Source organism: Lactuca saligna, chromosome 8, assembly GCF_052625555.1.
Source record: "Lactuca saligna cultivar CGN05327 chromosome 8, ASM5262555v1, whole genome shotgun sequence".
In the NCBI taxonomy this organism is placed as follows: Eukaryota; Viridiplantae; Streptophyta; class Magnoliopsida; order Asterales; family Asteraceae; genus Lactuca; species Lactuca saligna.
In genome coordinates, this window is record NC_136424.1 from 181,628,431 (window position 1) to 181,700,519 (window position 72,089).

At 37.7% G+C, this 72,089-nt stretch overlaps 1 protein-coding gene across 5 annotated transcripts; it reads right to left on the minus strand.

The window, feature by feature from the left end:
• Window positions 1-20,170: 20,170 nt before the first annotated feature.
• LOC145009210 (protein BASIC PENTACYSTEINE4-like) lies at window positions 20,171-23,131 on the minus strand. Of its 5 annotated transcripts, none has more exons than XM_078967893.1 (5): window positions 22,978-23,131; window positions 22,621-22,769; window positions 22,173-22,456; window positions 21,417-21,580; window positions 20,171-21,298 (listed from the first exon to the last, which is right to left on the minus strand). In XM_078967893.1, exons 4-5 carry the CDS (start codon window positions 21,483-21,485, stop codon window positions 20,423-20,425), a joined length of 945 nt encoding a protein of 314 aa, XP_078824019.1. In that variant the 5' UTR covers window positions 21,486-21,580; window positions 22,173-22,456; window positions 22,621-22,769; window positions 22,978-23,131; the 3' UTR covers window positions 20,171-20,422. The 5 variants fall into 5 exon arrangements, with proteins under 5 accessions (XP_078824019.1, XP_078824018.1, XP_078824017.1 ...); XM_078967892.1 differs by having other exon boundaries at window positions 22,850-23,131; XM_078967891.1 differs by lacking the exon at window positions 22,621-22,769 and having other exon boundaries at window positions 22,822-23,131.
• Between the last annotated feature and the right edge of the window lie 48,958 nt (window positions 23,132-72,089).

Consider the following 72,089-nt stretch of genomic DNA (forward strand, 5'->3'; position numbering starts at 1 on the left):
GTGCTTCACTCTTTGCCTCCGAGCTACAATCTGTTTAGGATGAGCTATCACATGAACAAAGAAGAGGTCACGCTAAGCAAACTCCAAGGTCTCTTGAGGGTTGCTGAGAGCAACTTCAAGGAAAAGTCTGTTGCACCAACTCCCAATCCACCCGCTGCTCCTGTCTTGGCAATTGGACAAGGAAAAGGAAAGAAAAGGAAGGCTTCTTCAAAGAACCATCGCAAGGTGAAAGGCCGAGATGGTGCCTCTTCTAGTGGGACCAAAGTTGATCCCTCTAAGCCCTGCTCTAATCCGAAGGAGGCAGAGTGCCACCACTGCCACAAGATAGGACATTGGAAGAGAAGCTGCCCGGAGTACCTGCAAGCCATCAAGGAAGGAAAGATCAAGCCATCTTTCGCAGGTATATATACAATTAAATCTAATGATTCCCACAATACTTCTTGGGTTCTTGATACCGGTTGTGGTTATCACATTTGTTCTAATGTGCAGGGACTAAGAAGAAGTAGAGACGTGGAGCATGGAAGAATAAATCTAATCATGGGGAACAGAAGATCGTCGTCTGTGACCAAGATTGGAGTGTATTCTTTAGTACTTAGGAATAGTTTATCTTTAGATTTGAACAATTGTTGCTATTCGCCAGAAATGGCTAGAAACATCATTTCTTTTCATGGTTTGTTTAGACAAGGTTTTAGATTTTCTTTTAATAATGAGAATGGTTCTATTTTAGCTTATCTAAATGGTGTCTTTTACTTTGAAGCTATGCCATGTAATGGAATTTATGAAACTGTTATGATTGCTGATAACTTAGGAAATGATGTTTTGTACTTGGATTCTTCCAATAGTATGGATAAAGCATCCTTATGGCATTGTCGTCTTGGACATGTCAACAAGAAACGCATAGCCCAACTCCAAAAGGATGGAGTGTTGGAGTCATTCGACCTTAGGGAAGATGACACTTGCGAGTCTTGTTTACTTGGAAAGATGACTAAGTCATCCTTCGTTGGTACGGGCGAAAGGGGTGAAGGTCTATTGGACCTCATACATACCGATGTGTGTGGACCATTTAGATCTACCACGAAGGATGGTAACCGCTTCTACGTGACTTTTACCGATGACTATAGTAGATATGGGTATATCTACTTAATCAAGCAAAAGTCAGAAACTTTTGAAAAGTTCAAAGAGTTTAAGAATGAAGTGGAGAATCAATTGGGCAGGAAGATCAAGATGCTTCGATCCGATCGAGGAGGAGAGTACCTAAGTCTTGAATTCCACGATTATCTCAAGGAGTGTGGAATAGTTTCACAATTGACGCCACCTAGGACACCACAATTGAATGGTGTGGCAGAAAGGCGTAATCGAACCTTGTTGGACATGGTTCGCTCTATGATGAGTCGTGCTTCGCTATCTATCTCTTTCTGGGGGTATGCCGTAGAGACTGCCACTCATATCATTAACCGAATCCCTACTAAGAAGGTTGCCAAAACACCTCACGAGATGTGGACAGGGAAATCTCCTTCGTTGGCACATATCAAGGTTTGGGGTTGCGAGGCTTTCGTAAGACGAGATACTCACGACAAGCTCGAACCTCGTAGTAAGCGATGTATTTTCATCGGCTACCCACAGAAATCCATTGGATATCTCTTCTATAGATCGAAGAACAATCTTGTCTTTGTTGCGAGGAGAGGAGTTTTCCGAGAGCGAGAAATAATATGCCAAGGAGACAGTGGGAGGCAAATCAATCTTGAAGAGATTCAAGAGTCGATAGATGAAGGAACCTCAACCCCTAGCACTCAACCCGAGGAGGAAACTCCGGTTGAACCGATTGACATATCATTACCTCTTAGGCGTTCCGAGAGAGTTAGGTTTCAACCCCTGTTATATGGTTTTCATATTACTACCGAAGGGGACACGTATATTAGTGATAGTACACTAATAAACCTTGATGAACCTAATAGCTATAAGGAAGCCATGGCAGGCTCGGAGTCTGCGAAATGGAAAGAGGCAATGGATAGCGAGATCCAATCCATGTATGATAACCAAGTTTGGAATTTGGTTGATAATGTACCTGGACGTAAGACCGTTGGGTGCAAATGGATCTTCAAGAAGAAGACCGATGTGGATGGAAAAGTACACACGTTTAAAGCGCGACTAGTTGCGAAGGGCTTTACTCAAACTCCCGGAGTTGACTATGAAGAGACCTTCTCACCAGTTGCGAAGATAAAGTCTATTAGAGTGATGCTAGCTATTGTTGCATTTCATGATTATGAGATTTGGAAAATGGATGCCAAGACCGCTTTCCTTAACGGAAAGTTGGCTGAGGATGTTTACATGGCTCAGCCAGAGGGGTTTGTGGATCCGAAGCATCCGAATAGAGCGTGTATGCTTGAGAAGTCCATTTATGGACTAAAGCAAGCATCTCGCAGATGGAATCTTTGCTTCGATGAGAAAGTCAAAGAGTTTGGATTTGTACGAAGCGAAGATGAATCGTGTGTATATGTCAAAGCCAATGGGAGTGTAGTAAGCTTTCTCGTTCTATATGTCGATGCCATATTACTCATAGGAAATGACATCCTGACTCTGCAGGAAGTTAAGTCCTGGCTCGGGAAGTGCTTCGCTATGAAGGACCTCGGAGAGGCTTCCTACATTTTGGGAATAAGGATAGTAAGAGAAAGAAGTAAGAGACTAATAGGACTTAGTCAGAACACTTACTTAGAGAAGGTACTAAAACGTTTTAGTATGGAAAACTCGAAAAATGGAGAATTACCAATACAAAGCAATGCCAAGTTGAGTAAGATTCAAATTCCGAGTACCGAAGCCGAGATAGCTGAAATGAGCCGAGTTCCATACGCTTCCGCAGTTGGCTCAATCATGTACGCTATGACTTGTACTCGCCCTGATGTAGCCTTTGCTTTGAGCATGGTTAGTAGATATCAACGGAATCCAGGCAGAGCCCATTGGGTTGCGGTGAAGAATATACTTAAGTACCTTCGGAGGACGAAGGAATGGTTCTTAGTCCTTGGAGGGAGTGATGACTTGAAGGTGCGAGGGTTTAGTGACGCCATTTTTCAGACTGACAGGGACAACTACCGTTCGCAGTCGGGCTGGGTCTTTACCCTGAATGGAGGAGCAGTAACTTGGAAGAGTTCCAAGCAGGAAACCGTAGCTAATTCAACGTGCGAATCAAAGTACATCGCATCGAGCGAAGCGTCGAAGGAGGCAATATGGCTAAAGAACTTCATTGGAGATCTTGGAGTTGTACCTGCCATAAAGGAGCCCATGGACATTTTCTGTGATAATGAAGGAGCGGTTGCCTTGACCAAGGAACCGAGAGATCATGGTAGATCACGACATATCGACAGAAAATATCACTTCATTAGACATCGTGTAGAAGAAGGACAACTCATAGTGAAGAGAATATCATCGGAAGATAACCCAGCAGATCCGCTTACGAAGGGACTGAGTAGGGTTATGCATTTGCAGCATGCTAGGAGTATTGGGCTGAACGATGATATTAGGATAAATTAGATAGTATTAGAAACGTGTAATAGATAAATGTAATTAACATTTGATGATTAAATAAAGGAGTTTTATTTATAATTAATATTACTGTCTTATGTTAATTGTTTAACTATTGTTTCACTTTGCATGTTTTGACTTCCAGAATAATTGAGTTTATTAAGAATAATCGAATTGTTCAAATAGTCCACAATCGTTCATATGTTGGAAGTAGATATGAATAAAGATTGTCATAAATAGGTATGTAGAGTGTCTAAATGGTGTTAGACATAGCAAAAGATTGTTGCGTCATTCATGAGTGCTTATGAACTAGGTTTGAGCATTGGAACAAACCCGCACTTGCTCAAATCACCTTATGGAATGTGATAGTAATTAGGTGATCGCGAGACGATAATATCATATAGTCTTAAAACCTAGATATACGGTTTGTTATTGGTTAATTGATTGTACATTGATAATGCAAAAATACATTGGTAACTCGATGTTATAAAACGCATTGTTGTGTGTAGTTGGTTAATGAATAAGTAAATGCATATAAGTCGAAGTTTATCTGTAACTTTTATCCTAAGAAGGAAAAAGTGATATCTCGGCCGCTCGATGATTTGATTTGACTAATGCGCCGAGCCCGGTCAGAACTGAATTGATGTGTTCGATTAAGTTCTATGTCAAATAAATCGGAAATTGAGAAACCAAATGTTGGACTAACTATTCCATAGTATTGTCAGCATGATATCTAACAGAGGACTGTACGATCCCTTATCTGAAGGACAAGATTGATTAGATCAGAGTTTGACAGCACCTTTGAGAGCTACGATTACAAATCGGAATGTACCTGCGCATATAGTTACTAGACTTATCCAAGTGGGAGACTGTTGGAATAGTGTCTAAGGCTGCAACTATATTAGGCAAGTATTTGACCCGATTGTGCATGGTCCTTTTGGGTTGCCTTCGCCATTGCAACTTGATAGGATGATTTATTAAGAGAGAGTAAATATTATTAGTATATTATGAGAATAATATAAAGAATAATATATAGTTATTTGATTAATATAAGTCATAGATTAATTGGTATTAATTTGGTGACTTAAGGAGATTAATTAAATAAGAGGGTATAAACTGTCAATTATTTGATAGTTACACTTTAGACTGTAAATCCTTATTGGATAGAGTATGGACGAATTCTAGGGATTGGGATAGCCTCAAATTCGTCCAAGGGTTATCAAAGTAAGGATTAGGATCACTTAAAGTCTAAGTTATCCAATTAGGGTTTAAGTTGTAACCCTTAAGGAGTCTACAAGTATAAATAGACCCTATGGGATAGAGAATTCGGTACCCATCTAAAGTAAAGATACTCTGGCCGAATTCCTCCCCTCTCCTATCTCCCAAATCATCCTCCTTGCTATTTGGTGTTTGTAAGCCATTATAGGAGTGATAATTGTGACTCTAGAAGCTCCAAGACAACAAGATCAACAAGGAATTCAAAGGTATGATTCTAGATGTGTTTCAATATTGTTATTACACCTAAATAGTCATTAGAAGTCTTGGATTCAAAGCATGTTTGATTAGAAAGCCTAGATCCAAGCATTAGGGTTTTGCATGCGCACATAGGAAAGTTCTTATGGCGAAAACCCATCACTAGTATGCTTAAGAATCATATTAAAGTGATATTGTTATTTAACATATGATACTAATTGGTCACACTAACAACAACTTCATATAATTAGCTATCATTAGAAATTGGATTTAATAAATATCCAATAAATTCTTATAATTAGATTGGAAATAACTTATTTCTAGAAAATAATAATTTTCATTAGCAAGTAACATTACATAATTCATATGGTATGAATTAATAAGTAATGGACAACATTTTGGACTAGATCAATTCTTTTATCTTTTACCAAAAAGTTAATATTTATATTTTATAAATTTGGTTTATAAAATATAAAGTTTTTTTTCCTCTTTTGACTTCTTAATTTCGAAATCGAGGAAGAGAAAGAGAGGTATGGCTTGTAGCTTATTTTAATCTACAAAACATACTTTAGAAGTATGGGATTAAAGTATTACAACAATAAGATATACCTTTTGATTATTTAAATAATAACATGCTTTCATGATTGTTTGATAAAAGGAAATGAAATCATGGATAGTCTTACAAGCATGGGATACATGTTTGTCTAAAGTGCTAAATGGTTAAGGACTTATGGACTTTTTCTTCATGCTATAAATACTAGCTTTATGAGACTTTCATTCTTGCTCTTCTTTTGGACACAAAACCGTGAGTTGGAGAGAGTATGCACACTCTCTCCATTTTGTTTATCCTTTTAAATATATTACTTGGTTTTATACTCTCTTCAAGTTCATACTTTGGTTATGAATTTCATGCTTAAGAGATTAAAAGTTTTATAACAAGACTAGCATCTTAAATCAAGTTAACAACTTGTTGGTGTCTCAAATGTTCCACATTCTCCATCAACTTTCAAGCCTCCCCTTGAGGATTCAAAGTCTATAAAGGTTGTTAAACACTTCTTCCTCTTTGGTGCTTATTTTCTTTCCAAACTTTGCAAGATGATCATTGGTAGGTTTAACTTTTTTATGTTATTAAAAAATTATTAACTCTTACGTTGCCAAATTTCTTATTTTTGAAACTAGTTTTTTAAATAAAAACCCAACAATTGGTATCAGAGCCACATTGCAAGTTTGTTAGATTTTTTTTTTAATTTTTGGAAATCATAGTTTTTGGAGAATATGGATAACTTGGTTTTGTATGAAAACAAGCTCATACATATTTTCTATGACAAATTTATAATTGTTATTTTATGTGACAAAAGTTTTTATGCATCTTTTTTCATTTAAAGTTTTCTTACAAAAATAAAGGTTGTTTAATGTGTATGTTGATATGTATGATGTGCATGAACTAGCTAAGGACCATTGTGTTTTTTGTGTTGTTATGTTTATTGTTTTTATTACAAAACTAGTTGTAATAATTTATTTATTCGTATGGTACGTGATAAATTAAATAAGTTAGTTTTCTTGGTTTATTTTTGTAAATAATAGATTAGTTGTTAGAAATAATTTATTTGTACAAAAATGTAACAAGAAATGAAGTCGGAGCCATTTTTTGAAGACAATAAGGCAATTTTTAAGGTTTTGATGTGTGCAGCAACAAAGGAAACCTTTCAGAAATTTGCTGCAAAAGGTGTTGCTAAAAACAGACTCCCTTGGATTTGTTGAACCTAATGCAACCTTTTTTGCAGCCTTTTCTAAGAAGTGTTGCATATTGTTGAAATATTACTTTAAAGAAGTCTTTCTAATCTTTTGCAAGCAATGGGTGTATGCTCAAGTGGGATAACGGTTTTTTAAGATCACTTGCTCATCTCTTGTATACACTAGTGGGGTAAAGGATACCTAACCGCTTAGTGTTATCTTTTGATGGTCGAGGCGTTTTCACGATTTCTATAACCAAGATATATGCCGATTACACAAGTTTTTCAAATTGGATGATTTGATCGGAAATTTTTTATGATAAAGGATACCTAAGCAAGAGAGTTATGTGGCATAGTTGGGATCAAACATGTCTAATTAAATTTTTTATTAGTGATCCCATAAATCTAGGAAGTATATGGTAAGATATAATTGGTAATCATTATCTATCGGGTTGAATTCAATTGGATGGGATAAAGACTTTGATAATTGGATCAAACATGTCTAACTAAATTTTTTATTAGTGATCCCATAAATCTAGGAAGTATATGGTAAGATATAATTGGTAATCATTATCTATCGGGTTGAATTCAACTGGATGGGATAAAGACTTTGATAATTGGATCCTAGACTTTGATAATTGATGTCTTCGGAAACTAAAAGGGTATTAATTATTAAAATATTTAAATATTGAAAATACTAAATGACTTTTGTTAAATTTTTGTAGTTAATAATGCATTCTCATTACCATAAAATTGTCATTTTCTATAATGACTTAATGAAACAATAACATTCAATAAATACAACTTCAATGAATGGGTTCATGTCTTAATAGATAATCTTGTGAGAGATTTGAAAGTGTACACACTTAATGGTCCTAGTCCTAAACTATTTACTTTGAGCAATACACATGAACATGATACCTAGTAAAGGCATCGCTGTGATGCTAAAGATGTTACTAACATCAAGCTAGGAATAGTTCAAGGCCCAAAAGAGTCACCTTGTGTGATCTAGGAGGCCAATGTTTTATATACAGAACACCTATAAGCCCAAGAAATCCAATAAGGCCCATAAAGATGGATCTTGTTTTTTTATGGAGAAATCAGACACTAAAAGACAATCTGCTCCTCTTATCTGGAAAGAAAGTCTGGAAGAGACTGGTACTTCAAGTATCTACTTGATAGAACTCATACTTTTCATATAACACTCAAGTACTTGGTACTTAAATGTTAATCTAATATATGTAAATTGCTTTCAGATATTTATAGAAGAGTAACCAATTGAGCACAATCAAGGTGGAACTGCACTCTCAAAGTTTAGTTTATTAATTATCTTAGGAACATAATTCACATGTATTACGAAACAATGTTTTTTTTGGAACAATGTATGTTTTAATTTAGCTTGCCTAAATATGTATCTCGGTTTAATTTATGAATGATTGACTATTTACTTAAATCCTTTTTCATAACGATCATATTCATATTCAAAAATGATTAAAATTATTTTTATGAGTCTAGATCTCCTTATAAGAATTATAAAGTAAATTTCAATGTTTTACAAATAACATGTTCTGTATGCAAAATAATTAAACTTTTTTAAATCAAACTCATCTTTGACATTGTTATATCTATTATATAAATGACATTCACATATTCCAACTTCAAGAAAGGGATCCTTGAAGGAAAATAATATAGTTTGTTTGACATATGTAAATCTTATTTATATATAAAATATTACTAATGATATTTTCACTAAGTAGTCAGAAAATAAATTATTAAGGGATTACACACTATGGTGTATGACTTCCTTTCTAATGGATGTTTAAGATTTAGCACAAGATACCAAATCAACTTTATTAATAACTATAGTAGTTTCAATTATATATTACATGGTAAAGCATAATTGTGAAATCTTTGAAGGTTTCAAATAGAAAGTTGAAATACAAACCAGTAAGAAGTATCTAAGGCCTTAATGATAATAAATAATGAATTAAATCTTACTTGGTATTATTTACTTTCGAATTGGCAGAAATGTTCTCCTTTTATTCCTTAGGATAATACCTAGAACACTATCAATTATACCTTGAGTACAAACACCAACTAACTAGTAGATATAACATTTTATTCATAAGATTTTGTATGGAAAGGTATCATCCCTATCTTATTAAATGTTTTGTGGATTTGAAGCCTATATTGGACTAAAAGCTTTTGAACCCAAAATCTACTATATATATATATATATATATATATATATATATATATATATATATATATATATATATATATATTATACTCTAAATGTTCCTTAGATTATTATATTCAAACCCATCATGAATAAGTTTTCTTATTCCTTTGATAGATGAGTTAACAGAAAACAAGATTCTGATGACAAAGCAAGTGAGAGATACATGGAACTTGAAGCAGCTCAAGAACTATAATCGGATGTAGTTATAGTTGGCACTAGATTTAACAAGGGTTGTTAAAATTCAATAATAGTTATTCACAAACACAAATTGTTCGCATTAGTGGTAGAAATCATCTATGACTTAGTAAATGTGGAATCTCTCATTAATGAGCTTTTATTGATGATTTTTAGCAAGTCCATCAACTACCAAGATGTTATTGTTGGAATAGTGTCTAAGGCTGCAACTATATTAGGCAAGTATTTGACCCGATTGTGCATGGTCCTTTTGGGTTGCCTTCACCATAGCAACTTGGTAGGATAATTTATTATGAGAGAATAGATATTAAGGAATAATAATATAGTTATTTGATTAATATAAGTCATAGATTAATTAGTATTAATTTGGTGACTTAAGGAGATTAATTAAATAAGAGGGTATAAACTGTCAATTGTTTGATAGTTACACTTTAGACTGTAAATCCCTATTGGATAGAGGATGGATGAATTCTAGGGCTTGGGATAGCCTCAAATTCGTCCAAGGGTTATCCAAAGTAAGGATTAGGATCACTTAAAGTCTAAGTTATCCAATTAGGGTTTAAGTTGTAACCCTTAAGGAGTCTACAAGTATAAATAGACCCTATGGCTGAAGGAATTCGACACATCTTCAAAAGTAAGGATACTCTGGTCGAATTCCATTCCCTCTCCTCTCTCTCAAATCATACTCTTTGCTATTTGGTGTTTGTAAGCCATTAGAGGAGTGACAATTGTGACTCTAGAGCTCCAAGACAACAAGATCAAACAAGAGAATCAAAGGTATGTTTCTAGATCTGTTTTTGTGTTGTTCTTACACCTAATATGTCATTAGAAGCCTTGGATTGAAAGCATGTTTAATAGATAAACCTAGATCCGAGCATTAGGGTTTGTATGCGCACTTAGGAATGTTCTTATGTACAAAACCCATCAGTGGTATTAGAGCCTTGATTGGTTTCTATTAAATTGATTCTTGAATGTTTGAATCTTAACTGAAAAATTCGATTTTTATGTTTCTGAGTCATGGACTCGGCGAGTCCCATAGTGGACTCGGCGAGTTGGCCTGACTCGGCGAGTCCAGTATGGGTACTCGGCGAGTCCGAGCGTCAGGATTAGCCAAAAATGGGATTTTTTCATATTTATCTTATGGAAACTTACCTTAATCACATTAGATCAACCCTAATCCGATTTTGTGATATATATGACTATATTTTTGATCTAATTGAAGATAAATATCAATTAATAAAATATTTGATTTCCTTATATGATAATTATTAATTAAATATGGATAATTATGTGATTTAGATTATTTGTTGTTTGATCCTTTATGTTTTAAATGTTTAAAACTAGTCCTCAAGTGTTGAAATTTATGTTTTGTGACTAAAAGTTTAATTTAGACAATTTAAATTTCAAACCCTAGAATTTTACAAGTTTAAAATACAACCCTATACTAATATAATATTACAAGATTAATATATATATATATATATATATATATATATATATATATATATATATATATATATACATGTATAACTTAAATGCTAGTCTTACCGTTAGTAGGCCTCATTCACGAAGCCGGTCTATAAGGTGGGTATAAGGTTGCGGCCTATAAAATGGCGCTTAATGGGTGTACACTCACACCCACCGCTCGCTTGATTGGTGGAGGGTCGTTAGCCGAACGGGTAGGATAGGGCAACCTCATCCTCTCATTAAAAGTATAATAAGAAATACAAAGTAACTACATGTTTTATTAAAATTTCCCAATCTTAGTTACTTTAGGAAAAGTAAATTGATGCAATCCCATGAAATTACACTTTGCACCTTGCTAAGAAGTTAGTGGAGCGTGTGTGGTTTACCGGCACACTAATTGGTTCTAAGCGAAGGTGGCAAAGGGTGATTCATTGTTTATCATAGTTCGATGGAGCGTGTGTGGTTTACCGACACATCGAATAGGTGATCGTTACAATGAAGGCACCATGTTAATTTGCATGGTAATTCACACCCGCTTTGTGATCCTCGGTATCCCAATCACAAACAAGAGGGGCATGTCGAGATTTAAACATGCCATTGAAAAGTTTCAATGAATCTCATCCGAACCTAGGAATTCTCAATACATTTAGGACTTAAAGTTATGTTTTTCATGGTGGAGAATTAGTGAATCGTCATTCACTTACCTTCAAATTGTTTGCATGTTAGATTACGTCATCCCTTTTCTATTGTGTAAATATTGTTGTTGGATCCTAGCCCTAATTTCTTATTGGGTGAATATTAGGGATTCATATTCTAATCTATCTTTGTCCTTTCTATTTATAGATGCCGAACGCCAACAATGTTGTTGCGAGTTCTTTCACTTTGATGAGCCTTTGTTAAAAGGTCACCTTTGATGGAATGAACTTTAGCGAATGGATAAGATACATTCGCACGATTGCTCGCTATGAGGATAAGGAGTATGTCCTCGATGAGAAGCTCGTGAAAATCAACCCCGAAATTGCTACTCTCGCCGAACTCACCGCTTTCGAAACTCACGAGCGTGATGCAACGAAAGTGCATTGCATCATGATCGCGACTATGAACTCCGAATTCCAAAAGTCCTACGAGGACATGTATCCGTACGAAATGCATCAAGACTTATTAGAGAGATACCATCAAAACGCGAGACAAGAACGTTATGAGATTTTCACGAACATGATTTCCGCTAAGATGGGTCATGGAGAATCTCTTACCGTGCACTTGCAAAAGATGCAAAGGTATGTCGACCGCCTTCGCCAGTTAAATGTTGACTTTGGGGAAGACTTGGCGATCGACATGGTGCTTCACTCTTTTCCTCCGAGCTACAATCAATTTAGGATGACCTATCACATGAACAAAGAAGAGGTCACCCTAAGCAAACTCCAAGGTCTCTTGAGGGTCTCTGAGAGCAACTTCAAGGACAAGTCTGTTGCACCAACTCCCAATCCGCCCGTTGCTCCTGTCTTGGGAATTGGACAAGGAAAGGGAAAGAAGAGGAAGGCTTCGTCAAAGAACCATCGCAAGGTGAAAGCCCGAGATGGTGCCTCTTCTAGTGGGACCAAAGTTGATCCCTCTAAGCCCTGCTCCAACCCGAAGGAGGCAGAGTGCCACCACTGCCACAAGATAGGACATTGGAAGAGAAGCTGCCCGGAATACCTGCAAGCCATCAAGGAAGGAAAGATCAAGCCATCTTTCGCAGGTATATATACAATTAAATCTACTGATTCCCATAATACTTCTTGGGTTCTTGATACCGGTTGAGGTTACCATATTTGTTCTAATGTGCAGGGACTAAGAAGAAGTAGAGACGTGGAGCATGGAAGAATAAATCTAATCATGGGGAACAGAAGATCGTCGCCTGTGACCAAGATTGGAGTGTATTCTTTAGTGCTTAGGAATAGTTTATCTTTAGATTTGAACAATTGTTGCTATTTGCCAGAAATGACTAGAAACATCATTTCTTTTCATGGTTTGTTTAGACAAGGTTTTAGATTTTCTTTTAATAATGAGAATGGGTCTATTTTAGCTTATCTAAATGGTGTCTTTTACTTTGAAGCTATACCATGTAATGGAATTTATGAAACTGTTATGATTGTTGATAACTTAGGAAATGATGTTTTATACTTGGATTCTTCCAATAGTATGGATAAGGCATCCTTATGGCATTGTCGTCTTGGACATGTCAACAATAAACGCATAGCCCAACTCCAAAAGAATGGAGTGATGGAATCATTCAACCTTAGGGAAGATGACACATGCGAGTCTTGTTTACTTGGAAAGATGACTAAGTCACCCTTCGCTGGAACGTGCGAAAGGGGTGAGGGTCTATTGGACCTCATACATACCGATGTGTGTGGACCATTTAGATCTACCACGAAGGATGGTAACCGCTTCTACGTGACTTCTACCGATGACTATAGTAGATATGGGTATATCTACTTGATCAAGCAAAAGTCAGAAACTTTTGAAAAGTTCAAAGAGTTCAAGAATGAAGTGGAGAATCAATTGGGCAGGAAGATCAAGATGCTTCGATCCGATCGAGGAGGAGAGTACCTAAGTCTTGAATTCCACGATTATCTCAAGGAGTGTGGAATAGTTTCACAATTGACGCCACCTAGGACACCACAATTGAATGGTGTGGCAGAAAGGCGTAATCGAACTTTGTTGGACATGGTTCGCTCTATGATGAGTCGTGCTTCGCTATCTATCTCTTTTTGGGGGTATGCCTTAGAGACTGCCGCCCATATCCTTAACCGAGTCCCTACTAAGAAGGTTGCCAAAACACCTCACGAGATGTGGACGGGGAAAGCTCCTTCATTAGCACATATCAAGGTTTGGGGTTGCGAGGCTTTCGTAGGACGAGATACTCACGATAAGCTCGAACCTCGTAGTGAGCGATGTATTTTCATCGGCTACCCGCAGAAATCCTTTGGATATCTCTTCTATAGACCGAAGGACAATGTTGTCTTTTTTGCGAGGAGAGGAGTTTTCCGAGAGCGAGAACTCATAGGCCAAGGAGACAGTGGGAGGAAAATCGATCTTGAAGAGATTCAAGAGTCGATAGATGAAGGAATCTCAACCGCTGGCGCTCAACCCGAGGAGGAAACTCCGGTTGAACCGATTGACATATCATTACCTCTTAGACGTTCCGAAAGAGTTAGGTTTCAACCCCAGTTGTATGGTTTTCATATTACTACCGAAGGGGACACGTATATTAGTGATAGTACACTAATAAACCTTGATGAACCTAATAACTATAAGGAAGCCATGGCAGGCCCGGAGTCTGCGAAATGGAAAGAGGCAATAGATAGCGAGATCCAATCCATGTATGATAACCAAGTTTGGAATTTGGTTGATAATGTGCCTGGACGTAAGACCGTTGGGTGCAAATGGATCTTCAAGAAGAAGACCGACGTGGATGGAAAAGTACACACGTATAAAGTGCGATTAGTTGCGAAGGGCTTTACTCAAACTCCCGGAGTTGACTATGAAGAGACCTTCTCACCAGTTGCGAAGATAAAGTCTATTAGAGTGATGCTAGCTATTGTTGCATTTCATGATTATGAGATTTGGAAAATGGATGCCAAGACCGCTTTCCTTAACGGAAAGTTGGCTGAGGATGTTTACATGGCTCAGCCAGAGGGGTTTGTGGATCCGAAGCATCCGAATAGAGCGTGTATGCTTGAGAAGTCCATTTATGGACTAAAGCAAGCATCTCGCAGATGGAATCTTTGCTTCGATGAGAAAGTCAAAGAGTTTGGATTTGTACGAAGCGAAGATGAATCGTGTGTATATGTCAAAGCCAGTGGGAGTGTAGTAAGCTTTCTCGTTCTATATGTCGATGCCATATTACTCATAGGAAATGACATCCTGACTCTGCAGGAAGTTAAGTCCTGGCTCGGGAAGTGCTTCGCTATGAAGGACCTCGGAGAGGCTTCCTATATTTTGGGAATAAGGATAGTAAGAGAAAGAAGTAAGAGACTAATAGGACTTAGTCAGAACACTTACTTAGAGAAGGTACTAAAACGTTTTAGTATGGAAAACTCGAAAAATGGAGAATTACCAATACAAAGCAATGCCAAGTTGAGTAAGATTCAAATTCCGAGTACCGAAGCCGAGATAGCTGAAATGAGCCGAGTTCCATACGCTTCCGCAGTTGGCTCAATCATGTACGCTATGACTTGTACTCGCCCTGATGTAGCCTTTGCTTTGAGCATGGTTAGTAGATATCAACGGAATCCAGGCAGAGCCCATTGGGTTGCGGTGAAGAATATACTTAAGTACCTTCGGAGGACGAAGGAATGGTTCTTAGTCCTTGGAGGGAGTGATGACTTGAAGGTGCGAGGGTTTAGTGACGCCATTTTTCAGACTGACAGGGACAACTACCGTTCGCAGTCGGGCTGGGTCTTTACCCTGAATGGAGGAGCAGTAACTTGGAAGAGTTCCAAGCAGGAAACCGTAGCTAATTCAACGTGCGAATCAGAGTACATCGCAGCGAGCGAAGCGTCGAAGGAGGCAATATGGCTAAAGAACTTCATTGGAGATCTTGGAGTTGTACCTGCCATAAAGGAGCCCATGGAGATTTTCTGTGATAATGAAGGAGCGGTTGCCTTGACCAAGGAACCGAGAGATCATGGTAGATCACGACATATCGACAGAAAATATCACTTCATTAGACATCGTGTAGAAGAAGGACAACTCATAGTGAAGAGAATATCATCGGAAGATAACCCAACAGATCCGCTTACGAAGGGACTGAGTAGGGTTATGCATTTGCAGCATGCTAGGAGTATTGGGCTGAACGATGATATTAGGATAGATTAGATAGTATTAGAAACGTGTAATAGATAAATGTAATTAACATTTGATGATTAAATAAAGGAGTTTTATTTATAATTAATATTACTGTCTTATGTTAATTGTTTAACTATTGTTTCACTTTGCATGTTTTGACTTCCAGAATAATTGAGTTTATTAAGAATAATCGAATTGTTCAAATAGTCCACAATCGTTCATATGTTGGAAGTAGATATGAATAAAGATTGTCATAAATAGGTATGTAGAGTGTCTAAATGGTGTTAGACATAGCAAAAGATTGTTGCAACATTCATGAGTGCTTATGAACTAGGTTTGAGCATTGGAACAAACCCGCGCTTGCTCGAATCACCTTATGGAATGTGATAGTAATTGGGTGATCGCGAGACGATAATATCATATAGTCTTAAAACCTAGATATACGGTTTGTTATTGGTTAATTGATTGTACATTGATAATGCGAAAATACATTGGTAACTCGATGTTATAAAACGCATTGTTGTGTGTAGTTGGTTAATGAATAAGTAAATGCATATAAGTCGAAGTTTATCTGTAACTTTTATCCTAAGAAGGAAAAAGTGATATCTCGGCCGCTCGATGATTTGATTTGACTAATGCGCCAAGCCCGGTCAGAACTGAATTGATGTGTTCGATTAAGTTCTATGTCAAATAAATCGGAAATTGAGAAACCAAATGTTGGACTAACTATTCCATAGTATTGTCAGCATGATATCTAACAGAGGACTGTACGATCCCTTATCTGAAGGACAAGATTGATTAGATCAGAGTTTGACAGCACCTTTGAGAGCTACGATTACAAATCGGAATGTACCTGCGCATATAGTTACTAGACTTATCCAAGTGGGAGACTGTTGGAATAGTGTCTAAGGCTGCAACTATATTAGGCAAGTATTTGACCCGATTGTGCATGGTTCTTTTAGGTTTCCTTCACCATAGCAACTTGGTAGGATGATTTATTATGAGAGAATAGATATTAAGGAATAATAATATAGCTATTTGATTAATATAAGTCATAGATTAATTAGTATTAATTTGGTGACTTAAGGAGATTAATTAAATAAGAGGGTATAAACTGTCAATTGTTTGATAGTTACACTTTAGACTGTAAATCCTTATTGGATAGAGGATGGATGAATTCTAGGGCTTGGGATAGCCTCAAATTCGTCCAAGGGTTATCCAAAGTAAGGATTAGGATCACTTAAAGTTTAAGTTATCCAATTAGGGTTTAAGCTGTAACCCTTAAGGAGTCTACAAGTATAAATAGACCCTATGGATGAAGGAATTCGACACATCTTCAAAAGTAAGGATACTCTGGTCGAATTCCATCCCCTCTCCTCTCTCTCAAATCATCCTATTTGCTAGTTGGTGTTTGTAAGCCATTAGAGGAGTGACAATTGTGACTCTAGAGCTCCAAGACAACAAGATCAAACAAGAGAATCAAAGGTATGTTTCTAGATCTGTTTTTGTGTGGTTCTTACACCTAATATGTCATTAGAAGCCTTGGATTGAAAGCATGTTTAATAGAGAAACCTAGATCCGAGCATTAGGGTTTGTATGCGCACTTAGGAATGTTCTTATGTACAAAACCCATCAGTTATGTCAGATCTTGAATCTGATTAATGGCTTAGAGTCATGAACATGAGATGTAATTCATGTATGATAATCAAGTATGGCCTTGACTGAACTTTCTCTCTATATCAAGGCTAAAAGGGGTAAATGATTCTTCTAGAAAGTATACACTACATGGATAACTATACACATTTAAAGCAAGACTTGTTATAAAGGATTTTCTCATACTCATGTCACTGACTATGATCCTTATCATACTCATGACATTGACTATGATCAAACATTTTTCACAAGTACCTCGATTAGATCAATAAGGATATTGTTTACTATAAATCCATATTCTTAATATGAGATATAGCAAATAGATTTCAAGAAAGACCTTTTTTCTTAATAAATATATACTAGAAGATATCTATATAGATTAGCGTGGAGGTTTTCTATATCCATGTTATCCTACTTGCCTATTGATGTTGAGGGAAGAAATCTAATTAGGTCCCGTTAAAGTTGATCACTAGAGGAAGACAAGAGTATATTGAAAGTAAAAGGCTCATATCTACCCTTGTTAATGTATTCCCTAGTTGTTAAAATTTTCTCAACCATTTTTAGTCAATTATAAACCCTCTATTGTCATTACAAGTATCTTAAAAAGAAGTTAGTTTGATCCTCATGAATAACAAGTGAAGGTTGTGAGTCTTAAATGAGCCCTTTAATATAAAATAGATAACAGTTGCATAAGAGAGATGGTAATTTTAAATCTCTATGCATCAAATACAGATTACTAGTCAAAAGTGAGGTTCCATTAAGATAACATTAATGCTCTTATTAACAATTTCATGAGATATTATAAATATTAACACCTCATGAATGATATAAATATCATGTGAAGAGTTGTCTATTTGCTATTGTCGAAAAACACAAATCCATGAATGACTTAAGGTAGTCGGAGTGGCTCGGAAATAGGTCATGTGGGTTAGGTGTACCGGCAGTACCAACGGGTGGCTCCTCCGAGCTTTTTGTGGTACCGCTGACAAGCCCTCAGGCGAGTAGGAGAACTTATGATAAATGCTTGTTTCCTTCTTCCCCTCTTTGACCGGTGAAAAAAAAAACTTATATATAAAACTATCACAACTCATTTCATTCTATCTCAATTTCATTTTATTTTCTCTCAGTTCTATTCCAATATTCTTCAATTTCATTCATTTTCTCCAACTTTCCAAGAAAATGAATTTAAACATTCGTAAAATATTGATGGAACATATCATAGACGATTTGTCTTCATGATGAAACTAACAACGCTAATTCATTTGTTGCATTATCTCATTATGCACAACTTTTGTATCAGAATAATGTCAGTTCAAGCATCATTCATATGAGAAATTTAATCCACAGAGATCGTATAAAGGTTGGACAACTACTAATTTGACATTACTTGGTTGAAGATTCAACTTTTGTGAATGATCAATTTCATAGAAGGTCATGTATGAGCAATTGTTTGTTTACGTGTATCCATGGTGAACGGGAAAGTGGTTATCCTTATTTTCAAACATAATATAGAACAAGTGATTTACGAAGTTTCAGTACGCTTCAAAAATAAACATCCGCAGTATGTCAAATAACGTACGTTCACAACCCAGACTCATTAGATGAGTATTTATATATGTCAAAAAGAACATCACGTGGAAGTCTTCCAAACTTCTGTCTTGGTGTTATCAAATTGTATAAGTGTTATCAAAATGTATGAGGATCGATATGTGTCATGTAACATCCACTGACATTCAACTGTTGTATCAAACACACGAAACATGCATGAATTCCCTTAAATGTTTTATAGCATCGATTGCACATATTGGAATTGAATGAATTGTCCAACTGAACTGAAAAGCCAATACATAAGGGCTAACCATGGGTATTCAACAATGATACCAGAAGGGGTGGCCTTACAACTTTATTGTGCATTTTTTTTGTTTTTTTGTTTTTTTTTTTTGTACTAGTGTTTTTAATTTAAAAAATGTTATGTTTTATTTAATTTTTCATTTTCTAATTAAATTAAATTAAAAATAGTGATATGGCAAATAAGTTGGAAATTTTTTTATTTTTATGTGTTTTGAGTTGAAAAAATATGAAAGAAAAAAAATATAAAAAAAATCTATATGAAACTGATGTGACAATGGATTGGAAGAGTTATGTTCCTACCACCTTGATGAAATCTTACAATGTTTATTGTTATTTTCTTAAAATTCTAGAAAAAATTGGTTTTGTTGCGACAATGACCTCAAAATATAATATTTTAGTTAATAAATCTTTTTTTAAACATTAGAAACTGATTATTATAACATCAACTCAAAATCTTTAAAGAATTAATTTAGTACCATACTTCCAAACCGCCGGTATGTGTAATTATGTATTTTATGAAAATGCATATACTTTTAAGTTATTTTAATAGTGAGTGTGACTTGTAAACAAACAAGAACAAGATGATACAAAGTGATTTGATGGATACAACTACGATTCGAGACAAATTCAATTTATAGTTAAAAATCCAATGTATCTATTTAGGGTATGAGCGTATATGGATATGCAATTCTTAACTTATACTATAACGATTCAAAAATCAGGTTTAGTAAATCAATATCATATATTTATCGGTGACTATCAATTTCTTTTAAGTGAATAATTAAGTTTAAAAAAGGTTAAATACCATGGCATGATGGTGATTGAAACACCACTTACTAATTTTTCACATTTTATATGTCTCTTAAAAACTTATTATGTTATCATTTATTACAAATAAATTGATTGAGACAGCCAATAGTATATTTAGTGACAATTATTTTTAAGTGGGCCAACCTTTATTAATATAAGTTTGTGATGGCTCCACGATCAGCCCAGTTTAAATTTGCAATTAAAGCTTGAGCACACGTGTTGGGCTTCAATTTCATTGGCCCACTTTCTCAAGGTCCACTGTAATAAATAATGAAAAGTCTACATTATCTTTGTTAGGCTTCAATTTTAAGGTCCCACTTTCTTTATTCTTATAGTAAACCTAAATAATATTTATTTGGTTTATATTATGAATAAATGTCTTTTTACTTTTTAATACTTTCACAAAAGAGTGGGCCCGGAGATCATATTGAACAGAAAATAGCCCAACTACAACAGTAACAATGCAGCAAAACATTTGCATACAAATCCATAAAAACCCTAAAAAAATAAAAATAAAAATAAAAAAACGAATTCCTACAATTTTCACCATTTTACCAACTAACCAACAACCACCCTTCCCCACCAACGAAAACATTTTCATTTTCCACCCAAAAACCCGGGAAGGGCAAAACCGTCATTTCACTTCACTTCACTTAATAGTAATATACCGATTCGTCCCGTGTTTCGCCCAATAGTTTTTCAAGTCAACCGGAACCGACAAGTCATGGCCTTGTGCCGCCAGCCGACTAAGCAACCTAGTGAACACGGTCCCGCTCATTTTCCGGCCACCCATTCGAGAATGCCGCTTGTTAGGCATCTGAGGGAGCGGATACACCGAAATAGTGGTGGTGCAACACGACGACTGCCACCCACCGCTACCCCACTTGTAGCACTGCCGCCCAACTCCGGTACACGAACAAATCGGAATCGGCATCGTCGATTCATCAAAATTAATTTGATCCATCAATCCAAGTTCTTGCGCGTCCCATTCCGCCTTCGATCCATCCGTTGTCACATTCCGATTCAAATCCTCCCCGACTTTCTTCTGCTTCTTCAACCTCGAACCACCACCGCCGCCGCCAGAACCGCCGTTTCCGCCGGATTTTCTCTCTTTGACCGATTTTGACTTGGCGACGGTGGCTTCGGAGGGGACGATGGTGATCGGGAAGGCTTCGGTGATGTTCGGGTTCTGGTCGTGTCGGTATGAGGACGGCGGAGGGTGGTGGTGGGTGGTGGCGGTGCGTTTGGAGGCTCGTTGGAGGTGGTTGTTCATGGTGGTTTCTTGGAACCGGAGAGCGGCGATTGCGTTATCGCGTTCCCTTATGGCGTCATTGCGATCCGCTATGGCGGCGTCGCGTTGTTGGATGGCCATATCGCGTTCTTCTAACGCGGATTTTTTTTCGGAAAGCGCGCGGTCGCGTTCTTCGATTGCCGTGTCTCGTTCCGACACAATGTGCATGATTTTTCGGTTCATTAGGAGGGCGTTTTGGTCTTTTACTTGGTATTGTTGCGGCATCATGTTCCACTACAAAAAAAAATGAAAATTACATTACTACCTTTCACAATAGCTACCAATATGAGCAATGAACTTCATTTTTCAAAGAAATGTAATGTAATATTTGAAGGGTATTTTGGACATTTACCTGAGGATGAACGCCTTTGTAGTAATCTACCCTATGGCCACCTTTTTCACGATGCCCACCATCATCCATCCTGGGCCCACTTAACAAGAATGAAGATGGATCGATTCAGAAACCACTGTGCTATGAATTTAAAATCTGATTTAACTGATTACCCTCATATTGCCCTGTATCATAGATGAAGTGTAAAACATGTTTAAATTTTAATTCATGTGTTAACTGAAGAGTAGATTTGGCTGTTAAATGTTTTATTTTGCTTTTAATTTGAGATAAGTAACTTTGAAGAGCTTAAACTCAAGTTTCTCATAAAAGTTAGCGAATCCGCATTAATTCATCAAAAGTTCACAAACCCCTTTCTTTTTTCCTATTATGTATTCACATTAAAAATAGACATAAAAGAATGCAGAACTAATTCCGATAGCTTTAAATTTATTGTAATTGAAGTATACATTGAGTTCCAGAACAAGAAATAGCTAATAACCACAAAAACAGACCTAGAAACAATGATCAACTTTTATCGACAACAAGGCATTGATGTTGTTGTAGCACTGTTTTCACACAAAAACTGAAGTGTTGTCTAGATAAACAATGTCTAAAAGTATTTGATAAGATGCAATGTAGTTTTAGATCTAATTCATTCTATGAAGTAAGATCCACGTGAGCAACCTAATGCAAGATTTCACATCCATGATGCTTATAAGTTATAACCTAGAGAACAATGTTAGGTGTCATGTCTTATGCTAAAGCAATCTATCTTACTATAGATTATAGAAAGCAGCTGCTAGTTGATGTGCCTCCTTCCAAGATTCAACAATGATATCAATTTCATCCAACCATGTCCCAATTTGGAAGGATGAATCATCTTGAAACGTTACTGGTTTCCTGTGTGATGGAGATAGAGTAGAAGGATAATAGCCTCAAAAGCTTGTAAGGTTTTTGGTGAATGGTGATCTATCGGCTACATTCACTCTTGAAGAAACCCAAGAACAATATTCAAAATCCAGATAAGAGGGCTAAATTAGGAATGGCGACATGCGCATGGCCTTAAAATACAATAAACGACAACACAAATGCACAAATTACTAAAATCAGAAGTAAATTATCTAGAAACAACAATACTAAAACCACGACACTCCAGTGTAGATCATAAAGCGGTGAAAAAAGGAAATCAGACAATAGATTGATGCAGTTCAAGTGAAAGAAGTACATATGTTCTTCATTTGATTTGTGGAACTTTTAGTCTAGATCAACGATACTGTCCCGCTGGGAATTTCGGTAGATGTTGGAAACTTTTAGGGATTTTCCAGAGATCCAAAAAGTCGCGATTTAAGTTCATGCTACTTCCACTAGAGGAGTCTGTAAACAAAAAAACAAAAGTAAAACTCCGAAATTCGAAGATAGAACTTACGGATATTGAAGAAGAAGAAGATGACGACGATGATGTAGCTATCGAAGGGCCACCGTTAAGGGATATCGCCGCCAGATGAAAAGCCCTACTTTTTGGTTTTGAATCCACACCAGTTTAGAGAGAGAGAGAGAGAGAGAGAGAGAGAGAGAGAGAGACCTTTCTACTCGAAATATTTTAGATTTTGTTTTTAGAACCATGTGTTGTTGTTCATAATCATCACAATCTGATATGGGTGTGCATAGGCCGGAATCAACAAAACCGGATTCGAATTGGGGAAAGGTTAGGTCCTCCAACAAATTATAGACCGTCATCATATCTAAGTTCATTTTATGAGGTTGTTATCTTAGTTGATAGACCCGTAGAAATAAGACTCAAAATATGGTTTGAAGATATGATTTTTGAAATTCGTTTTTAAATTTTATTTTGATACAATATAAATAATTGATTTTTTGATTGTTGGAGAAATCGATAATTGAAAGTAGAATGCTATAATTGAAAAAAAATGAAAGTAAAATGTTATAATCGACATCAAAATGAAAGTTGAGTGTTATAATTGAAAAAATGAAACAAAAATTTTATAATCGATTTAATTTGAAAGTAAAATGTTATAATTAGAAAAGCAATGAAGATAAAGTGTTATAATCAACATTAACATGAAAACTAAATGATATAATAGACAATAACATGAAAAGACTTCATTAATAACTTTGAAATATCAGATACTTCATTACATGCACATGAGATTTCAAGAGAGTTGGAAACCGAAAAGGTTGGTGAAATTCGGTTGTTTATGTCAATTGGACAGCCTATGGTGTAGAGGTCGAAATTAGTTGTGACGTATCGAAATATTCTTAGTTATTTGTTAGTGTCGAAGTCAGTGATGTATGTATTGTATAAGGGCACTTTGTTTTGTCGAAGTGTTATGGTTTAGCCCTTGTGTATTTTTTGTTCGTCGTTCCTATAAATAGGGATAGATGTTAGAGTTAGAGTAACTTTTCAAGCCTTGTTGTTCATACTCTAAACATTCTCTTGTATCTCTCAGAAGTTATAATCGAGGCAACCAAATTATATTTGCTTTTGTGTTCCAGAATCATTTCATACTCTGATTTCATTTCACATTCTCGAATCATAACAACTACATTTGGTATCAAAGCAGGATTCATATAGTTGATCTCTCATTTTTCAAGTTTTCAAAAGTTTTTGAGTCTCGTTCTATATTCAAAATTTTCTGCACTTTTGATTCTGAAAATCATTTCTATTCATCTGTATTGATTTGATTTTGTTTTTAGGTTGTTAAATCGAGTGTTCCGTGTTTGATTTCTGGAAGTCTCATATATCAGATCTTAATTTTTGAAGCTTTTCCCAAATCTCATCCATACAAGAATGGCTAACTTTAATATGAACACCACATCTAAGTTTTCTCATCTTTTGGATAACTGGATTCTTCAATCAAAATCCCTATGTTAATCCCTGAATACTATGAACAATGGACTCACAGGTGGAGAAGTATCTCACGGGGATTGATAAAGATTTATTGTGGTGTGTTAAGAGTGGTAATTTTCATCCGTCGATGCTCTCTAATGTCAGAAGTGTCGGTTCTTCCAATGATGTAACTACTCAAACTAACAAGTTCAAAGAAAATGATAACAGGTGCATGCGTGAATTGAGAGATGCTCTTCCACATGTTGTGTATAACTATGTCTGTAGATGTTCTACTGCTAAAGAAATTTGGGACACACTGAAGGAGAAGTACCAAGGGAGTGAGAAAACGAAAAAGAGTTTTGTTAAGCAATGTCTACTTGAGTTAGGAGAATTCAAGCAGAAAGAAGGTGAGAATATTGAGCTTTACTACGATCGATTGAATGAGTTGATCTTTAAGTGTAGCAGATATGGAGTCAACAAGTCGACAATGGAGTACAACTTAACGTTCTTAATGGGGTTTCATAAAGAATGGCACAATGTCAGTTTGATGATAAAAACCCAACAATGCTTCGACAACTTTTATCTCAGTGATCTTTACAATGAGTTGAAGGCTCGTGAAAGCAAATTCAGTGAGATAGTTGAGCAAACGAGAATACGTTTAGGTGGTCTTCTAGCTTTGACATCGAAGGTAACGAATAAGGAAGCTGAGAATGACGAAGTTATGGTTTTTTATTCAAACAATAAAGTAAAGAAAATTTTCAATAAGACGTTTCTTTTAAAGTCTAAAACAAGTGAAGCAAAAGGAAGTTTGTCTGTGAAGAATGTGAGAGAGGAGAAGAAAGTGGAGAAGAAAGAACTTAAGTCTAAGGATGTGAAGATAAAGAAGAAGCTAAAGGGTGACTTTAGGTTCGACTACCATTATTGAAATGGTGTGAACCACATGGCTAGTGATTGCATGTTAAAGAAGATGGATGAGAAGAAGAATAGGGTGAAAGAAAAATCCTACTATATGGAGAGGCTTGAAGAGGTTAGAGAAAAGATGAAAGGTGTGTCTTTGGTGACTAAAGGGAGTGGTGAAGAGGATGGCTCACACCAGACTGGTCATCTGGATCAAACAATGAAGAGATGTGAAATCCAACTCATGGTGCTATGCATGCCAAATTTGAAGAGGGAAGTGAGGAAGAGTAGATGGTGACTGGAAAATGCTTCATCAATACAGGTGCTAATAAGTCTCGAATCCTTTGAAATTCCTTTTAGTTCTTATAATGCTATTTTGTCTGATTTCGATAATACTCTATTTTGCTTTAATGACATGCTTATCTCTGTTAGTAGTGACGCAGAAAAATCCAAATCTTTACTAGTAGATTGTCAGAAAAGACTAGGTCGAATTGTAGTAGGATAGATAATATTGAATTACAATTAAAAATGTGATGTGTGATAGAGAGAGTCTTCGTATGGATAAGTGTATTTTGCTAAAACAGAGAAACATATATTGTAATTCTGCTAAGCGACTATATGGTAAATTAACTGCTTTGCATCATTTGAAATATCTTAGTAAAGAACAAAATACGAAGCTTTTACCCTTTTTAGCTTACAAAAGGGACACATTTGATTCAACTTCCTATAACTGTGAGAAAAAAATATCTGAATTTGACAAGGTCCCAAATGATTCATATGCATATGGTATAGTTAAAATTGATGAATATTCAGATGCAAATGATCTTGTTGATATTGTGAATAAGACCTTGACCAAAAACGAATAAATACAAATTTTGGAAAGAACTAAGACATCGACATCTAACTTACAAATTAATTTTGCTGTTATCGAAGATGATTATGATAATATCAGTGAAATTAAAGAGGAGGAAGTTGTTGATTGTTTGAAGTTATCTGACATTAATGTCACTTCTATAAACAAGGGTAAAGAAAAATATGATGAATCTTTGGTTAATGTGACAACTGGAAAAATTCTAGAACAAACAAGGCCTAAACTTTAACCATGTACAACTGAATTCGCATCGTAACTTTAATACAATAGATCTTAGAAAACCAAAAGGGGATGCTTATATAAGTTAAGATATAGATATATGCTTTGAAAACCATGTGGTAAAGAAACTTTGGAAACACAATCAACATAAGAACGTATAAGACAAAACAAGCTAAAAATAGTCAAACAAGTCAAACAAAATCCAATGGTTTTAACATAAAAGCATGTTCATGTGCCATGACTTGAGTTTTCGGTTGTAAGGCCCCATACCTTTGTGATTTCGGTTATGTATGACCGAAATCACCCTTCAAAGATCAACCATAAGACCCAAAACTCATGATAAAAGCCCACTAAGGCCGAAAACTCCACATACTAGGACCGAAATCATCATTTGTGAGTGTGTATAATGGATTTCGATCATGCCTTGACCGAAATCACCCTCATTAGGACCAAAATCTCCATAAATATCTTGATATGGTGACACTTGATTGGTTGAAATTACATTCCCAATGTGATGTTACTCTTACCAATGTAAACATCAACTCACTGTCACCTCTTATCTTTTATCCTCCTATATAATACACGAATTAGAGACTATTCTCAAAACCCAGTCATTTAAAACAATTCACACGTTGAGTTTTCTCTCCATTCTGCAAACCTTCCTAGAACACCAACAATCATTCCCAGGAAGCCTTTTAATCAACATTGTTCCTTAGGATTATTGTAAGTATTTCTTATATAATCTAGTGTTTATGCAAACATTTTCATGTTAGTCCATTTTATTTACACATTAGTATGTATTAAAACTATTAGGATTCAATCATTTTCAAGTGTCCGTAACTTGAAGATCATCGTCATCACTTCGTTATCAAACCGCAAAATCATATAAGGTGGGTTCATACCCCCTACATTTTATATGTCTTTTTCTATATTTTATGGGGGAATGGGAGGAATACAAGTCAACACAAGAAATCTTGTGTTAAAATACAAACCGTTATTTATGCTTTCTTATATTTTATATACATTTTACTTGAAAATGTTAAATACATACAATAACGTTACTACCAAAATTATAAACTTTTACATGCAAAATTGTTAAAACGGAAATGTTTTCATTTCAACGGAACATACATTTACAAACTATAATTGGTATACTTTGTGGAATATTCACGATATTTTACCCTTTAAGGACAAAAAAATAATTATATAAAAATATAATTATTTTTACGTTATATAAACACTAAAGAAAGAGTAATACATACATTTACAAGAAAAAGAGATTTTTCATATGTAAACCAGTTGATACAAATTTTGTGAGAAATTTGGTTTCCCCATACTTTTAAGTACATAACTTAAGTCATGTATTATAACCAGAGTCTCTTGTAGGAAAAGCGTGATACATGTACGTATAGATCTATACGGGACTGACAATATCTCACCTAAACTATTAGCTACAGTTAGACCAGCAGGTTTGGGGTGACAAATATTATAACATTCTGACGCCTGAAGAACGTCGTCACTGGCCAACTAATCGCTAGCATGGTTATAATAACTCACATGGGGTATTAATAACACATTTTGGTTTACGGGGCTAACAAACACTTAAATGGTTTTATATACGTATAAAAGTACATACACTATTTTAAGTATGGAAAATACTTACACATTTCAATCTTGGAACATTTAAGACTATAATTTATTTTATAATATATATATATATATATATATATATATATATATATATATAGGATTTTCTGGAACAAACACTATCATTGTACGAACAAACGGCTTACAACTCTTTTTTTATGAAATTTATCAGATTTTCTGGAAATAAACACGATTTCTTTACACGGAAAGATTTACAGTTACTCTTACAAACTCTTATGAACTCACCAATTTAATTGTTGACACTTTTTCAAAACAACTTGTATTCTCGGGGAACCAATAAAACAAGTAACCATCAGCTTTTGAGGATGGGACGCTAAGGCGTCAAACAAAGCTTTTGTCATCATATTGTAATTGACTTTTGAAACATGTAACACTTACAATGATGTAACTGTTTCAATTATAATTATGATGGTTATGTTGTTTTCTTTACTATTATTCAATTGTTATGCTATTGTACATGACGTCATCCGCCCCCGAACATTTTCGTCGTTTTAGTTTGGGGTCTGCTTCGTCTTGATCCACCGTCATTGCAGATCAGGTAGAAGAAGAAGAGAGGATGGGGCTAGGATCATTTTTTCTCATCCTGACGCAGACTAAGTCGAAGGAGGAGATGTCATGTGTGACAAATTGGTACCGAAGCATTGTTTATAGTGAAATAAGTATATCAAACCATGTAAGATATAAAAAATATAAACACAATAGGACTACAACTCTCTGTAACATTTCGTACAAGTATACTTTAAAATATTATGATATTTCTATAAAAGTATAAGTACAATCATACTCGCTAGTTCAGTAACGTAACAGTAACAAAACAAAAAGTATTGAGATAAATTGAACACTACGAGTAGGCCACAGGGTATGTAATCAGATCGAGGATGAATATAGTCAGATCAACTATATTTGGCTAACGTATGCCGAGGGATGGTCGTAGTGAACAAAAAGTCTAAAACTTACCAACCCCACGTACCAAGAAACTATAGAACCAAACATAAAATACTATAGGAGTATTTTATGATACTATGTCACAACTAGGAATTTTGATACGTTGTAAACACTTAACAAAGAATGACATTGTAGCTAAAATATGTATGGTGCTTATTTAATGACAAAAAAATTCCATCAAATACCCTATACAAACTTTCAAATAGTCAACAAAAGGTGGAAACCCTAAAAATCTCGGTTTAAGTCCATTTTAGACTAGGATTTTCTTGTTGGGCCTAATGGATCCATAAGCTTCCAATTTGACTATTTTGGGCTTAGAACTCTTAAATGGGCTCTAATTGTACCCACTTTCATTTATTTTAACATTTTGGGCTATAATGGGCCTAGAATGAAATAAAATACCCTTATTGGGCCATGACAAATCTAATTAACCTAATGGGCCATAAAACTCATACTTTGATTTATATTGGGCCGTGAACCATCTCCAAAGACCAATTGGGCCGAAAATTATCAAAATGGGCCCATAATATGGACTTAAGCACAAAAGGCCCAAATCTTCCTCTCTCTTCTCTCTTTCTCGGCCCAAGAGGAAAACAAAAAAAAAAAAACAAAAAAAAAAAAGAAATGTAGAATTATAAGGGCAAGACACCTCATAATTACCCATTGAAAACCCATGCATAAATCTCATATTTCCATGCATATCACCTCATATCTCACCTCCCCTCTCTTCTTCTTATCTCTCGGCCAAAAATCACAACACAAATACATTTCACCAACTTCTTTCAACCTCACTCTCTCTCTAGAAAGTCTTCATTTCCTTCTCAAATTTTCGAAGATCTAAGATGGATCAAGAAGGTTTCCACCAAAAACTCATCTTCCCTTGGTAAGTACTTATGCCTCTAAGTTTTATAACTTCATTTCCATGCTAAGATCATTCATTCTAAGTATTTTGTGATCATACTCTTAGAAAACCTCCATAAGTTCGAGATCTATCCAAGGAGGGCTTGCTAAAGCCGAAAATAACATCAAACTATTCCATTTCTCTTCAAAACCTAATCCACAAACTCAAGGTGTGTTCATACCCCTCTATTTTCAGTTTTCATATGTGTTTATGGGGGAGAATACAAGTAAAATGAGTAGATTTATGTGTATTTGTATGTTATGTGTGATTTCTTGTGTTATGGGGTAGATATGTGCCAAAAATAAATGATATTTTGAGATCTATAGTTCAAGGATGAAATATATGTGATCTAAGATGTATTACACTTAACAAGTTAAGAAAAACTATCATCTAAGGTCTTGTTAAACATAATTAAACACAAAACTCATTTTTGGGCTATAATTGTCGATTAAACAAAAATTGGGGTTGAAGGTTTTCATTTACGCTTCTCTTAAGGACCAAAAAGAGTCAAAACAGTTAATATATATGTTTTTATGAATATTATGCTCTTCAAAGGGCTAGAAATGTAATTTGTAGCCTAATGGGCCAATTTTTGGGCTTTTCAGCCCATAGGCCCAAAAATTGCGAAAAAGATGGTTTTCAAGGGATTGAAATGGTAAATTTCTCAAAACATGGGGTAAAAGGGTAAAAAACTAATTCAGGGACCAAAATTATTTTTTTCCAAACAAGGATAAAAAATGTAAAGTTTTTGGATTTGGGGTCAAAATTGTAAAAGTTGCGAAAAGTTTGGACTTTAACTGAAAAACTCTTTACTGGAGGGGATGAAACTGCCAAAAAGTAAATTTTCAGCTAAAAACATCACTTAAACAAGTGTATGGGTCAAAAATGTCAAGAAAATGGTTTAAGGGCATAATTTTTTTTTTTTTAAATAAAGGACTAAAACTATCATTTTTATTAAAGAAGGTCTGGAAGGGGTCAAACCAATATTTTTGAGTCAAATATTTTATTATTAAGATATTGGGTCAAAAACACTAAATTACAACTTACAAAAATAGAAAGATGATCATGCATATAATTCCAAATATCGTTATAAACAACCGATCGACCTTGTGTCGTTACAAATCTAACAATCATTAAATCAATCATTCCGACAATTATACAATACCTAAAATAAGTAACTATTCGAATCTTTGGGCTTGAAAGTTCCTAATCATTCTTATTGGGCCTTCGTGACCCATTAACATGACTATAGGGCCCAACGATAATAATAAATGTTTATTGGGCCTCTTGTGACCCAATTTCATGCTTAAGGGACCCTCAATGGCTTTCAAGTGCTTTTGGGCCTCAGTGGCCCATTAGCATTGCTATTAAGGTCCAAATAAATCAAATGTGAAATGGGCCAACGTGTCCTTCGTATACCTAATAGCCATAAATAATACGTGGGATTAGCAGGACCTTGTAATCCTTTTTTCCTCATTTATTAAGCTTACCTTCAAATTAGTAAACATATATAGGTCATTAATCAATGGTAATCAAATTCATGTTGGATTCAGTAAGTAATAACGGACGGCACCTCTATGGATCATTTGTAGTCTGTAGTTATAATCAAAGTCTCCTGGAGGGAGAGCGAAAGTTTGTGTATAGATCTATACTGGGGTGACTCCCCCACACCTCAGCAGTTCGCTACAGTTAGACTCGGCAAGTCTAGGGTGACAAAATCTTAAGATCAATTCTGGTGTTCGTCAGAATGCCAAGACAGACGAACTAGTCATTATCATGCATGGTTATAACGACTCACATAAATAAATCCAATACTATCCGAGTAATCAAGGAAAAATCATAATCATTCGTTGTGACGGTATAACAATTTGAAACAATTATATTTTCTGATCGGAAAGCATCGGGTTTTTCGAGGAAATCAACACCATTCACTTGTACTTTTCAATAACTATAATGTAAAACTTTTCATTCATACACGCTTTGAAATCATTCATGCATAAACCTATGGATCTTCACACTTTGGTATAAACAATTCTCTTTTTCAGAAAATATCAGATTTTCTGGGTTTTATAAACTACACAAAACATTTTCATAACAACCATGCTTATGAACTCATCAACATTCCATATGTTGACATTTTTCAAAATAACTTGTATTCTTAGGTAACAGGTAAGCTAAGGAGTAATACCAAGTATGTTAGGGTGTTATGCTTTTGAAAACTATCAAACAATTTATTATATGGATATGTAATGTTTAAACAATGTACTTGATGTGAACAATGTTAGTTGTAATGTATTGATGCATGGTGATGTTTATGTTATGATTCATGTATATTCATTGTGATGATATTCAATTTAAGTCACGAGAGCCCTCGGACGTTTCCGTCGTCTGGTTTGAGGGTGTGACATACTATAAGAACCGTAACAACGACATTTAAGCCTCGATATTTATTACTAGTCATAAGGAACCTTCTTACCAAAATAAATCAAATCCTTCACATAGAAACTAAGGACCTTTACTGGTAGATCTATAATTGCAAAGTGTATACGCTAAGACTATATATAATTAAGATTTTATAGGCTTAGGGTTTGTGATTCCGCTTTAAATCATGTTCCTTGTTTGGTTGTGGGTTCAGAGTGGGGCTACTTATCTGACAATTTATTCGATCTTGATTATATACAGTGTGTATACGCTAAGTAATTATAGGAGGACCCAATATGGGTCACATCACAAAAATCTTTCTCTCTCTCTCTCTCTCTCTATATATATATATATATATATATATATATATATATATATATATATTAAAATTTTATTATCTTTCAAAATTATTACAGAATTATACACTTAAGTTTTTCATATATTTCTCATATCCCTATTCTCGCACAGACGCAATGGCAAGATTTCATATACCCGGAAACCCCTATTTCCCTAACCAAGGAAATGGTGGCTGGATCGAAGAGGATCCTGGGGAGGATCCTGAGAAAATAATGGAGGAAGACCATGAAGACAATTCGGAGGAAGAAGACAAGGAGGAGGATCAGGACGATACCGACTCGGAACTAGAGGTCTACAATCACCCCAGGCTGTCCGAAACCCCACTCCCAGACGGAACTTCTAGGGCCCGACGTCTCGATGGGCGGTCAATTTGAAAAGATGGAGCCAGGAACAGGGCCAGCGCCCTCCCTATGGTATGGAAAGAGGCTTCTACAATCTTGATAGATGGGGCTCAACAGACAGGGCTCTCCCTATCACAATTCATCGCATCGCTCGCCACGGTGAACAAGTAAGGGCATCCACCAACCACATCATGAAAATTGGATTGGTTTACTCTCACTAGATAAAAAGTAGGCAAGTGGTTGTAATCAAGACTCATAAGTACTTATCAGAGAACTAATATTGAACAGACTCACACCAAGGTCATCTTGTAGATTGTTGTTATGAGTGATAATGTTGGGTTTTGAGCATTCTAACACTCCTATGGTGTACATGGAACCCTAAATACATTAGATCTATGTTTTCTCTATTATACATGCAAATATCAATTTCCAAGGTATTTATCCTAACTAACATATTATGAAGTACAAATAATATAAATTATAGTAGAATGATATACCTCTTTGTTGGTGCTTGATTCCATGTAGATTGAGAGCCTAGTGCCCCAAGTGTGACACCTCAAATGGTTCACACAACATCAAATGCATTTGGAATAACTTGAGAGAAAGTAGAACACTTCTAAAATCGGTTTGCGCTCACTTCTTCACTTAGTGGCTGATTTCGTCAATCATAAGATCATTATATAGTTAGTCACAATTAGGGTAAACCCTAATTGTCATGGCTTTCCATTTCCTTGGATCCATGGGTTCAAATACACCATGGAGCATCCATGGAGCAATCTATGGGTTTTAGCCCAACTTGATAATCCATGGAGCATTAGCCTACTATATAAGTATGGATGATTTATTCAATCAACCCATATATTTAACTAGTCTTCTTTTGATCACTTAATTAATTCTAGATTAATTCTTGATCAATACTAATTAAATAATATTATTAAAATATTAGAACATATAATATTTTAATAAACCTTAAGTGTTATTTCTCTCATTTTAGTCTATCCAAATGCATGATGCCATGCAACCCAAATGGACCATGTCAGGTCGGTCAAGTCTTACCAATTATAGTTATAGACATAGACATTAATCCAACATATAATCTATCTTTGTACCCTTAACACATGAGATACATAGTGTGACTTAAGTGTATGGAGTGTTGTGCTTTGTTATTATCAAATGTTTTTCCTTAACCGGGCAGTTATAAAAGCCATTTTTAGGTGTGGTGTGAACTATGCAAGTGGCTTATGTACTTAAGACGTGATTTGTTCCTCTTATGTGTTGAGAGATAAACATCTAATTCACATTACCCAAAGTTGAACATAAAATGAGATTGATTGTGTTCTAAGTCTCATGTTCAACAGGATGTTTATACTAAAGGGATAACTGATAAACTTACCTAATAAATCAATTAAGGCTTTGAGCTTTTGGGATTTGGATGTTGATAGAATGGTACTTAGTCATATATTACTATGGGAAGTAAATTGTCGCTAGACGTTCACCACTGTCTATATCAATCTATGAGGAGTCTTGTTCAAATGGGAGATTGAAAGATCCAGATGCCCAAGAGTCATTGTAAAATGATACTGTTAAATAATATATAATCCTAAAGGGTCACACTAACAACAACTTGATATAAATATATTATTTATAAGAATTTGATCCTTGATATATAAATATAATTCTTGTAATTAATTGGAAATATTTATGGGAACCAGTTGGTTGTTCTTAATGCTTATTATATTGAAAGTGTGGTACTTTAGAATCATGCACACTACACCATGATGAAGCATGCACATGGAAGTAAAGAATATGTATTAAATAAGTATTTTAATAACGGATTATAAGGACTTCCTTCTTGCACATGTGCTACATTTTTTTCTCCTTTTCTTCATGTAAAACCGTGTAACTCTGGAATGGAGGGATAAACAAGTTTACTTGTTTATTATTTATTCCATGCTCGTTGAACCATAGCCTTTTAATAGATAGAAGTGTGGGTTGAAAGTCAAATAAACTCAATGGATAAAGACTAAAATGAATGGTCATATAAAGTAGTTATTTGATTTCCTTTAATCTTGATGATTTATGCGAGTTCTTCCTCCCTCTCCATATTCTATAGTTTCTTATGTAGTTGAGAATATATGAAGATGCATTGATATTTATTTAAACTCTCCTTTAGAACAAAATATTTTTTCTTAAATGCTTAAGAGTTTTGATGACGTGCCTTAGCCATCACGGAAGCGGCACGCCCGGCCAAGGAACCTGGCGTACTGGCCGAGCTAAGCCAAGCGGGCTCAGCGCCTGACAGCGCCCTAAGAGTAGGGCACCCTGGTGAAAGGCTCGTGCCCGCTAGAGACGCTCTCGATGCCAAGAAAAAAGATACGGTCAAGCGACAAGGCAAATACTCAGGGCATTATCCCCGGAACAATAGTAGTATTCTGACAGAAAGAGGCGCATTATCCTCCAATCAGCGCCTCTGAGCTTGTACCCCAAAAGCAATCTTGACTTGTATAGATGAGCAGGGTCACTAAGTATAAAAGGGCACGCTTAGGAGCCCAACAGGTAAGCAATTCTCTTCTAGATCAACACTTAAACCCTAAAGAACTTCACTTGACTTGACCGTTGGAGCGTCTTTCCGGGGGCCTCCTCCTGGGAAACAGCTGACGGCCATTCTTTCTACTGATCTTGCAGAACTCATTCACGAATCAACAGAAGAGCTTAGAAGGGGTCAAAGCAAGGTCTCATCAAGTTTTATTATTAATAGAAGAAGACTAGCATCGTATCAAGCTAAAGTATTGTTGGTGGATATCTCTAGAGAGCACTACTTTGGAGTTTGATGTCATCTTCATCAACCTCCTAACAGCCAAAAGGAACCAAAGACTTCTAAGGTTGTAATTTTTTCCTTTATATGGTTGTTTAATCTTGCTAATTATGTCGAATTTGTGAAACGACCTAAAATATGACCCAAAAATTTTTGTGTTAAAATTACTAAAATCACATCATATATAATAAAACCATGTTAAGAGAAACTAAAATGTGATAGTACTGTGCCAAACAAATATGTATCAATCATAGTAACATCCAAAATAAACTCCCATGATAACTGAAAATGTGGTGTGTGCGAAGCCATCAGCCCGAGCTCTTCCATTTGCTTGCGGAAGTACCTAAAACCAAAACTGAAACTGTAAGCACGAAGCTTAGTGAGCTCCCCCAAACTACCACATACCATACAGTAACATATAAAGCACCTATTGGGCCTTGCCCATTGCATCAGACCTAAATCCGGAAACTGCATCAGACCGAAGTTCGGAACTAAACAAGGCCTTGCCCTCTGCATCGGACCGAAGTCTAAAAACTGCATCGGACCAAAGTCCGGAACTAACCAGTGCCTTGGCCTCTGCATTAGACCGAAATCCGGAAACTGTATCGGACCAAAGTTCGGATCCGACTGGGACCTTGTCCCCTGCATCAGACCGAAGTTTGGAAACTGATTGAGCATAACATAGGACAGCATAAACATATCAACTAGCATAAACACATATACTACATACTGCATCGGACCAAAGTCCGAAACACATAACACAAGACATGCTTGAATCACAAAGACATCAAGCACACTGATCTACTGCGTCGGACCAAAGTCCGGAACTACTGCTAGCTAGACAGGCCGGCATTGTGGCTGTAGACCCGTTCCTACTGGAAGGAAGACTCACCTCGTAACGTTGGCTGCTGAGATGCTAACTCTAACGTTGGCTGGCTGCTGCTCCGGAACTGTCCGGCTACAATTCCACAAAACACTAGGTCAGGTACTGATTACTGAACTGAGGGTATAAAAACCATTTACCCCTAATCAAAGTCAAAGTCCTTAGTCAAGGTCAATAGTCCATGTTGACCTTAACTCTCCGAGTACCCGAGGCTTCTCGCTGAGTTCCTTGAAACTTCTTCCCACTCGCCGAGTCACCGGGGCGACTAGTCGAGTTCTTACAATTTACGATCAAATCCTTAAGACTACTCACCTGGTTTCCTTCTATCAACACGACGTATACACATGCATTCATATCTTGGGGAAAACTCATCCGACTCGCCGAGTTGTTCTTCAACTCGTCGAGTTTATGGCAATCTTCATCGGACTCGCTGAGTTGCTCATCCAACTCGTCGAGTCTACGGCTATCTTCATAGGACTTGCCTAGTCAACCTTGCGACTCGCCGAGTTCATGTTGTCCACTTTTTCAACAGACTTGATTTGAGCCATGCAACGGCTCCAAATCACAGATCCAAGCTTCTAGGGTATGCTTATCACGTAAAGTTTCAAACTTTACGTACATGCATGGCTATAAAGGCTCTAAATGCTTATTTTAAGTTCTTCAAGGAGCTTCATGCTCAAAAGAGACCTCAATCATGACCAAGACTACAACTTTATGCTTCTAGAATCCAAGGAGAGTCCATATCTGAAGTTACAACTTCAGATCTAACCTATAGCTCAGGTCATTAACTTAACATTCCATAAAAGAAACTCCAGAACTCAACCAATAGAAGAGATTTACAAGGAAATGGCGATTTGGGTACCTCTAGAAGATGATAACTGAGATAAGTGTTGAGTCCCACACTCCACTTGCTCGAATCCCCTTCTCCTCCAAGCCTTCACCCTCCAAAGACCCTATTTTAAAGCTTCAACACACAAGGGCACACATACCCACGGATTAGGGTCTCACAAGAGCTCTCTAGAAGTGTAAAGAGACCCAAAGGGGGCTGAGGTTCCTTTAAATAGGATGTAAAACCCCGAGAATTAGGGTTTCATCTACCAGCACCTACTTGCCGAGTCCCAATATGGACTCGTCGAGTAGGTCACTTATCAAATGATCCCACCCTGGTGCTACTCAACGAGTATGGCGACAAACTTGTTGAGTAGGCCTTAACCCAAGAAATCTTATTTAAACCATACCAGAGAATTGGGGCGTTACAACTCTCCCCCACTTATTTTAGAATTCGTCCTCGAAGTTTGTTGCAGATGAAACTGAAAACAGTTCTGGATAGTTCTCTTTCATCTTTTCTTCAGTCTCCTACGTCCACTCGGAACCCTTACTGTGCTACCACTGCACCTTCACCAACTGAACCACCTTGTTCCTCAAGGTCTTCGTCTTCAGATCCAAGATCGCAACTGGTCTCTCAATATAATTCAAGCTGCTATCAACCTGAATATCCTCTAAGGGTACAATCGCTGACTCGTCCACCAAACACTTCCTCGGCTGAGAAACATGGAAAGTGTTATGGATCTCGCTAAGCTCTGCCGGAAGATCCAACCGATAAGCAACCTGGCCCACCCGGGCCAAAACCCTAAAAGGACCAATGAAACTAGGGCCCAACTTGCACCTCTTCCGAAACCTGATAACACCCTTCCAGGGTGACACTTTTAGGAGGACCATATCGCCCACCTAAAACTCCAAGTCCGAACGCCTCCTGTTGGTGTAACTCTTTTGCCGACTCTGTGCAGTCTACAGTCTACTACGAACCTACTGGATCAACTCTGTGGTCTTGAGCACCACCTCGGTACTCCCGATGACCCATTTACCGACCTCGCCTCAACAAATCGGGGTCCTAAACTTCCTCCCGTATAGCATCTCGAAAGGAGTGTGGTTAATACTAGCGTGATAACTAAGATTATATGAAAATTCTGCTAGTGGAAGATATGTATCCCAACTACCACCGAAATCTAGGACACATACACGGAGCATGTCCTCAAGAGTCTGAATCATCCTCTCGCTCTGACCATCCGTTTGGGGGTGGAAAGCGGTGCTAAACTGAAGACGAGTCCCCATCTCGTCATGGAACCACTTCCAAAATCTGGAAGTAAAACGTACGTCTCGGTATGACACCACTGAAACAGGCACTCCGTGTCATGCCACTACCTCGTGCACATAAATGTCGGCTAGCTTCTCAGCCAATATGCTCTCCGGAATCGGTATAAAATGTGCACTCTTGGTTAGCCGATCCATTATGACCAAAATCGAGTCCACTCCCTGTGCAATCCTGGGAAGCTTAGTGACAAAATCCATGGTAATGTCCTCCCATTTCTATATGGGAATGTCTAATGGATGCATCTTGCCATGGGGTCTCTGGTGCTCTGCCTTGACCTTCCTGCAAGTCAGGCATCTCTCCACATACAAGAAGACATCCCGCTTCATGCAGGGCCACCAATAGTCGGTTCGAAGATCTCTATACATCTTCGTCACCCCTGGGCGCATGAAAAATCTTAACTTATGGGCTTCGTCCATCAATACCTGCCGTACTCCACCCCAGTACAGTACCCAAACCCTCCCATGAAGGGTCAACAATCCCCGACTGTCGTAATCAAAAGAAGCTACTCGGCCCACGATCCTCTCACACTTCCACCTCTATTCCTTGAGGCCCTCAACCTGAGCCTCCTTGATCTGCTCCAACAAGGGAGTAATCACTGTTATCCTCAGGCATATGCCCCTGATCGAGGCTGCTACCGCCTTGCGGCTCAGGGCATCGGCCACTACGTTGGCCTTCCCCGGGTGATAAAGGATCTCGCAATCGTAATCCTTCACCACATCTAACCACTGACGCTGCCTCATGTTAAGATTTGGATGATCCATGAGGTATCTCAGACTCTTGTGATCCGTGCAGATGGTACAACGGACCCCATAAGGATAGTGCCTCTAAATCTTGAGGGCGAATACCACTGCCCCCAACTCTAAATCGTGCGTCGGGTAGTTAGCCTCATGAGGCTTTAACTTTCTAGAGGCATAAGCTATCACATGCCCCCGCTGCATCAACACTGCTCCCATCCTTACGATCGAAGCATCACAATAGACTATGAAATCATCCACTCCCTCTGGCAGGGTAAGAATCGGTGCCTTGCACAATCGCTGTTTGAGGGTCTCAAATGCCGCCTGCTGCTCAGGCCCCTAATGAAACACCTCCGACTTCTTGGTCAATCGAGTGAGTGGTACTGCTATCTTATAGAAATCCTGGATGAATCTGCTGTAGTACCCTGCTAAACCTAGGAAGCTTTGAATCTCAGATGGAGACCTCGAGACCTCCACTGCATTACAACCTTGATCTTGGCCAGATCCACTAGACTACCCTTCTGGTTGACGAGGTGACCAAGGAACTACACCTCAAGCAACCAGAACTCACACTTGGAGAACTTTGCAAAAAGTATCTCCCTCCTCAGTGTCTCTAGCACCTCTCTCAAGTGATCCTCGTGTTGCTCCTGAGTCTTGGAGTAAACCAAGATGTCGTTAATGAATACTATCACAGACCAATCCAACATCGGTCTACATACGCGGTTCATGAAATCCATGAATGCGGATGGAGTGTTGGTGAGACCAAAAGGCATCACCACAAACTCATAATGACCATAGCAGGTTCTAAAAGTTGTCTTCTGAGCATCCTCACCCCTGACCCGCATCTGATGATAACCGGAGTGCAGATCAATCTTGGAGAACCAAGATGCTCCCTGAAGCTGATCGAACAAGTCATCTATCCTCGGGATTGGGTAACAGTTCTTCACCGTTACCTTGTTCAACTCCCAGTAATAGATCCACATACGATGCGACCCATCCTTCTTCTTCACAAACAGGATCGGGGCTCCCCATGGCGAACTACTCGGTCTAATGAAACCCTTGTCTAGCAGCTCCTGTAGCTGCGTAGACAACTCCTGCATCTCTGGAGGAGGCAACCGATACGATGCCTTGGCTATCGGAGCCGCACCAGGGACTAGGTCAATCCTGAAATCAACCTGTCTCTCCGGAGGTATCCCAGGAAAATCCTCTGGGAATACGTCCGGGTAGTCTCGCCCTACCGGTACATCATCGACTATCACCTTGCCCTTCTCCCGGTCATCTAGAACGTAGGCGACAAACCCTGCTGAAAGTAGCGCCTCGCTCTCGCTGTTGAGCAAAGGATCAGTCCGCGCTTTGGCCTCTTGCCCTTAATCACTAACTCTCCCTCACTTGGGGTGTGGACCCTCACTAGCTGTAACTCACAGTCAATCACTGCCCCATTGAGGCTCAGCCAGTCCATACCCACTATAACCTTATTCCCTCGCAAAGGAATAGGGACCAGGTGTACTGAAAACCGCTCATCGAATAACTGAAGCGAACACCCGTTATGCACTCTCGCGACCCTAACGGTCCTGTCATCAACTATCTCAACCTCATGTGGACAATCCAGCTCTCCCTAAGCTCTACTAAACCTCTTGCTAAGCACTAGCGAAGCAAACGATCGGATAGCCCCCGAATCAAACAAGACTGTAGCTGATATGCCGTTCACTAAGAACGACCCTATATATAGAAACACATAACTATAAGAACAATCAGCAATCCAAAATAACAAAGAGATGAAAGGAAATACATACCCGTCACCACATCAGGAGTCGCTCGCGCCTCCTCTGCTATCATCTAAAAAGCTCTACTCTTCACCACTGGCGCCTCACTTCGGCCCTGACGGTCATCTGTAATCCTTAATGTTGCAGGGGCAGGTGCTACCATCTTCCCTGCTGCTGCTATCACACTCGGACACTGGGACTTTTTATGTCCCCTCTGATTGCAATGGAAGCAAATCAGATCAGATGTTGCAGTAACAGTGGGAGTAGCTATACAATCTCTACTCATATGTCCAGTCCGTCCGCACTGTAGCAACCGGGACTCCCTGCCTTGCACGACCCATTGTGCAATCTCCCACACTTGTCACATAGACTATGGCTTTGCTATCCTCTAGATCTGTTATCTGATACCTCGGGCTTCTTGCCCGAATTCCCTGTACCCGAAGCCACCTCCGACTTCCTCTTTCTCTCCATCTCAAGGTCAATCTCTCTCTCACGAGCCCTGGCAATCATGTCATCCAGCGTTTTACAACTGGATCAGCTCACAAACTGGTGGATATTACTCCACAACATCTCATCATATCGGGCCTTCTTCATTTACTCATCAGCTGCGTACTGAGGAACGAGAAGAGCCCTCTCCCTGAACTTAGCCGTAATCTCCGCCACCGTCTCCATAGTCTGAGTAAGATCCTGAAACTCCCTGGCTAGCTGTTTGTAACACCTGGTTCCTAGTACGTATTTTAAGTTAATTATATTGCATTTTGGCCTGGGACTCGGCGAGTTGGTGGACCAACTCGTCGAGTAGAAGCGCATTGGACACGGGAGTTAAGTGGCTGACTCGGTGAGTCAGAGACTGGACTTGATGAATCCGTCCTGTCTGGAAAAAACCCTAATATGAGGGTTTGCACCCTATATAAACAACTTAACTCAGCCTCCCTTGTCCCCAAAACTCTCCTAAGTTGCATATTGAAACCCTAGCCGTTTGTGTGTGTGTGTATGTGTGTTAAGGCCATTTTGGTGCTTTTGTTGACTTGTGAAGCTTGGAACAAGAAGGGGAGCTTGAGTATTCGACTTGGAGCTTGTGGATCCAATAATCTCATCCTATTTTCAGCTTAATCAAGGTAAAATGCCCCTGCTTTGGTCTTTCATTTGGTTGTTCATCTTTAGATTGTAGATCTAAGGTGCATTTGGGGCTTTTCAAGCCATTTTAGGATTTAAGGAGTGTTATGTGGACTCTAGCTTCAGATCTGGGCCTTAAGAGGGGTCTCATGGCATAAAGGTTCCAACTTTAGGGCAATGAGATCCCTATGCACATTGTAGGACACTTTATATGGATTTTTGAGCTAAAGACCCCATGCATGTGCATCAAGTTTGGAACTTTACAAATAAAATGAACATTAGGAGGCCAGATCTATGGTTTTGGTGTGTTAGACCTCATTTAAATAGACTATATGGAGTTGGTCAAGGTTGGACTTGGCGAATTATTCTTGGCACTCGACAAGTCGGTAACCATTGTGCACCAACCCCGTTTCTGTGAATGGGTAAGTGTTAGGAAGGAAGTCCCTTGTGTGTTTAGACGCGAAAAGGTACCTGGAAGCTATGGGACTCAGCGAATGGTATGAGCAAACTCGACGAGTCCATAGCAATCTCCCAATCTTTGAAGACGGACTCAACGAGTTGTTCATACAACTCGGTGAGTCATAGACTGGACAAGTTCTTAAGTTGGAGATGAACTCGACGAGTCAAGAAGGAACTCGGCGAGTCGGATGAAGATGGTCCCAATGTTATGATTGAAGGAGAACCTATCGAGTTTTGCTAGACTCGACGAGTGGAGCTGGGGTTTTGTGTGGGATTAGTGAAGCATGGACTCGACGAGTTGGTAGGCGAACTCGGCGAGTCAGGTCAACTGAATGTTGACTTTGACCAATGTTGACTTGGACTGACCCTGTTTAGGGTTATATGTGACGTATGTTGACTTGAAGGTTGGCGTGTAGGGATCGAGGAGTTATAGGGTGTCGACTTGTGTGTCGAGGAATGTTCAGACACTGCACGACATTGAGGTGAGTTACCTTCCAGTAGGGGTGGGTCTAAGGCCACAATGTCGACCCACCAAAAAGGGGTATTTAGAAGATAATGGCCTTTGTGATAATTATCTTGGTCTGGTAATGTGTTGATAGTATGCTATGTGTATGGTACGGTTTAGTTTCCCTGATAGTGGTCCTTAGGACCCAAGGGTAGGTCAATACCCGGATATGCCTGACTGTATGCTTATATAAGTTGATTGTATGTTAGTAGTAGGGGTGAAATAGTCCCCAGTTACAGGTTGAAAGATACCGATGATGGTTACCGGTTGAAAGATACCGATGTTGGTTACCGGTCGAAAGATACTGATGAAGGCTACCGGTTGAAAGATATCGATGAAGATTACCGGTTGAAAGATACTGACGATATTGTGTGGTATGTGGTATGATGGGGGAACTCACTAAGCTTTGTGATTACAGTTTTGGTTTTGGTTTCAGGTACCTCTTCGTCAAAAGGGAAAGACTCGGCAGCGTAGCAACGCATCACACACACACACACATGTTTCTGCAAGAAGTTTTTAGGACTGTACTCTGATTTTCTATACTTTTGATGTTATGGTTTGAAATACAGCATTATGATTTTGTAATGAGTGTTTATTGACAATGTCTTGGTAAAAATGTTTGTGAAACGCGTTAGTTCAAAAACGAAATTTTTGGCCTTGAAAATTGGGTCGTTACAAGTTGGTATCAGAGCCCTGGTTTGATGGATTCGCACACACCCTCGGGGGTGTCTGGACTTAAATCGAGGGACTAAAAGATCTTTCAAGGAAAAATGGTTTTCTAAAGTCTAAACTGAGAAATTTTAAGAAAGATGAAGTGTGTGATGCGTGCGACCGACCGGGATCAAGTAAGTTTTCCACAAGATACCCATACTTGTTATGCTATGTTATATGGTTTTGATTCAGAGAACTGCATGCTAGAACAGGACCGAGGATCTAGGAGGATGCCTTGTGTGCCTGATATATGATTCTGAGAATTGCATGCTAGCTAGGGCTAAGGATCTAGGAAGGATGCCTTATGTGCTTGTTGTATGAGTTGTATGCTAGGACAGTTTAGTCAGTAGTCGGATGGCCTGTGTATGTTATGGCTAGTTTGGTTACTCAAAGCATTAATGATGCTTGCTTTGTGCTATGGGGGTTCTGACTAGCTTCAACTAACTAAGGAGTGGATATGTAATAGTATCCGCAAGCTAGTTAGGGGGAGGGGGTAGGGACTCCTAGTGCAGTTGATGGCGGAGAGTAGGTCAGAGAATGCCCTAGGGAAGCCTAGGATGAGGTCAGTGGAAAGGGTATCGGTAAAAGGGATTTGGTGAAGTCGAAGCAATTCTTGAGGAAAGTATGAATAGATGTGGAAGGTAGTATGGGCCTGTACTACTGGAAGCAGAGGATCCGTACTCGAACCAAGGAGGGCCTAGATGGAACCGGGAAACCTGGAAAGTAGATGTGGCCCTGACATTCATATGTTAATTTTCATAATGGTGGTCATGCGACATGGAGCAGGAGGTTCAGGATCCGGGTCAAGATCGGGCTTAGGGGCAGGATCCGAGCATGTGGATGATGGGTTACGCGAGTTCATTGCGTCCGAGATCACGAGGGGTATCCTTGATGTGACACCGGTTATCTTCGGGTCGATCAAGGAGGGGATCATTGAGCTGATGGAGGATCGCCTCAGGTTGTTCTGGAGTAACATGGCGGCTAGCCAGTTAGGACCACACACACTTTCCTTTAAGGACTTCAGAGGGAGTGGTGTGCTAGATTTCCACAGGGCGAAGGACCCCATTGCTACCAGACGATGGATTACGGACATTGAGTCTGCACAGCTGACCAGCTTCTGCCCCGAGGGGTCGAAGGTACGATTTGCAACAGGGTGTTTGAGGGGCCGGGCTAGGGACTGGTGGGAGTCGGTTGGTGACTCTTTGGGAGTCTCGACTGTTGAGGCTATGACATAGTCGGATTTTGTGACCCGGTTCAGAGCAGAGTTTGCGACAGCTGTAAAGCTTCAGCAGCTGGCTAGGGAGTTCTTAGATATGAGACAAACGACGGAGAGTGTGGCGGAGATCACCGCCAAGTTTTCGGAGAGGGCTTTGTTGGTGCCCTAGTATGCGGGTGATGAGGACATGAAGATGACCCGCTACCATGACATGCTACGAGCTGACATCCGGGAGCATGTCAATTTTTCAGCTTACCCTACCCTGCATTCCATGATTTCCAAGGCTAGGGAGAGGGAGATTGATCTGGAGCACATCCGAAAGAGGAAGGCAGAGGAGGGGCAGATGGCAGGGGCTTCAGGGGAAGAAGCCCAAGAGATCCGATGGTAGGCCGAAAGGCCAGTCATGGCGGGACCGCTGTGGAAAATGTCGTCGGTCACACAAGGGAGCTTGTCACACTGGGTCAGGTTCAGGCTGCTATAAGTGCGGCAAGGTTGGGCATTTTGGTAGGGATTGTACTGCCCATACTCCTGCGATTCAGATATCTGACCTGATTTGCTTTCATTGCAATCAGAAGGGCCATAAAAGGCCAATTTCCCTAGAATGACAGCAGCAGCGGAAGCGGCGCCGGCTGTGGTGCCGACTCCAGCGACAACACGGGTTGTGGATGGCCGGAAGGTGAAGTTTGAGGCTCCAGTGGTTTGGAGCCAAGCATTTCAACTGACAGCCGATGAGGCACACACTGCACCCGATGTGGTGACGGGTATGATTTCTTATCCTTATGCTTTTATATTATGTCGCTGTGATTTTGATATAGCATGTGCCTTGTTTAGGATCGTTCCTTGTGAATGGAATCCCAGTTCAGGTGTTGTTTGATTCGGGCACCACCCGATATTTTGTCTCTCTTGTGCTTATCAAGAAGTTTCCTGTGACACCCCCAAATTTCTCGGCCAGAAAAGACCGATTTAATTTATGCTTTTTAAAATAAAATCAGAGAAATCTTTTTAAAAGATGTTGCGGAATTGGTCCCCAAAACAAAACATGATAAAAGTTTATCAAAATCTTTCCTTAAGAAATGTATAGTTTCATTTCATATCAAAACCTCGGGATGTCATGTTCCAATACAGATCAAAAGCATAAACAAGACATTATAAGCCTTTCAACAGTTATTTACAACCACTGGCCTATAATCAAAAATCTCTCCTCGTCCTCCGACTATGCTCGGCGTCCACTACCTGTAATCATAAAAACTGAGTGGTTCAGGCTTGGGAGCCTGGTGAGCATATAGGATTTCCAACCCACATTAATAATATACTTATTAAGTTCACCAATCAACAATAACCCTGATTACCCATTCCCGTTGTCCTCACTTTACGTCCCTAAAAACCTATCACAAGGGTCCTAGCCTAAGGAATATCATTGGGATGGACACTATTGCTAAGGGGTTTCCTCAGCCATACATGTCCTAAAGGCAACCATGAGGGGGATGGAGTACACCAATGAACATTTAGTTCATCAACACCTACAAGTTGTGAACCTGTTAGTGTTCCACTGGACTATCTAGAAGGTTCCATGGTCGTCATCTATACTCCGCTAGATGACTACAACAACAACAACAATATCGAAGCCTCTCACTATTTTAACACACATCAACTATTTCATCTACCCATGTTCTACCCAACATATTTTGTGGATAAAAAGCATATACAGTTTAAAACTTGTATAAAACATCTATTCAACAATCACTTCAAATAAACACTTAATATAATTACACATAGCACATATTTTATAGAAAATATTCCATATCTAGGTGTAAGATGAAAGTGACTACACACTCACATGATTTAATGATAATTGGGCAGCAAATCGTTGCTTAAAACGATCGTTTCTAATAAATTCGGGAGTTTTATTGAGAAACCGGGCTCTGCAAAGGTTGGGCTTCGAAACCGAAAAAATAAATTTTTTGGGCTTCTCGTGCACTTCATGTAGTATTCCGGGGCTTATAATTGATACTGGGGCTTTGGGGGATGCTAAGATGAAGAAAATATGAAGAAAGGGGCTAAATATGGCAAAACTCCAAAAGTAACCGAGAAGGCTCGCATACCCTTCTATTTATAGGGTTCCGAAGTCGACTTAAGGAGGAGAGGAGCCAACATGCGAGGGAAGGTGACATCAGGAGCGAAGGCCACGCGGTAGCAGCTGGGCGAGGGTGTACAGGTGACTGCACGTGTGAAGGCCTCGGTGGCAGTTGTTGATTGGACTGAGGTCTACTGGTCCATCTGCGAGGCTCGGAGGCTAGGCGGTGCGAGGCTCAGTCCAGCTGCGAGCTTCGGATTGGGCCTCCCTTCGGTCGAATCAGAATCCGACACACAGCTACTGTTCATGCGAGGGAAGCCGACACGTGTCAGACTCCTAGTGGACCCTTTCGGATGACTCAGCAAACTTCAGACACATGGCGCGTTTTGAGCGAGGGTGATGTGGCCGAAGTCCACGTATGCGAGATCTCTCGGTTTTTGTGCAAAAACTTCTAAAATCCATAACTTTCACATATGAGCTCCGTTTTTGACGTTCTTTATATGCACACATAGGTAAAATTACGCTCTACAACTTTCGTTTAGACTTAGTCGACTAATTTTGAATTTAATTTTTACATAATTATTTTTAACAAACCGGGACAGGAAATCCGTTAAAAATTCATAACATCGTCATCCGACGTTCGTTTTCGTCAGAATTTTTACCGTTGTGCTACTAATGACGAGACCTTCGATTCTCGTTTAGGTCGTTTCAGCTAAAAATCACTCGATCTAAAAATTTGAGTTTTTAGCTGTCTACTGCTAAGCTGAAACTTTGAAAATCATAACTTCCTCATACGAAGTCAGATTTGGGCGTTGTTTTTATATACATACTCTCGGTTTAACGAGCACTACGGCTTTCGTTTAGATCACTAAGGCTAAAAAGTAGTTTATCAAAAACTCACTTTTTACAACATTCAGCACTATGCTGGTTTTGTCGCGAAACTTCGACAGGTCATGACTTCTTCGTTATAACTCGGATTTTGGTATTCTTTATATCCCCAAAATCCTTGTTTCGACCACTACAACTTTATGTAAAGATATAGGCTTTATCTAATATTTATTTTTGATGCTCATTTTATTCTTAATTAATTAAGCCCTGGTAATTAAGCATAAAACACATAAAACACATAGAATTCACATAATTCCTTTTTCATTTCTTCAAAATGAGTTACAAAGGTTAACCTAGACTATCACCTTAATATTAATGCCTAGGATACAAACACGAGTGTTACATTTCCGAAGTCTTCGGGCATGTTGGATTGCTCTCTAGAGGTCGAGATTGCGGACGACCGGTCGATGCGAGCATCGGAGGTCTATCAGGATTGTGTTTTTAGGTTGTTCGAGGAGCGTTACCTGGTAGACCTGGTTCCTATTCTGTTGAGGGGGAACAAGGTGATTATAGGCATGGATTGGTTAAGCCCTAATGGGGGTAGTGATAGATTGTGCGCAACAGCTGGTTCGGATCAGGACCCCAAGTGAGGGAGAGTTGGTAGTTCAGGGCGAGAGGCCACAACAAGGACCAACGGTATGTTCAGCAGCGAGAGCTAGGTGTTACCTTCAGCAGGGTTGTGCAGGATATGTCGCCTATGTTATGGATTATGGGCTTTAGTCATAAGAACATCCTATGTGCTTATACAAACCCTAATGCTTGGATCTAGGTTTCTCTATTGTACATGCAATTTATCCAAGACTATAAACCCTAATTCTAGCATATGATAATCAATATTAACATAATAATGGTTTTAAGATATTACCTTTGATTGTTATATAGCAATAACAATCACAAATCCTTCTTGTATTGACTTTAGAAAGCTTAGAGTCACAAATGTCACTCCTCTAATGGTTCACAAACACCAAGAGCAAGAAGATGATGAAGAGAAGAGAAGGAAGGTGCCCAAAATCGTCCAAAACCCTAGAGAACAAGTTCACCACGCTTTTGGGGCTTAAGGGTTCTATATATAGTGAGGCTATTAGGGTTATCTAACAAGGAAACCCTAATTTGGATGCTTAAGCCCTAAGCAACCCATGGATTCCTTTTCTTAAAGGCCTTGGACGATTTCTAATGGGTTTCCCCATAGAATTCGTCCAACCTTATATAATAAGGTAATCCATAGCCCAATTGCAATTATCTTATAATTATAATTCCAGTCCCTTAAGTATAATTAATCTCTTTTAGTCACAAAATTAATTATCAATTAATTCTTGATTAAACAATATGATTTCTCCTTTAATATATTATTATCATAATATATTAATAAATCATAATTAATCCTTTCTCTCCATAATTCATCCTATCAAGTTGCTTTCGTGAAGGCAACCCAAACGGACCATGCACCATCGGGTCAAGTACATACCAAAATAGTTATGGACTTAGACACTAATCCAACAGTCTCCCACTTGGATAAGTCTAATAACTATTCTGCATATGACTTCAGATCCTAATCTACAATCGTAACTTTCCAAAGCCGTTGTCATTATTTCTGTACTATTTCTCGATTTTTGATTTATAACGACTGACTAATTGAACAAATCAAATTAGCCCTAGCCCGGCCGAGCATTTACGTTTGTCATCACTAAATCATTCAGGGGCCCAAAGATATCGCTTTTATCCTACTTTGGATAAAAGGAACGGATAAAATTTGACTCAATGTTCGCTTGCACTCACTCACCGAATCACACACAATAATATGTTTTATGACACCAAGTTACTAGTGCGTTTGCATATTATCAATGTGCAACCGATTTGCAAGATACAACTCACACATCTCGGTTTCAAGAATATAAGATGTTATCGTCTCACCAATCACTCGTGATAAAATCCATGGAGTGATCCAAGTGAGCGTGGGTTTAATCCAATGCTCAAATCATATTCATAAGCACTCATGAATGTTGCAGCAAACATTTGCTTATGTCTAATACTCTTTTAGACAATCCACACACCAATTCATGACAGTCTTCACTCATACCTACTTCCAACATATGAACGACTGTGGCTAGTTTGAATAATTTGACTGTTCTAAACCAATTAAATTATTCAGGAAGTTAAAACATGCAAAGTGAAACACAAGAATAATACTAATCCCATATGGCCTCAAACTTTTGCATATAAATAAAACACATTTTATTTATCACCATATCGATTACTCATTATTTGTCATTTCGGGTAATCAACTTCCTACTTGAATTACAACACTTGTCCCATGCTCTCAGCATCCACACAATGTTTACCTATGCTTCTTACTTTTGTGAAATAGATCAAATGAACACATTTCCAATCATACTCATTTCACAACTCCTAATCCTTTCCACAAGTGATTGAATATCAAATTCTTGCCACTTACAAAATATGTTAGATTCTAATATTTTATGCAATGATCCTTTTGTAATGTCATAGCACAAAAAGTCACAAAGACTATTGCCAACGATATTACAAAGTCCTCTATTAGGTATTGTTACAAGACAATTCCATAGATGTGATGTCTCTCACTCAAAGTACATTTCTTTGAACATCCTTTTGCATAAAGTTTCTAATCTAGACATAGATTCTCAATATCTAACTCGCAATATGGAAACCTTTCCATACTTACCATATGACAACTTATTCTTAATAGAATCTTATCTATTCATAATAATGTCGATATACTCCATCCAATACTATACATCCAACTACTCACAAGCGACCAATCCTCGGCGAACCTTTGGATTGTCATTTGATAGTTGTTTAATCATCTTAGTCAAAACCGATTCTTGTCCTTTTTCCCTCTAAATGCGCTAGACATTTGGAAAATTTTAGAATGGTCAAATATTATAACATTTGCAATCGATCCTATACCCGAAGCGTATGGGACACGATTCATAATGTCTTACATGAAGATTTGATACTTTATTAATCTTCTGCCATAATATTTTACGTGCTGCGTTCTCGCAATTCGAATTATGAAGAGGAATGCCGTAATCATAATCGAAATTTTGAGAACTCACTATGTACTCTTGACTAAATTTATTAACATTCCATAACCTAAGCCTTTAGATTTGAAATGAAGCATAATATTCTCTCCCTTAATTATAGCAAAACAACTATTCAACCCTTACAACTTTGCAAAGTATGACTCTTGTTTTCTATAATTAATATTGCTAACTTGCAATACTTGCCTTAATAATCATACATTCATAACATTTATGCTCCCACTATCATGATGATTATTATAAACATAACACTTATTCTCCCACTAGCTTTGACATGTATTCAGAAAACAACGTAACTTCCAGAAAAACAATACCTATTGAATTTCTTAAGTTCATGTTTCTAATACTTATTGCTTTGATAATCCTTTATCAAGGCTTCTTAATCTCATACACCTTTATCCAAGATAGCTCATATGTGTCTTAAACAATTAAGACTAATTGCCAAATCTCACAATTCGAATCTTGGAGAGGGATACCGTAACCATAATCAAATTTGAGAATGCAATTTTACAGTTGCTATCTTCTTAACATCTCTATTAGTGAAAGCATTTTCTCACAATCATTTTCATGAAGGAAAAATCTTATGACACTTAGATTTTAATGGTGTATGTGTTCCTATCCATGTGAATTTGTCAAAACTAAGGTTTGCGACAAATCCAAACTCATATGGAACGAACATGTTCAATCTTGATTTCTTGTCCTATGGTAAGACGGCTGCCCACCATGTCTTCCAAGTAGTTAAGCAGATCACCTTTTCCTATCAATGTACTTTTCATTGATCCAGGTCCTTTCCTTTTATGCATTCAAATGAGAACTCATAGAACTCACATGCATAATTAACTCAATTGGAATGGCACAGAAACAAAATAACGTCAACACGATAGGTTATAAACCTCAAGTCGTGTGCTAGTGATGATCTATAAGGTCTATTTGATTTGTTCTTGAAACCTTTCAAGACCATTAAGACTCCCACTGACTCCTTGACGAAATAGATTCTCTTGTCAATAAACATTTCTTGACAAATATTCAAGAGTTAGTGTAGTTTTTATCAAAACACTTCATAAATAGGTCCTAGTTGGTCTTTGTCTTATCCAAGACATCACAACTTTACTCATTTGATGAATGTTATAAACCTTCTTATTACTCAATGTCACAATCTTAACTCTAAGACTTGTTTTGGAACGAAGTATGATTGACTTCTTGATTTAACCTTTCTTCAATTCTTGATTCCTCTTCTTAGACATACAATTGTACTAAGACTTACTTAGAGGATCAATTGAGATATGGTTATTAATCGTTAAGACCTATCATAAAACATAATAAAAGGTACTCTCCCTTCTTCTTAGAATAGAGAAACTTTTATCTTTCTGCATACTTGATTCTTCTTATTCGTTCTACTTATTGACTTAAACTTTTACAATCAATTCAGAATTACACTTAATCTTATAAGTATAATCATATTTACTAAACCTTTAGTAAATCATGACGAATATCTTTGTTACTCTTGTGGTGGACTTGATCAACACATAACCTTGTGTACTCAATCTCCTTCACTTGACACTTTGTCAACGAATTAGTCTAATTTCCAAATGTGAAAGTTTATTCATTCATCATACAATTCTTGTTGTACGATTCCAAATCTCTATCAAATTGAAATTTGGGTGATGCGAAACTTTCCCTATTTGGTAAATTCTCGACATTTGCACAAACAACGTAATTAAGAATCATACCCATCTATTGTAATTATACGAGCATCAATTTTCATAACGATTTCATTGCAAGGAAATAAATAAATAAACACGTCAAACAAAATTTATTTTATTTATAAAAGCAGCGGAAAACATTTGTCCTTACAATGCAAAATCAACTGAAAAACTATGTAATAAATATTCCTAACAACTCTATCTAAGCTCAAAATCTAATCTTCGAATCCATGCGATCGAGATCCATTTCTTCGTGATTAGACTCATCTTGCTCTATTTCATCAGGCTTCCTCTCCTTTCATCGATCCTGCAAAACATTCAAATGCAATCTTATCACAATATGTATTAAGAATCAACGAATAGGAACTTAATCGAGTTAGATAGTGGATTTTACCTGAAGCACAATCATACTCTTTGACTCTCCCATCTTCTGGACTCTTCAGGCTCTTAGGGCAGACTTGTATCCAACGCCCTTTCTCTTGGCAGCAAACGCAGGTTGTTTCTCCTAGAACGTCCTCGGAAGCATGGTTGGTTGACTTTCCCAACAAATACGCTCCATTGCTTTGCCAAATCATTTCTGATTCAGCAGCAATGAGCATGTAAGTTAGGTCAATGAGGCTTTCGTCATGATCCATCATATAATCCTTTCTTTTGAACTCATTATATGATTCGGGAAGTGACTGCAGAACCCAGTTCACAGCCAACTTATCCGGGAATGACACACCCAACATCCTCAACCTATCAATGTGTGATTTCATTCCTAGAACGTGGGCACACACGGGTTTACCATCTTCATGTTTTATTTCCAACAGGGCTTTAGTGACATTGAACATTTCAATTCTTCGAACTTGTGGGTTAGGGAGAATTATGGGAGGAGGTGGAGGAAGTGAAGCATAATCTCTTGTTCCTCGATTGAATCGTGGAATATCATCTTCATGTGGAAAACTTGTTCCACGGGATTTGGGAAGACCATAGTTGTCGAACTTTGACATCTACAAAACAGGAGAAAACAAATTCAAGTTAGTTGATAGATTGAGTCCTTAATAAATCACCCAAATGAGACATTAAGGCTAGGACCCAACACAATATGCTACAACCTAGAAAAGGGATGTCGTAATCTAGTTGCAGAATATTTGAAGGTAAGTGAATGACGATTCACTAATTTCCACCACGAAAAACGAAAAAGAAATTTAAGTTTTAAATCTATGAAAACTCCTAGATCCTTTGAGATTCATTGAACATTTCAATGGCATGTTTAAATCTCAATATGCCCCTCTTGTTTGTGACTGGGATGCCGAGGATCACAAAGCGGGTGTGAATAACCATGCAAACTTACATGGTGCCCTCACATGTTACGATCACCTATTCGATGTGCCAGTAAACCACACACGCTCCACCGAACTATGACAAACATTGAGTCACCCTTTGCTACCTTTGCTTAGAACCATTTAGTGTGCCGGTAAACCACACACGCTCCACTAACGTCTTCGCAAGGGCACAAAGTGTAATTTCATGGAATTGCATCAATTCACTTTTGTCTAAGTAACTAAGATTGGGATTTTTTTTTTAAATATTTAGTTACTTTTGTACTTCATTATACTTATAATGGAAGGTTTTGTCCTATCCTACCCGTTCGGCTAATGACCCTCCACTAGTTAAGAGTGCGGTGGGTAAGAGTGGATACCCATTCAATCGCCATTTTATAGGCAATTTCCTTAAACACTCCTTATAGACCAGGTTCGTGAATGAGGCCTACTAACGGTAAGACTGACTTTTACTCATACGTATATATATATATAATGTTAGACTTTTAATGTTATATATAGTATAGGGTGTATTTTACACTTTTAAAATACTAGGTGGTCAAATTTAATAATTATACTTTTAATTCCATTAAATTGTAAACCAAAACTATTATGGATTTATTAAACCTCTTTTAATTACACACCTTAATTAATTAATAAAACCATAAGGGTGTGATTTGAACTTTTCAAAACAATACTAGGGTTTAAGAATTTAACATTTCTAAATTAACTTTTAATCAACATTTAAATTCAAAAAACTTGAGGACAAGTTTTGAAACTATTCAAAACATTTGGGTTTTAACTATTTAAATTTCAAAAACAAAACTTTTAAGTTCAAATTTAAATCATAAAACCTAAAGGGAAAATTGAAACTTTTCATAACACAAGGATCAAATAATATAAATTAAACAATTAATTTCATCATTATCTATATTTGACCTAATTTTAATTACTAGCAAAATAACTTACCCAATTAATACAAATAATTCAATCTTTATCATATAAGGAAGTTATTATCTAATCAATTCGTAATTATCTTGTGTTTTGGCAATGATATTCATTAGGAAACAATAAAATTCATATTTTATAGGTTTAAAACGAATATGGTAATTATCCTTAAGAAAAACAACAACAAAATCCGAAAATCCCTCTGTCTGACGCTCCGACTCGCCGAGTCACACTCTGGAACTCGCCGAGTAGGGCTGACTCGCCGAGTCAGGTCGAACAGAAGGCCAGAAGATGATTTTCAGCTACATAAAGCATCAATACAATAGAAACCAATCTAGGTTCTGATACCACTGATGGGTTTTAGTCATAAGAACATCCTATGTGCTCATACAAACCCTAATGCTTGGATCTAGGTTTCTCTATTGTACATGCAATTTATCCAAGACTATAAACCCTAATTCTAGCATATGATAATCAATATTAACATAATAATGGGTTTAAGATATTACCTTTGATTGTTATATAGCAATAACAATCACAAATCCTTCTTGTATTGACTTTAGAAAGCTTAGAGTCACAAATGTCACTCCTCTAATGGTTCACAAACACCAAGATCAAGAGGATGAAGAAGAGAAGAGAAGGAGGCTGCCCAAAATCGTCCAAAACCCTAGAGAACAAGTTCACCACGTTTTTGGGGCTTAAGGGTTCTATATATAGTGAGGCTATTAGGGTTATCTAACAAGGAAACCCTAATTTGGATGCTTAAGCCCTAAGCAACCCATGGATTCCTTTTCTTAAAGGCCTTGGACGATTTCTAATGGGTTTCCCCATAGAATTCGTCCAGTCTTATATAATAAGGTAATCCATAGCCCAATTGCAATTATCTTATAATTACAATTCCAGTCCCTTAAGTTTAATTGATCTCTTTTAGTCACAAAATTAATTATCAATTAATTCTTGACTAATATTAATTAAACAATATGATTTCTCCTTTAATATATTATTCTCATAATATATTAATAAATCATAATTAATCCTTTCTCTCCATAATTCATCCTATCAAGTTGCTTTGGTGAAGGCAACCCAAAAGGACCATGCACCATCGGGTCAAGTACATACCAAAATAGTTATGGACTTAGACACTAATCCAACAATGGACACCCGGGAGGCGGGGAAGGCGATGGTGGGCGATGTGCTAGTGGTGCGTGAGTTTACGAACGTATTCCCCGAGGAGTTGCATGGGATACCTCTGGAGAGGCAGGTGGAATTCAGGATCGACCTAGTCCCCGGTGCAGCTCCGATAGCCAAGGCACCGTATCAGCTGGCTCCTCCTGAGATGTAGGAGTTGTCTATATAGCTGCAAGAGCTGTTAGACAAAGGATTCATTAGACCGAGTAGTTCTCCCTGGGGAGCCCCGATTTTGTTTGTGAAAAAGAAGGACAGGTCGCATCAGATGTGTATAGATTATCGGGAGCTGAATAAGGTAACCGTAAAGAACCGTTACCCACTCCCGAGGATTGATGACCTCTCTGACCAGTTACAGGGGGCATCTTGGTTCTCCAAGATTGATCTGCGCTGAGGATATCATCAGATGAGGTTCAGAGAAGAGGATGTACAGAAGACGACGTTCCGGACACGCTATGGCCACTATGAGTTCGTGGTGATGCCTTTCGGGCTCCCCAATGCTCCTGTCGTGTTCATGGACCTCATGAATTGTGTGTATGTAGACTGATGTTAGACCGGTATGTGATAGGGTTTATTGATGACATCTTGGTTTACTCCAAGACGCATGAGGAGCACGAGGAGCATCTTCGGGAGGTTCTGGAGACCTTAAGGAGGGAGAACTTGTATTCTAAGTTCTCCAAGTGTGATTTTTGGTTGCGCGAGGTGCAGTTCCTTGGGCACCTCATCAACCAGGATGGGATTTCAATGGTCCTGGCCAAAGTAGAGGTCGTGATGAAATGGGAAGTTCCGAAGTCTCCATTTGAGATTCGGAGTTTCCTAGGATTAGCTGGCTACTATCGGAGATTCATCCAGGATTTCTCCAAGATAGCTACCCCTGACCAGGCTAACAAGGAAAGCCATGGTATTTCGTTGGGGGCCTGAGTAGTAGTCCGCATTCGAGACTCCGAGACAGAGACTGTACGAGTCACCAATCTTAGCCCTGCCATAGGGCATGGAGAATTTTGTTGTATATTGCGATGCGTTCATCTCAGGTTTGGGTGCAGTTTTGATGCAGATATGGCATGTCATCGCCTACGCATCGAGGCAGCTGAAGCCTCACGAGGCGAATTACCCGATGCATGATTTGGAGCTGGGGGTTGTCGTGTTCGCCCTTAAGATATGTCGTCATTACCTCTATGGATTTCGTTGTACGATTTACACGGACCACAAGAGCCTGAGGTATCTCATGGACCAGCCAAATCTGAATATGAGGCAGCGTCGATGGCTTGATGCGGTAAAGGATTACGATTGCGAGATCCTTTACCATCAGGGGAAGGCCAATATGGTGGCCGACACTCTTAGCCGCAAGGCAGCGCTGATCAGGGATGTCTGTCTGAGGATGACAGTGCTGACTCCACTGTTGGAGCGGATTCGGGAGGCCCAACAAGAGGCCATGAAGGAGGAACATATGAAGAGCGAGCGGATTGTGGGTCAGGTTTCTTCCTTTAACTATGACAACCAGGGATTTTTGACTCTGCACCGTAGGGTGTGGGTCCCGTATCATGGGGGTGTGCGCAAGGTATTGATGGAGGAGGCGCACAAATCTCGATTCTCCATTCACCCCAGGGCGACGAAGATGTATAGGGATCTTCGTCTGGACTATTGGTGGCCCTGAATGAAGTGGGATGTGGCATGGTACGTAGATCGGTGCTTAACCTACAGAAAGGTCAAGGCCGAGCATCAGAGATCTCACGACAAGAGCGCCCATTTTATCCCGATTCAGGAGAGTATTTCGGCCAAAAAATTGGCCGACATTTATATCAGGGAGGTGGTGGTGCAGCACGGGGTGCCAGTATCGGTGATTTTAGACAAAGATGTTCGGTTTACTTCCAGGTTCTGGAAGAAGTTCCATGATGAGCTGGGAACTCGTCTGCATTTTAGCACCGATTTTCACCCACAAACATATGGACAGAGTGAGTGGACCATTCAGACCTTGGAGGATATGTTGCGGGCGTGTGTCTTAGACTTCGGAGGTAGTTGGGATACTTACCTTCCTTTGGCTGAGTTCTCATACAACAACAGCTATCACGCAAGTATTGACCGTTCTCCCTTCAAGATGTTGTACGGGAGGAAGTGCAGGACCCCGATATGTTGGGGTGAGGTTGGTCAGATGGTTATGGGGAGTACCGAAGTGGTACTCAAGACTACGAAGAGGATCCAACAAGTCCAGAGCAGGCTTCAGACTGCTCAGAGTCGGCAGAAAAGTTATGCCGACAAGCGCCGATCCGACTTGGAATTCCAGGTCGGGGATATGGTTCTCCTGAAGGTGTCGCCTTGGAAAGGCATTACCGATTCAGGAAGCGGGGCAAGTTGGGCCCTAGGTACATTGGACCTGTTAGGGTTATAGCCCGGGTGGGCAAGATGGCATATAGGTTGGATCTGCCAACCGAACTCAGTCAGATTCATAGCACCTTTCACGTTTCCCAGTTGTGGAAATGTTTGGTGGACGATTCGGCAGTAGTGCCTTTAGAGGAGATTCAGGTTGTTGACAGACTGAACTACATCGAGCGGCCAGTGGCGATCCTTGACAGGAAGTCAAAGGATCTGAGGAACAAGAGAGTGGAGCTGGTAAAGGTGCAGTGGCAGCACCGAAAGTGCTCGGAGTGTACCTGGGAGCCGGTGGATGAGATAATAGAGCAATACCCCGACCTGTTTCAGGATCGAGCAGCAGACTTCGAGGACGAAGTCTAAAATAAGTGGGGGAGACTTGTAACACCTGGTTCTTGGTACATATTTTTAAGTTAAGTATTTTGCATTTTGTCCTGGGTCTCGGCGATTTGGTGACCCAACTCGTCGAGTAGACGCGCATTGGACATGGGAGTTAAGTGGCTGACTCGGCGAGTCAGAGACCGAACTCGACGAGTCCGTGCTGTCTGGACAAAAACCCTAATATGAGGGTTTGCACCATATATAAACAAATTAACTTAGCCTCCCTTGTCCCTAACACACTCCTAGAGCTGCATATCGAAACCCTAGCCATTTGTGTGTTTTAAGGCCATTTTGGTGCTTTTGTTGACTTGTGAAGCTTGGAAGAAGAAGAGGAGCTTGAGTATTCCCATGCATGTGCATCACGTTTGGAACTTTACGTATAATTGTTATATTTGACCACCTAGTATTTTAAAAGTGTAAAACACACCCTATACTATATATAACATTAAAAGTCTAACATTATATATATGTATAAGAAAAAGTCAGTCTTACCGTTAGTAGGCCTCATTCACGGAGTTGGTCTATAAGGGGTGTTTAAGGAAATTGCCTATAAAATGGCGATTGAATGGGTATCCACTCTTACCCACCGCACTCTTGACTGGTGGAGGGTCGTTAGCCGAACGGGTAGGATAGGACAAAACCTTCCATTATAAGTATAATGAAGTACAAAAGTAACTAAATGTTTTACAAATTCCCAATCTTAGTTACCTAGGTAAAAGTGAATTGATGCAATTCCATGAAATTACACTTTGTACCCTTGCGAAGACGTTAGTGGAGCGTGTGTGGTTTACCGGCACACTAAATGGTTCTAAGCGAAGGTAGAAAAGGGTGACTCAATGTTTGTCATAGTTTGGTGGAGCGTGTGTGGTTTACCGGCACATCGAATAGATGACTGTAACATGTGGGGGCACCATGTAAGTTTGCATAGTTATTCACACCCGCTTTGTGATCCTCAGCTTCCCAGTCACAAACTAGAGGGGCATATCGAGATTTAAACATGCCATTGAAATGTTCAATGAATCTCAAAGAATCTAGGAGTTTTCATAAATTTAAAACTTAAATTTCTTTTTCGTTTTTCATGGTGAAAAATTAGTGAATCGTCATTCCCTTACCTTCAAATATTCTGCAACTAGATTACGGCATCCCTTTTCTAGGTTGTGGCGCATTGTGTTGGGTCGTAGCCTTAATATCTCATTTGGGATATTTATTAAGGACTCAATCAATCATCTAACTTGAATTTGTTTTCTCCCGTTTTGTAGATGTCAAAGTACGACAGCTATGGTCTTCCCAAATTTCGTGGAACAAGCTTTCCACATGAAGATGATATTCCACGATTCGATCGAGGAACAACAAATCATGCTTCACTTCCTCCACCTCCTCCAATTATTCTCCTTAACCCACAAGATCGAAGAATTGAAAGGTTCAATGTCACTAAAGGCCTATTGGAAATGAAACATGAAGATAGTAAACCCGTGTGTGCTCACATTCTAGGAATGAAATCACACATCGATAGGTTGATAATGTTGGGTGCATCATTCCCGGATAAGTTGGCTGTGAACTGGGTTCTGCAGTCACTTCCTGAATCATATAATGAGTTCAAAAGAAAGTATTATATGATGGATCATGATGAAAACCTCATTGACCTAACTTACATGCTCATTGCTGCTAAATCAGAAATGACTTAGCAAAGCAATGGAACATATTTGTTGGGAAATTCAACCAACCATGCTTCCGTGGATGCTCTAGGAGAGGCCACATGTTTCTGCTGCCAAGGGAAAGAGAAATGGATACGAAGCTGCCCAAAGGAACCAAAGAGTCTAAGAGATGGAAGAGTCAAGAAGTGTGGCTCTGCTTCAAGTACAAAATCCACTATCTAACTCCATTAAATTCCTATTCTTTATACATAATGTGATAAGATTACATTTTCATGTTTTGCAGGATCAAAGAAAAGAAAGGAAAGTTGATGGAACAGCAAGATGAGTCTGATCACGAAGAAATGGATTACGATCGCATGGATTCGAAGATTAGATTTTGAGCTTAGGAAGTTATGATAGATTTGTTAGGAGTATTTGAATACATAGTTTTTCATTTGAATTTTGCATTGTAAGGACATGTTTTCTGCTGCTTTGATGAATAAAATAAATTTTGGATTTTATCTTATTTGATTATCCTTGCAATGGCATATATGAAAATTGTTGTTTGTGTACTTCTACTATTAGCAATACGGATTTGATTCTTAATTAGATTACTTGTGGAAGTGTCAAAAGTTTACCAATTAGGGAGAGTTTCTCATCGCCAAAGTTTCAAGTGGATAGGAACTTGGAATCGTGCAACAAGTATTGCATGATGAATGAAAAACTATCAAATTTGGGAAATTTAGTCTAGTCTTTGACAAAGTGTCAAGTGAAGGACTATGAGATCAAGTACACAAAGTTGTGTGTTGATCAAGTCCATCACAAGAGTGACAAGATATTCGTCATGATTTACTAAAGTTTAGTAAATATGGTTATAATAAGATTGAGTATAATTCTGAATTGATTAAAAGAGTTTCAATCAATAGCAGAACGAATAAGAAGAATCAAGTAGGCAGAAAGATAAAAGTTTCTCCGTTCTAAGAAGAAGGGAGAGTACCTTTTATTGTGATAGGACTTAATGATTAAGAACCATATCTCAATTGATCCTCTAAGTGATTCTTAGTACAATTTGTATGTCTAAGAAGAGGAGACGAGAATTGTGAAACTGGTTAAATCAAGAAGTCAATCATGCTTCGTTCCAATGTCAAGTCTTAGAGTTATACTCCAAGATTGTGAATTAGGTGATAAGTCTTAAGAAGGTTTATAACATTCGTCAAATGTGAAGTTTGGAAAAAGGGTTTTTTTCTTGTTCTTGCACATTTGAAATTGGTAAGTTGTGATGTTTTGGATAAGACAAAGACCAACTAGGACCAATTATGTGAAGAGTTTTGTCTTGATAAAGGCTGCACTAACTCTTGAATATTTGTCTGTCAAGAAATGTTTCTTAACAAGGGAATCTTATATGTCAAGGAGTCAGTGGGAGTCTTAATGGTCTTGAAAGGTTTCAAGAACAAATCAAGAATAGACCTTATAATACAACACTAGCACACAACTTGAGGTTTACGACCTATCGTGTTGACACTATTTTGTTTCTATGCCATTCCGAATTGAGTTAATTATGCAAGTGAGTTCTACGAGTTCTTAATGGATTGTATAGGGGCAAGGCACCTTGTTCAATGGAAAATACATTGAAATGAAGGGGTGAGCCGCTAAATAACTTGGAAGTAATGGTGGGACCCTTTATGGCAAGAAATTAAGAAGAGCAAGTTCTATCCATAAGAGTTTGGATTTGTCACTGAAATTATCTTGTGATTATGGTTATGACAAATTCACATGGATGAGAACGACTACACCACAAAATCTAAGTGTCATAAGGTTTCTTTCATTCATAAGAATGATTGTAAGGAAACGCTTTCACTAAGAGAGATTTTGAAGATAGCATTATATGATTTGGGTTTCTCAAATTCAACTTTGATTACGGCATACCTCTTCATAGTTCGAATTGTGGGAAATGGAAAATAGGTTTGAACATTTTAGACTTATTGATATGAGTCCTAGAATCGTTTAGACATATACATATGAGCTGCCCAAGGAAAGGTGTATGAGTTTAAGAAGCTTAGATAGAGTCTTATCGAAGCATCTAGAAAGATGAACTTAAGAAATTGTTTTCTAGAAGTTCAGCTGATTTCTGAATACATGTCAAAGCTAGTGGGAGCATAATTGTTATGTTGGTAAAGAAATAATCATCATGTAAGTGGGAGCATGATTATTATGGTAAGTATTGCAAGTTAGCAATATTAATTATAGAAAACAAGTGTTGTACTTTTCAATGTCGTAAGAGTTGAAAAGTTGTTTTGCTATAATTAAGGGAGAGAATATTGTACTTCGTTTCATAATCTAAAGCTTAGATTGAGAAATTTTAATAAATATAGTCAAAGGATACATAGTGTGATCTTAAATTTTGATTATGATTACGGTATCCCTCTTCATAGTTCGAATTGTAAGAACGTGACACATAAAATGTTATGGCAGAAGATTGATAGAGTATCGTATCTTCATGTAAGACATTAAGCATCATGTCCCATACGCTTCGGGTATAGGATCGATTGCAAATGCTATAATATTTGACCATTCTAAAATTTTCCAAATGTCTAGCGCATTAAGAGAGAAAAAGGACAAGAATTGGTTTTGACTAAAGATAATTAAACAACTATCAAAGGACGATCCAAAGCTTGCTGAGGATTGGTCGCTTGTGAGTAGTTGGAAGTATGGCATTGAATGGACCATATCGACATCATTATGAATAGATAAGATTCTATTAAGAATGAGTTGTCATATAGTAAATATGGAAATGTTTCCATAAATGGGAGTTGGAAATTAAGAATTTATGTCTAAATTAGAAAATTATATGCAAAAGGATGTTCAAAGAATGTACTTTGAGTGAGAAACATCACATCTATAGAATAGTTTTGTAACTATTTTGATAGAGTACCTTGTGATTTCGATGGCCGCATCTTTGTGATTTTGTGTCGTAACTTCACAAGAGGATCATTGCATAAAATATTAGAATTTGACATATTCTATAAGTGACAAGAATTTGATATTCTTGTGCTTATGATAAAGAATTGGGATTTGTGAAATGAGAATGATTGAAAATGTGTTCACTTGATCTATTTCACGAAGTGATAAACCATAGAAAACCAAAGTGTGCATGCTTGGAGCATGGGACAATTGTGGTTATAATTCGAGTTATAAAGTTGATTATCTGAAACGTTAAACAAGGGATAATGAGTAATTAATATGGTGATTAAATAAATGTGTTTTATTTATACTCAAGGGTTTGGGACCATATAGGATTAGTATTACCTTTGTGTTTCACTTTGCATGTTTTGAATTCCATAATAATTGAGTTTATTAAGAATAATCGGATTATTCAAACGGACCACAGTTAATCATACATTGGAATTAGGTATGAATGAAGACTGTCATGAATTGGTTGTAGATTGTCTAAAGCGTATTAGACATAGCAAAGGTTTGCTACAACGTTCATGAGTGCTTATGAATATGATTTTGAGCATTGGATTAAGCCCACGTTCACTTGGATCGCTTCATGGATTTTATCACGAGCGATTGGTGAGACGATAATATCTTGTATTCTTGAAACCGAGATGTGTGATTTGTATCTTGCAAATCGGTTGCACATTGATAATATGTAAATGTTGTTGGGTTATGAGCATTCTAACACTCCTAAGTGTACATGCAACCCTAAATACCTTGGATCTACGTTTTCTCTATTATACATGCAAATATGAACATCCAAGGTATTATCCTAATCTAGCATACAAAACTATCAATATAACAAGATAGAATACATACCTCTTTGATGTAGAATGTCTTCATGAAGCTTGAGTGCCTAGTGCCCCAAGTGTGACACCTCAAATGGTTCACACAACACCAAATACACTTGGAATAACTTGAGAGAATTCTACACTTCATGAAAATCGGCTAGCCCTCTCTAGAATAATACTAGTGGCCGATTTTCCTCAAGAATAAGATGCTTATATAGTTATACAATTAGGGTAAACTCTAATTGTCATGACTTTCCATTTCCTTGGATCCATGGGTTCAAATACACCATGGAGCATCCATGGAGCATCATATGGGTTTTGGCCCAACTAGATAATCCATGGAGCATTAGCCCACTATACAAGTATGGATGATTTACACAATCAACCCATATATTTAATTAGTCTTCTTTTGATCACTTAATTAATCGTAGATTAATTCTTGATCAATACTAATTAAATAATCTTATTATTCTTATTATTAATATACTAGAACTTATAATATATTAATAACCATAAGTGTCTTATTTCTCTCATTATAGTCTATCCAAGTGCATGATGCCATGCAACCCAAATGGACCATGCCGGGTCGGGTCAAGTCTTACCAATTATAGTTATGGACTTAGACATTAATCCAATAGTCTCCCACTTGGATAAGTCTAAAACTATTATTGCGTATGACTTCAGGAACCAACTGGCAATCGTAGCTCTCAAAAGCTTCTGTCGAACTCTGACCTTGTAGATGAACTCTGACCTTTGTTAATGACTTGTCTATTAGATAAGGGATCATATATTCCTCCATTCTAGATATCATATGGACTGAGACATGGATTATAATCATTCTCTCTGTCCATTTGTTGTTTCCCGATTTCCGATTTATGACGACTGACTAATTGAACAAATCAAATCAGTCCTGGCCCGGCCGAGCACTTCCATTTGTCATCATCAAATCATCGAGGGGCCCACAGATATCGCTTTTATCCCGAAGGTAAAAGGAATGGATAAACTTCGACTCATATGGCTTGTTCTACTACTTGTTGAATCATACACAAAGGCACGTTTTACAGCACCGAGTTACCAAATGCGGTTTCGTGCAATCAATGTACAACCAACTCATAGTAACAACTCATATCTCTAGGTTTGAAGAATATAAGATATTATCGTCTCATGATCACTCGTGATAAAATCCATGAAGTGATTCCAATGAGCGCGGGGTGAATCCAATACTCAGAACTTATGAGCACTCATGAGTTTTGTAGCCCTTTGTCCAACACCTTAGACCTCTACAAGCCAACCCATGATAGTCTTAATTCATATCTACTTCCAACATATGACCGACTGTGGATGGTTTGAATATCTTAGTCATTCCGGAAGAATAACCTAGTTTATTCGGGAAGTCAAAACATGCAAAGTGAAACACAATAATAATTGAATCCAATATGGTATCAAAACCTATGAACATAAATAAAACACCTTTTATTTATCACCATATGATTACACATTATTCATTGTATACTGTTTCAGCTATCAACTTTATTCTTGAATTTAAAACAATAGTTGTCCCATGCTCCAAGCATGTACACTATGTTTTTTCTAAACACTAGTCATGTCATACACCAAGTATGCATACTATGTTTGTCTATGATCTTTACTTTGTGAACTAGATCAATTGAACATAACTTCAATGATTCTCTTTTCACACTCCCAAATCCTTACTGTAAATACAAGAATTCCAAATTCATGTCATTTACTGAAATCTGTTAGATTCTAAACTTTTATGCATTGATCCTCTTGTAACGATTATGCACAAATTCACAAAGACTTGGCAACAATCATTACAGAGTATTCCAAAGGAGATCAACTCCTTGGAAACATCCTTCTAGCATTAAGTTTCCTTAATCTTACACAGATTGAAATTTCTGACTTTGAAACATCTCCAGATTCATTTTGACTATCACTTCTGAATATGAGTTGCCTCCTTACAGATTATGGTCCTTCCAGAATTATCACTATACTTCCAACTATCCTTGAGCAACCAATCTTTGGTAAACCTTAGATTATCCTCGACAATTGTTTAATCCTTTTAGTCATATCCAGTTCTAAACCTTTTTCCCTTCTTAATGCCCCAGGCATTTGGAAAATTTTAGAAAGGATGAATATAGCACATGTAATCGATCCTATATCCGAAGCATATGGGACACGATTCATGATGTCTCACATAAAGACTAAACCAGTCTTTTGCTATAACATTTCCATTTCAATTTGCCAAGTTCTCAAAATTCAGATTATGAAAAGGGATGCCGTAATCATAATCGAATTTTAGAACGCAAATAATGGACCCATATATAGAATTTCCTTATGTTGAGCCATTCCAACATGAAATTCATATATATATATATCCTTGACTAAATGATTAAAACCACACGATCTAAGCTTATAGATTTGAGATGAAGTATAATTTCCTCTCCCTTAATTATAGCAAAACAACTCTTTCCCAGTTGAAACTTTTGTTTTCTATAATTAACATTGCTAACTTGCAATCTTTATCATAATTATCATGCTCCCACTAACATGATGATTATTAGCATAACACTTATGCTCCCACTAGCTTTGACATGTACTCAAAAATCAGCTGGACTTCTAGAAATCAATACTTTATCAACTTTCTTACCAAAGTTCAAATTTCTGATACTGGATTGTTTTGATAGAACTTTATCAAAATCATACACCTTCCCTTAGATAGCACACTTGTGTGTCTAAACAATTATGAAGAGGGATGCCGTAATCATAATGGTTAGACCTTTTTTCCACTTCTCACAAGTCCAGGTTAGTGTGCCGGTAAACCACACACGCTCCAGTAACGACTTTGAGAATGCAAACATCACAATTGCTATCTAGCTAAAATCTACTTAGTGAAAGTGTTTCCTCACCATCATTTTCATGAATCGGAAAGAAACCTTATGACACTTAGATTTAATGGTGTATGTGTTCTTATCCATGTGAATTGTCAAAACCATAGTCATAAGACAAGGATAATGACAAATCCGAACTCATATGGACTGAACTCAATCTTAACTTCTTGCCACCTGGCAGCTCAAGGGCCTACCATTGCTTCCAAGTTGTTGTGCAACCAATTGAGAACTCTAAGAACTCATATGCAAAGCCAACTTTGATTGGAATGGGCACAGAATATGTCAACACGATAGGCTATAAACCTTAAGTCGTGTGCTAGTGAAGAACTTCAGGTTTTATTCTTGATTAGTTCTTGAGACTTTCAAGACCTTTAAGACTCCCACTGTCCTTTTGACCTATAAGACTCCCTTGCCAAACATCCAAGAGATAGTACGGATTCTAATCAAGACAAACACTTCACATAGTTGGCCTAAGTTGGTCTTTGTTTTATCCAAAACATCACAACTTACCAACTTCAAATGAACAAGAGTAGGACACTTTTACTCTTACATTTGACACATGTTTTAAACCTTCTTAAAGACATGTCACTCAAATTACAATCTTGGAGTATGACTCTAAGACTTGTATTGGAACGAAGTATGACTCATCTTCTTGATTTAACCATTTCAACAATTCAAGATCCCTTCTTCTTAGTCATAAGAATGCACTAAGACTTCCTTAGAGAACTAATTTTGATATGGTTTCTTAATCATTAAGATGATCACAAAAATTGATACTAAAGTACTCTCCCATCTTTTCAGATCTGAGAAACTTTTATCCTTCTGCCTAATTTGATTCTTCTTATTCGCTCTGCCTTACATTGGAACCTTTTCCAATGTCTCAGAGTTACACTTAAGCTTGTAAGTATAATCATATTTACTGAGCTTTAGTAAACTATGACGAATAGCCTTATATCTTTTGTGGTGGACTTAATCAGTGCACATGACTATGTACTCGATCCCTTAGTCCATTACTTGACTCACACATCCATGTGAATAAGTAATTAGTCTTAATTTTCCAATACTTGAAAGTTCTCATTCATCATGCTATACAACTTGCATGATTCCAAGTTCCGGTCCAATTGAGACTTGGGTGATGAGAATCTTACCTTATTTGGTAAATTTAGACATTACCACAAATGAAGGAATCAATTTCATATTTCCACTCTTGCTATTAATGGAATCATATAAGCAACAATTTTTCCTCAAATGCCATTGTAAGGATACTTTAAAATAAATAAAATCAAAAATTTTCTTTTATTTTAAGACTATGCAGAAAAACTTATCCTTACAATCCATATGAAAACCTGTTGTTATCTATTCCTTAGCAATATCTCATAACTCCTAAGAAGTAGCTCAAGAATCCGATTTTCAAACTACGCGATAGAAATCCATCTATGCGATCAGATTCAGCATATTCTTTCTTTAAGTTCCTTTACTTTTCTTTGATTCTTAAAACATTAACATGTGACCCAGTCACATCATGTATCAGGAATCTTAGAATAGAAACTTAACAGAGTTAGATTAGTGGACTTTACCTGAAGTAGAGTCAAACTTATTGACTTTAACATCCTTAGGTAAATTAGGCAGCTTCACAACTAATGACCCTTTCTTTGGCATTATAAACATATGGACCCTTTGATAATGGTATACGGGACTATCACAGACTTAGTTTTTTCTCTTTACCATTTGTTCAACCGAGTTGACTGTGGCCGATCCCTTTCCATTGGGAAGAGAATGTTTTTCTGGATTTCCTGTGTCACTATTATCAATGTCCATCAAGTTTTAAGGAAGTTGATCTTAACAAATAGATAAGATCATTAAGGGTCTTGTCATAGTCTATTTCATAGGTGTTCCAAAAGAACTCACTATGTGACTTAGAAAGTGATTGAACCACCAACTTTCTCAAGACTTTGACTCCCAACTCTCCCGGCTTGTCAATATGTGACTACATCTCCATGATGTGACCACACCTAGACCTTGCCTTGCCAATAGGGCTTGAGTGACCTTAAATTTTTCAAGAACTAGTGGGTTAAGGAGAATAATTGGAGGAGGAGAAAGAAGTATGATATCCATGGGACATCATCTTCATTAGGAAAGCTTGTTTCAAGAGATTTGGGAAGATCATAAATGTCTAAACCAGACATGTTATGGGAGATATTCAAGATAGTTGATTTATAGTCCTTAATATGACACCCAATATGAAATATTAAGGCTAGGACCCAACAAACTATTTTATAACTTAGAAGAGGTATGTCGTAATCCAAGCTATAAAATAATTTGAAGGTAGGTGAATGACGATTCACCAATTTCCACCAAGATAAACGAAATGTATAATTAGGTTTTAATTGGTTTTGAAACTCCTAGATCTTTTGAGATTCATTGAACGGTTCAATGGCATGTTTCAATCTCGAGTGTGCCCTTCAGGTTTTGTGACTGGGATACCGAGGATCACAAAACAAGGTGTGAAGTAACCATGCAAATTACTTGGTACCCTTAAGTGTTTACCCCTTAATCGATGTGCCGGTTAACCACAAACGCTCCATCGATACTATAATAAACATTAAGTTACCCTTTTCCTACCTTGTTAAATCCAAGTTAGTGTGCTGGTTAACCACACACGCTCCACTAACCGACTTAAACAAAGTGCAAAGTGTAATTTCATGGATTAGCACCTTATTCACATTTTCCTAAGTAACTAAGATTGGGTATTATTAAGAGTTTAGTTACTTAGTATTTATCATTAATACTTTTAATGAAGGGAGAATTATAGTCCTGTCAAACCCGTTCGGCTAACGACCCTCCACCAGTCAAGCAAGCGGTGCGTGAGAGTGGACACCCATTAAGTTGCCATTTTATAGGCAACAACCTTATACCCACCTTATAGACCGACTTCGTGAATGAGGCGTACTAGCGGTAAGACCGACTTTACTCTTATACATGTATATATTATTAACTTATAATATTATAAAGTATAAGGGTTGAATTTTAACTTTTAAAATTCTAAGGGCTAACTTGGAATTAAAGTATTCATAAGAGAAAACTTTACAATTCCAAAACTTGAGGGCAAGTTTTGAAACTATTCAAAACTAATTAATTCCATAACTTATGTGTTTAAAGTAGTTTTAATCCAAAAACTCTTCAAGTTCCATAACTTACGGAAGACTTTAAACTAATAAAAGAATTAACTTTTCTTTATTTTTTATAACTTATGGAATTAATTAAGGTTACACTCTTACTCTTTAATGAAGTGACTCTTGAACTTCCATAACTTGAGGACAAGTTATGGAGTCATAAAAAAAAATATTCAATGACACAAGACTCTTCATTTTTGTAACCATTGCCAACTTTTATGAGTTTTATGAGTCTTTAATGTGACTCTTCATGTAACTTGAGGACAAGTTACACAAACACATTTTATACTCAACTCTTAGATTAAAATGGATTGAAAACAACTATTTCAATTAACTTTTCTATTAATCTAAGCAACTCATAAGAACAAGATAATCCAAATCAAACTTTTTCATGTAATTAGTCTAAACTTTAAACTAATACAAAACATGAATCTATTGACAATTATCTTTGAAAATGGATTTGCATGAACATTACCACATTAAAAAATAAGTTTATAAGTTCAAAAACAACTTAGGGTAATGTTCCTAGTCCATTTCTAGCCAAAAACCTCGAAAATATGCTGTCTGGGGTCCAACTCGTCGAGTGCATGAACACAACTCGGCGAGTTGGATGTATTTTGCCTTGGACTCGTCAAGTCCCTTCATGGACTCGGCGAGTCTGCTGGGCTGACAGCACCAATTTCGATTTTTCAGCTTCTATTGCAGGTATAACAAGAAAACAAGCCTAGGCTCTGATACCACTGTTGGGTTATGAGCATTCTAACACTCCTAAGTGTACATGCAACCCTAAATACCTTGGATCTATGTTTTCTCTATTATACATGAAAATATGAACATCCAAGGTATTATCCTAATCTAGCATACAAAACTATCAATATAACAAGATAGAATACATACCTCTTTGATGTAGAATGTCTTCATGAAGCTTGAGTGCCTAGTGCCCCAAGTGTGACACCTCAAATGGTTCACACAACACCAAATACACTTGGAATAACTTGAGAGAATTCTACACTTCATGAAAATCGGCTAGCCCTCTCTAGAATAATACTAGTGGCCGATTTTCCTCAAGAATAAGATGCTTATATAGTTATACAATTAGGGTAAACTCTAATTGTCATGACTTTCCATTTCCTTGGATCCATGGGTTCAAATACACCATGGAGCATCCATGGAGCATCATATGGGTTTTGGCCCAACTAGATAATCCATGGAGCATTAGCCCACTATACAAGTATGGATGATTTACACAATCAACCCATATATTTAATTAGTCTTCTTTTGATCACTTAATTAATCGTAGATTAATTCTTGATCAATACTAATTAAATAATCTTATTATTCTTATTATTAATATACTAGAACTTATAATATATTAATAACCATAAGTGTCTTATTTCTCTTATTATAGTCTATCCAAGTGCATGATGCCATGCAACCCAAA

Coding starts and splice junctions, on each gene's coding strand:
- LOC145009210 (XM_078967893.1), bottom strand. CDS start 21,485: ATGGATGATGGTGGGCATCGTGAAAAAGGTGGCCATAGGGTAGATTAC. Junction 21,299..21,416: donor ACAAAGGCGTTCATCCTCAG/GTAAATGTCCAA, acceptor TTTTTTTTGTAG/TGGAACATGATGCCGCAACA.